At 37.8% G+C, this 72,089-nt stretch overlaps 1 protein-coding gene across 1 annotated transcript; it reads right to left on the minus strand.

Moving 5' to 3' along the window:
- Positions 1–24,762: 24,762 nt before the first annotated feature.
- Positions 24,763–26,772, minus strand: LOC122431790 (prominin-1-like). Its single transcript, XM_043453267.1, has one exon. The coding sequence runs from the start codon at positions 26,770–26,772 to the stop codon at positions 24,763–24,765; it is 2,010 nt and encodes a 669-aa protein (XP_043309202.1).
- Between the last annotated feature and the right edge of the window lie 45,317 nt (positions 26,773–72,089).

Here is a 72,089-nt window from a genome sequence, read left to right on the forward strand (position 1 = left end):
AGTCACATGCAAAATGAAGAAAGAACTTGTTCACATGTTCCATATTTGCATGAATGGTGCAAAATGGTAGTGAAACTGCTGTCGCTTTAAGTCAAGGCGACGGGGTATGAGGAGTACCAGCTGCATTCACTACCATGCATTTGAATTTTTTAAAATGGCATTTTAACTTGAGTGTATTTAATGAAGCTGTAAGAGTTATTTTATATATCAACTTCCTGAGTACATGTCTAATAATCTCAGTGATTAAATGCAAATTATGTATAAAGCACTTATGTTGCATATCAAAACATGATGGTTATTTTTCAGAAATTCAATTATTTCAGTTGGGTGAAGAAACTTTTTTCATGGAATTCCGTTTTTACTTGAAAAGATAACTTAAGACAAACTGTTTATTAAGTCTATGGTATTTGTTAGACATTTCTCAAAATGAACAGTGAGCCTGTCAGGAGAACCTAACATACATGTTGCAAATAATTGTAGCTTTGAAATGAAAATTAGAATATTGGCAACCTTGTATTCCTCATTGTGAGCCTGAGATCAGTTCAATTACTAAAGGCTTTTTTAATAACACTGATGGCAAAATTAACATGGGTTTTTTAAAAATATTGTTGTATGAAATGTATTAGCATTTTGAAGATCTGTGTAATTCAATGAATGGTATTTTTCAGTGACCAATGTGTCATGTTAAAAAATCATGGATGGTATTTTTCAGTGACCAATGTGTCATGTTAAAAAATCATGCCATTCTAATTACAGGAAAGACGGGTGATTTTAATATTACAAGGTAGAACTTTTGGTTTCAGATTCCACATTGCAACTGGCTTACGAAGCTGTCACTTTTTGTTGTTTGTATCAAGAAAGAATATCCACATTATCTAATATTCCTCCCGTTCCCAACTCCGTATTTATTCTCAACTCTAGACAGGAAATTTGAATAATTTGTTCAAAGTCATACAACTAGAAAGGGGTGGAGGCAGAATTTAGACTCACACTGTGTGGCTGAAGAGCCATACTCCTAGCTGTTATGATATAACAAACTGAGTTGGGTATACTTACTGCTTTGTACCTAGAGCTGAGAAAACATTCATATTATTTTGCACTGGCAAGATTCTTAGACTTGTCATGCATGGGTCAGAGCAAGGAGTGATATATTTAAATCCATTGTAGAGAACAGATTGCCAATTAGGTCTAAGGATCTAGTGAAATATGGTTACTAATCCCTAAATCTTTGACAGAATGGTAGGCAGAAGCTGTCTGTTTTCTTGTTAATTAAGGATCAGTGTTTTCTTCAGTGGGATTAGGAAACATACAATTCTTTGCAACTTTTCTTAAGCAGGTTATAGGATGAGCTCTGTTTGTTGATGGTCATTAAGCATCTAAAGTTCTTTTAAACGTCAAGGTTCACTCTTGTTCCATTCTACATATTGGTCCTAGTGCACATTGCTACCCTAGGTAAACATTTTGGCATTCTAAGCTTTCTAATACCCACTTAGAGAAGTTACAGCCTATCTTAAGCCAACTGCCTTTATGAAGGATCTCTGCTCCACCCAATCTGCAACAGTTGCCACTCCTGAACACAGCCCTCTTCATGTTTTGCTCATATGCTCGTCTATGTGGAATAGTCACTACACCATCCTACCAACAGTACCCATTCCTCAAGATTCAGCTTAAAAGTCACCACCTCTGGGTCCTTCTCTATTCCCACTCCCCTCAAATCGGCATCCAAAAAAAAAAAAAAATCCCAAAGTGTAGTAATTGAACACAAGTCTTAGTTCTAGTAGATTATGAATTGCTGAGTGCATCTCTTTAGAACTCATAACCTATTAATGCATTGATCGCAAAGATTATTTGCTAAATAAATGAGTATAAGGAATCATAAAAGTTAAAGATGGACCAGACCAAGGTATTAAATCATTACCACACTGTATGGATTATCAAACTAACTAGAGTGAGATGATAGATTAACTCATATTCATTCTGTTACTGTTAGGATTTTGTCATGTAACCATGCAGTCTTTTTGTCATGTTACATGTAACCATGCAGGATTTTGTCATGTAACAATGAAGTCTCACAGTAAAATTTTATAAACGAAGATTTCATGGAAGAGATTTTTCCCCTAAAGAATTAAAAGAATTGATAGTGTCAGCCCTTTTATTATCTATTACTTGCTATTCTGTTTCTGTAGGTGTGAAAAGTATATAAATTGTTTAAACCATTGTATTCCAAAGTTGAAAGGTTTTTATTTCACACCAAATTTAATCAAAAAGATAAATTTCAAATCTGTTAGTAACAGGTATAGAAGTTTGCTTTATTGCTAATTACTTAATATTAAAAATTCAAGGCAGATGTTAATTTGAAGAAAAAAGTCTAAAAGAGACTTTTATCCTTAGATTGCTTCCAGCTCAGCCTAAGGAGACAGGTGTTAAGTACATCCTGATTACCTGTGCTTTTGGGGACTAGAAACAGCATGAGTAATTTCCTTTTATAAATAATTCCAGTGCATTAGCCATATCTTCCACTCCCTCTCTCAGGTAATTTCCACTAGGGCTAAATGGACCAAAAATGCACTGAGCTGCCAATCGATGGGCCATGCTCTTTCCTGGTGGGTTGCTACTGAAAAGGTTAGAAGGTGAAATGTAGATTCAGAATAGAGAGAAAAAAGGAAGGAGGAAAACAAGCATATATTGACTGCACGTGGTTTCATCTGTTACCTATTTCAACAACAAAGTTCCTGTGATCATTCTCATGATAAAAGCAGGCACAGAGAAGTTAACTTATCTCAATTATGGTGCCACAAAATCAGAACTTGAGAATCTCTTTACTTCCAAGGTTCACGATCTTTCAACTACACAACTGTTTCTAAAATATTGTTTTAAAATATAAAGTTATTTAAAAGGAAAACCTTTTCACACAAGACTTAAATATGAACATAACTTTGAGATGACCCCCTTTTGCCTTCCATTTTCATAAAATGGTAAAATAGCAAAAAATACAAAATAAGCACAAACCACAAAACCAAGTTTAGCTCAATAACATCTAATTATGCAGATGAAGGTGAAATAGTTACTGCTTTGGGTGAGACTCTATTATCTTAAGAGTAGCAGCATATTAACATAAATCTTGTAATGAATCATTTTCTCACCACTTTCTTCACTCTTTGCCACTATAAAATCTAGCAGAGCATGCTATAGTGTCATTTTCTCATCACCTACTACATGTCCATATTAAGAATACTTCTTTAATTTCATATCCTATTAAAATACCTCCAGTTCATGCTAAAGAGAATTACAGAAGTACTGGGTTGGCCAAAAAGTTCGTTCAGGCTTTTCCCTAACGTGTTACAGGAAAACCCGTTAAGGAAAAATTCAAATGAACTTTCTGGGCAACCCAATATAAATGAGATTACCATGCAATGCTTAAGATGCAAGTTGCTGAGATGAGCCCCAAATATGTCCTTATTTTTAAACTTACCAAAATAAAACCACAAACATTGAACCAAGAAAGCATTACAGACCTGAGAATGTATCCCTAGAGATCTTCCAATTGCAATTTGAAAAAGATTGCAATATAGTATATCAAAGATATACCTGCATAATTTGTATAGAGGATCATTATTCTCTGACAAAGTCAAGGTTCTTCTCATAGTAGCATGTTTTACTATTCACACCTGTATTCCACTGTACTTTATATAGGATAAAGCTTCTCCACCCTGAAAGGTAACAGTTTCAGAACACCCTCCCTGCCCATTATTTTAGGACTAAGGAAAGTGAGCCGGAATAACTTACCCATTTGGGGTCTAATTTTTAATTTTTCAAAGTCCTATAAAAATATCAAATATAACCTATTTATTATGCCTTTTTCATAATGTGAAATTCATAATACCAAACTGTTATGATAGAAAAATTAGAACATGGTACATGCTTGACCTTTCTTGAAATATATAAGGTACAGAAAAAAAAAAGTGTTAAACTGTTTTCCCATTAGCATATGAAGACAAGATACGGAAACAACTTAAGTGTCTGTTGATGGATGAATGGATAAAGAAAATATCATACACACATACACTAAAATATTCAGCCATAAGAAGAAGGAAATCTTGCTATTTGCAACAATATGGATGGACTTTGAGGACCTTGTGCTAAGTGAAATAAGTCAGACAGAGAAAGACAAATACATATGATCTCACTTATACGTGGAATCTAAAACAAAACAGGAAACCTAAGCTCACAGAGAACAAACTGGTGGTTTCCAGAGGGAGGGGATGGGTAAAATGGGTGAAGAGGGTTGACAAGTGCAAACTTTCAGTTACAAAATAAATCATGGGGATGTAACGTACAGTATGGTGATTATAGTTAATACCATATTACATTGATATATTTGAAATTTGATAAGAGATCTTAAAAGTTACATAAGAAAAAATTGTGCAACTGTATGATGATGTTATAATAGGCTTACTGTGGTGGTCATTTTACAATGTGTACAAATATTTAATCATTATGTTGTACAACTGAAACTGATGTTATATGTTGTATAAGATGAAACTGTTTTGCCCCATTTTTTAAAGACTGAAGCTGGAAAGGTGGTCTAGGACTGGAATGAGGAAAGTCTGACTTTCAACTGTCCTCAACAAATTGATTTGAATGGATTGAATGGAAAACTGATGCTAGAAAATCTAATCAGATATCAAGAGAATCAAACTGAAACTTCCTCCTAAAATATATAAGGAAAACAGACAAAAATTATTCAAATGTGTTGTGGCCCCATTTAGAAATTAGAAAATTTAGCACAATTCTAACAAGAGCAATGACCAGAAATATAATTAAAATGTTCCTGCATTTTAGGCAAAATTGTTGGAAAAGGAAACCACACCTAATGCTATATAGGCTGTCTGATTTGCTTTTTATTACAAAGTCACCATCTATAACTAAACTATAAGTTTGATAAATTCAAACTCAAATTCATGGTGTGAAAATGGTCAACTTACTACCTTTTTAACTCCAGGCACATTAATGAAAACCCACTGTAACTTTTGGTCCCTTCTGCTGTCTAAACCACAGACATGATGACAAGCTTAACTCAGTAACCTGGGACAGAAATAAGGTTTGGCTTATATTAGGTGCTTAGGCCTTAGAGTCTGGGTAACAGAGCATCAAAACAAGAAGTCATTTTTTTTCTTTTCTCCCTGCCTCAGGCACTCTCCTCTTTTTCCCTCCTGACCCTACCTGCTCAAGTCTTGCTGACAAACCTGATTCTTCCATTTTTGCCTGGCCTTCTTTTAAGGTTTAATGGCATGCTTTTCCAGGTAGGTCTTTGCCAGAATTTCTACAGGACAGTTTTTGCCCCAATACTATTTTTTTCCCCCAAAGCCGTGTTCCTACTTCCCTCCCAGGTCCAGTCTCAGTGTCTAGAACTACAGCCCACACTAAGCCTTTCATCAAGCCTTGCATCATCTGCCATCTGCTTGTCTGGGAAGAAAATCTGGACCTTTAGGATACTTTTAAGTAAAAATAAACTAACAAGCAATTGACGCATACATTCTTTCTTTCTCTAAAACGTCAAAAGTTTTTGAGAATAATGCCAACTAATCTAGTAATTGCAGAATCCCTTATATCACTGATGCTCTCCAACATGTCACAGGGAAAATTATCAAATAATCCAGATAAAAAGGCTTGTTGCACATTAAGTCTATAAATGTAGCAACCGCCACAATGGAAGAATTTCTCAGCACTGAATCTTTCAGGGTGGTAACAAATGAATGGGTTGGTGCAGGTTGTGACAGATTCCACTAAAATTGCCATTAGCAGTCTTCATGTTTTTAACATTTTCTTTCCTGAGAACACACGCTCAGAGATTTTCAGTTCTAGTTTTTAGCTTCTCACCCAAATTATCATTCTTAATACAAATTCCTGTTTGCACCTGAAAACACTCAATTTCACCTGGTATTTTCTTATAGCAAGTATGTATTATTTAATGTTACAAGGTTTCAAAATGAGCTTATTAAAACCTGCACCTTCTTTTTGGTTGCTATGACTCAGAAAACAATGAGTCGGCAGCAATTATTTGGACAGAATGTGGCATCAGTTCACAGATCACTTTTGTTAGAAAATATGGCAGGAGAAGTTATCTGTTGAATATAATGTTTATCCACTTGATGATAGAAAAAACAAGGGAATTCCAAAAAGAAATCTGCTTCTGCTTTATTGACTATTCTAAAGCCTATGACTGTATGGATCACAACAAACTGGAAAATTCCTCAAGAGATGGGAATACCAGACCAACTTCCCTGTCTCCTGAGAAACCTGTATGCAGGTCAAGAAGTAACAGAACCAGACATGGAACAAAGGACTGGTTCCAAATTGGGAAAGGAGTATGACAAGGCTATATATTGTCACCCTGCTTATTTAACTTAAATGTAGAGTGCTGTGATTAGGCACTCAGTCGTGTCTGACTCATTGCAACTCTATGGACTGTAGCCCACCAGGCTCCTCTGTCCATGGGGATTCTCCAGGCAAGAATACTGGAGTGGGTTACCATGTCCTCCTCCAGGGATCTTCCCAACCTAGGATTGAACCTAGGTCTCGCACATTGCAGGCAGATTCTTTACCGTCTGAGCCACCAGGGGAACCCTGGTGGGCTCTACATCATGCAAAATGCTGAACTGGATGAAACAGAAGCTGGAATCAAGATTGCCAGAAGAAATATCAATAACCTCAGATATGCAGATGACATCACCCTCAAGGCAGAAAGTAAAGAGGAACTAAAGAGTCTCTTGATGAAGTTGAAAGAGGACAGTGAAAAAACTGGCTTAAAATTCAACATTCAAAAAACTAAGATCATAGCATCCAGTCCCATCACTTCGTGGTACATAGATGGGGAAAAAGTGGAAACAATGACAGATTTTATATTCCTTGGCTCTAAAATCACTGCTGACAGTGACAACAGCCATGAAATTAAAAGACATTTTCTCCTTGGAAGAAAAGCTATTACACACCTAGACAGCATATTAAAAAGCAGAGACATCACTTTGCTGACAAACGTCCATCTAGTTAAAGCTATGATTTCTCCAGTAGTCATGTACAGATGTGAGAGTTGGACCATAAAGAAGGTTGAGCCCCAAAGAATTGATGCTTTCAAACTGTGGTGCTGAAGAAGACTCTTGAGAATCCCCTGGACAGAAAGGAGATCAAACCAGTCAATCCTAATGGAAACCAACCCTGAATATTCACTGGAAGGACTGATACTGAAGCTCCAATATTTTGGCCACCTGATGTGAAAAACTGACTCACTGGAAAAGACCCTAATGCTGGGAGATACTGAGGGCAAGAGGAGAAGAGAGCAGATGGTTGGATGGCATCACTGACTCGATGGACATGAGTTTAAGCAAACTCTGGGAGATGATGAAGGACAGGGAAGCCTGTCGTGCTTCATTCCATGGGGTCACAAAGAATCGGTCATGACTTAGTGACTGAAAAACAACAACTTCTGCTATCTGCCATTTTCCAAGAAAGCAAAACTGCCCCAAACCGCCTAAATCCTTTCCATTGTACATGCATATGAAACAGAATTAGGAAGCACTAACAGTAGTGCTGGACTTCTAGAACTATACTTGGATATTCCCTCATCCTCAAACTTTAAATTACATCATTCAACTTATTGTAACTACTTTTATTTATTCTATATTATAATAAAAATGGATGTGCAGGGGAGAAGGAACTCAATTTATATTTTATATGTAAACATTAAACAGAAAATTAGCCCTCCCCCTCTCCACCCACATTCCTATTTCTAGAATAATGCCTTTAGACCACTTCTGTTTCAGTCTTTCTTTCCTAAATAATATTAGCAATTCCCTTTCCTTTGTGTCAGTATCATAAAGTTTCAAGGTTTTATTTGAGCAGGTTTCTTTTTTATTTAGGCGATATGGAAGTGACCTTTCCATTTAATTGGTTTGAGAAGAAATTCCATCATACATGCTACTTTGTATTTTCATCCTCAATAAAATATTGTAATCTCCCTATCCGTGTTGCATAGTGGACTTCTCACATAGTAGACAAGGCAAATCAACTTTATTCTAAGACAAGACTCAGAACTGAATGATATGATATTAATCGGTTCACACTTATTTTCTCTCATTGGTGATACTTTTATGTCATTCTTATTGTAAACATAGAACATTAGTGTGTCTCAACTATTTTTACAAAAGGATTCAAGGCAGTGTTTTCTGTCAGGTTTTCTGCTTTGCATACTAAACAGCATAGCTTCTGTACACTTTGAACTCTGTTTAGACAATATTGAATTAATTTTTCCGTGGTCCACTAACCTGCCTCCCTCCCCTCTGGGTAGAAAGAAAGAAAATTGTATCATGAGGGAGGAACACACTCTAGGTCCCAGCTTCCCAGAAAGGCTTTCTTGGTCAAAACACAAGCTTGCATTTCTCCTTATTTGTGATTTCTTCTAGGAGAATACTACATATGCATACTTTTTTTCTTACTATGTAAAATTCTGAAAGATTACATAAAAGGTTTGGAAGGTATTGTTCAAAACATGAAATCACAGAGGATAGTGGTATTTAGGAGTGTTTTTATATTCAATTCATCCATATTATTGATAGGTATACATATTGTTATGTAGTATATTTCATATGTTTTAGAAAGAATGAGGATAACATTGTTAAGAAGACTAGAAACAACCATAGTTTGTATCTGACCTGGATGCTGGAACACAAAGGAAATTATGTGAAGAAAATTGATTCAGCTCAGAAGACTAGTGAATAATATATCATTTCCCTGCTTGACCTATCCATGATTCAATTTCACAATCAGCCACGAAATGATCTGAGATGATCATACACATTTGTATAAATTTATTAACCATCCATCTGCAAATGAGAGTAAGACTCTAAGAGCAGTGAAAGTGTGTATTGAGGATGTCCAAGAAATAAATAAATACATATATATATGTCTAAGCTCCACTCCAGTATTCTTGCCTGGAGAATCCCATGGACTGAGGGGCCTCATGGGCTACAGTCCAAGGGGTCGCAAAGAGACGACTGAGTGACTAGGCAAAAAATATGTCTAAGCACTAAGCTGTCAGACACTTCTAGTAGTTAAATAAATTAACCCCCCACAAAAAAATCACTTAACAGTATATTGTGTATAGCATGACTCTGCAACATAATATATAAATACAGTACTTACAATATAGAGAAAATATACTTTGAAATATACTAGAATAAAATTGTGCTGAGAAGCAAATAAAAGGAAACTGTATGAGATTTAAAAACCTAATGATACTAAAAAACAAAATTAAAATTTACATTAAAAGTTGTTAAGGTCACTCTGAAAAGCCAAATCAATATTATGGAAAACAAATGTACTCTTTTAGTTACTGGGGGGAAAAAAGGGCATAAAGAGAGAAAAGTAACTTAAAATAACAGAGTTTAGCCAAAGGGACCCAATACTCTTCCTAAAGAAATCACGAACAAGTTTTCCAGAAAATATAGATGTAACAAAGAATATTTTCCTGAAGTACAAAAAGGCTTGAGCTTAAAAGTTCTGAGTGTTTAATGCTTAATGAAGAGAAAAACATCTAGGTAAAACACTATGTCTATAAGTAATACACAAATATATAATTTAAATGTAAGTAATATACAAACATATGTACTTTATTTATAAAGAATTTCATTGGTGAAGGAAAAATCTCTGACTAGCCTTGATATCTCTTCAGAATATTATATATGAAGAGATATTTGAATAGAATCTACATGGGGAAAAGTTGTAATAGATGAACTCTGCGTTCAGTCAAATTGATAATCATTTGAGAAAGTAATTAAAATTGCATATAGTCCAAATTGTATTCCAGTGGTGCCTAACTTAAATGGTTTTCCTTCTTTCTGATTTTTTTTAATTGTTTGACAAACTACCTGAAAAGAATTCAAATTAGGTTAGGCTTACAAAGCACAACTCTGTTCCATAAAATAAAGAAGGTATTCAGCACAGTAATGTTTACTACATTTCCACTAGAAGTGTACATTCTCATTATTAAGTGGTCACAAATATGTATTTCATGCAGAATAAAATGTCTTTATAATCACAGTTTATTATAACTATGGTACTCTAAATTTATTGGGGCTCTAAATTTTATTAGAACTATTAAAATGAAATTAGAAACCATTTAGCTCCCAATTTACTGACATACTGTTAAAGAAAAAGTCAGCTCCACAGGCCAGATTAACTCTATGTGTGCATTTAAACATTAAGTGCATACTCTTTAGACTGGTGCAATCTGAATTTTGGATCAAATTTCTATGCCAAGAATTTGGAGACACATCGACCTAGCCTGATATAAATCACTCTGGTCTGTTGCTAAGGTAATATTCAGAAATGCAGAAATAATGTGGACAGAGGTATAATTCAGATATCGATAGTCAGCAGTTTCTCAGGTTCAAAAGGCTTGTAAGTAACCATCATGTACAGTCATCCCATTCAAGCTCAAGCAAACATATTCACATTTCGCCTTGCATTCACAGGTCATAGAATAGTTTGTGTGAGTTCTGTTGGCCTTTGCAACTTCATATAGAGATGGACAAGTTTTGACTATATCTGGTATAAAAAAATTTTCTCTTTACAAAAATATGTAGTTCACTATTGAAAACACATATAAGACAATAAAAATCACAGTGTTATTACCCAGTTATAACCAGTCCACACTGTCATGTATATACTTTTCATATTTCTTTCTGTAAGGAATATATCCTTTCTTTTTTAAAAAGGTACATATTTTTACATTGTCTTCTTTAAAAACATATGAACAATTTGCAGAAGTTTTCATGTACTGTTACTATAAAATAAATTATGTATATTACTTAATGGGCTTCCCTGGTGGCTCAGACTGTAAAGAATCCACCTGCAATGTGGGAGACCTAGGTTCAAACCCTGGATTGGGAAGATCCCCTGAAGGAGCGCATGGCAACCCACTCCAGTATTCTTGCCTGGAGAATCCTCATGGACAGAGGAGCCTGGCAGGCTGCAGTCCATGGGGTCACAAAGAGCTGGACACAGCTGAGGCACAGCACAGCACATATTAATACATTCACCATAATTATAGTACCTATGTTTTTATATGACATCTCAATACTTACATCTATATTACATGTATACATATACATACATGCTATGACTATGCTGAAATGCATTTATACTCAGATGGCAAACAGTTATGGAAATTGTTCATAATATTTTGTAAAAGGAAAGAAAATGTACAAAACTCATGTGCCTTTTAAAAGAGAAATTGTATATATACATACTTATTGCTGTCGTTCAGTCACTCAGTCGTGTCCAACTCTTTGCAGCCCCATGGACTGCAGCATGCCAGGCTTCCGTGTCCATCATTATCTCCTGGAGTTTGCTCAAACTCATGTCTGTTGAGTCGATTATGCCATCCAACCATCTCATCCTCTGTTGCCCGCTTCTCCTCCTGCCCTCAATCTTTCTCAGCATCAGGGTCTTTTCCAATGAGCTGGCTCTTCACAAGGAACTGCTGTTTTTAAGCAGTCTAATAATTGTGGGTCTTTGATTGTTTTCAGGTTTTGTTGTAAGTACCCTTGTGATGACTATCATTATAGCTAAATCTTTGCACACATCCTTATATATTTCTGGCTTTTCAATACCTGTTAACACGTGCTAAATTGCTTCAGTTGTGTCCGACTCTTTGCGACCCCATGGACTGCAGCCCGCCAGGCTGCTCTGCCCATGGGGATTCTCCAGACCAGAATACTGGAGAGGGTTGTCATCCCCTTCTCCAGAACCTGTTACATGACTCATATCTAATAAGTGTTTATTAAATGAATAATTTTCAAAGCATTTATAAATCTAATTGCAAACATGTAATTCTTCCTTTGATAAGAACTTTCCGATACTGAAAATATGTTAAACGTGATAGTAAATTTTACTACTTAGATTTATGGTTTATCCCTGGGTCAGGAAAATCCCCTGGAGAAGGAAATGGCAACCTACTCCAGTATTCTTGCTTAGAGAATCCCATGGACAGAGGAGCCTGGCGGGCTACCGTCCAGGGGGTTGCAGAGTCGGACACGACTAAGTGACTAAGCACACAGATTTTTGCTATAGCCTTGCAATGTGATACTGTAACTGTGTTCTCTGCTTCAGGTTTGATCTCCACCACACAACTGCCTCACTCCCAGCTGCTTTTCTGCATCCATAACATGATACACACATTCATTCATGACCTATCCCTAATGCAACTCTTCTTCCTGATCAGCTCTCATTCTTCAAAGCCCAACATAGCCATTACTTGCTTTGTCATGATTTTTTTCATGCTTCTAGGATTTTGAACATTCTTCTGGTATAACCCTTATGACTCTGAACTGTATTTATATTTCTAAATTCCAAAATTAGATCACTAATTACTTGAATTCAAGAATATTTTTATCTGTGCTTTCCTAGAACCTTAAAACAATTTGTGAATAATCCATTTTCTTTAGTATGGGTTTAGAATAAAGAGAGTAACTAGAATGCTTAACAAACTTCTAACCAGTTTTAGAACAATTTTTTATCAGGGTGTTCAAACAGTATTGCATTTGAAAGATCAGAACTGGTAGTCACAAGAATTTGGTGCTTACAAAGTCCATTTTTGGCAAAGATAAACAAAACACCATGAATATTTTAGGTAGTTCACCTATCCTTAGTTTCAAATAAAATGAATTAAAGATGTAGCTTCTATAATATGGTTTTGCTTTTTCTGGGCTCAAATTCTGCACTCTTCTTTGTGTGACTAGGGCATAAGCCCATAAGCAAACAAATGAAATCCCACAATATTTAGGAAATAAGGCTCATAATAACCTCAAAGTGTCTTAAAGCAAAAACAATTAAATTTTTTCCACAGTGGTTTAGTTTATGCAGATTAGGGTTATTCAGGGCACCATCTTGTCATGATATAACTTATCTATAGACAACTTTTACTCTTGTCCTCCAGATTTATCACTTAAATGAGCTTTCCTGATCCATAAAAACTACTAGTAACCTTTTTATCCTCGGAATTTTCTCACCCCAGGCTACCAGGGACTCAGGTCAAATTGAACTTTAAATAACAATACTAAATATGTTTTATGACCTGCCTCAACATCAGAGAGCAGAAACATTTATATTGTGTGTGAAAACACTTGACATGGCTATAAAAGGCTGCTGGTTTTGGCATATTGGGGTCAGTACAAGATAGGTGTTCAGGAGGGCAGGAAGTGGGGCAGACAAACTGACCCTGAAAGGCTAATTTTTGAGAAGGTGATGGCATGCACAGCCCTTATTCTGTCACCTGCAGATGCCAATTAGTTGGGTATGGGCATACAAGGGAAATCCAGACATGACAGAACCTCTGGAGTCACAAGAGTGATGTGGAAACTTATCATCAGAAAAGTACTGGGTAGCATTTTATAAAATTCATTGCAGGGTTTAACTAAAAGGCAAGACATCTCTGGGGGCTTTTCTAGCTGTTTTCCTTCTTTCTATACATACACACACACACACACACACACACACACCCCCTTCCAAAGCCAAACAGAACAATTTATCCAACTTCTCTGAGCATCTCTTATCAGTCCCCATCAACCATGTAGACATTCTCCTCGCAAATGTTATTTTCTATAAGATATAGAAATTCTTTCTCCAAATTCTTGTTGTTTTGCACTGAGTCCTCTTGTTTTTCATTTAAATTTTTAATAAAAATTAATAAACACCTTGTTAAGTGTAACATAGTAAAGAAGGGTACACAAGTTTTGAGAGTATAGCTTCATCAGAGTAAACACATCTCCCGAGCACTGGAGACTGTGCCAACTCCTGGAGACCTGTTCAGGAGGGGAACCATTACTGGAAAGGGAGGTAGTTCTGGGCACATGACTTGCAGTTGCATTTATAGAACTCCGTTCTCAGGAAAGCAGAACATGAATGAATAGCAAAAAGGAAGGAAAAACTCAGTCCCAGGAACTGGGCCAAGGAAAGATTGAATAAGGAGGGTCATGACTCAGAGTCTAAGGCATGATAGACTTTATCACTGATCTACTAGGTATTCTGGCTTCCTTGGAAGCCGAAGGATTAAAACTAAGGGAAAACCAATCCTAGTAGTGGTTGGGGAGTGAGTGGGTGGGCAATGGTGGAGGGAGAAGGTTATAGGAAGTGGGGGTTGAGGGGCCAGGGGAGCAAAGAGGGAGGGAAGTATTGAAATGAATTATGAATTACAGAAGTGATCAAACAACAAGCCTTCACATCTTTTTCCCTGGTCCAACTGCTAGTCTAGTACAGAGATGATAAAAGATTAAAATACTTTTTAACTGATATATAACGTTGTCAGTTTAACAATGTTTAACGTGTATGCGTGATGACTTAATATTGTTGTGTTCAGTCACTCAGTTGTGTCCAACTCTTTGTAAGACCATGGACTCCTCCTGTCCATGGGATTTTCCCAGCAAGAATACTGGAGTGGGTTGCCATTTCCTTCTTCAGGGATTTTCATGACTCGGGGATTGAACCCGTGTCTCCTACATTGCAGGTGGATTCTTTACAGCTGAGCTACTGGGCTTCCCCCCATGATTAGATATACGTATATATTGCAAAATGGTTATTACAATAAAGTTAGTTAACACATCCATCATCTCACATAATTACCATTTGTGTTGTGTGTATGTGTGTGGGTAAAGTGAGAACACCTAACATCTGCTCTCTTAGCAGCTTTCAAATACACAATATTGTTAACTCTAGTCATCATGTTGGGCTTCCGTGGTCGCTCAACTGGTAAAGAATCTGCCTGCAACTAAAGAGCCTCTTGATGAAAATGAAAGAGAAGAGTGGAAAAGTTGGCTTAAATCTAAACATTCAAAAAATAAAGATCATGGCATCTGGTCCCATTACTCCATGGCAAATAGATGCGGAAACAATGGAAACAGTGGGAGACTATTTTCTTGGGCTCCAAAATCACTGCAGATGGTGACTGCAGCCATAAAATTAAAAGATGCTTGTCCCTTGGAAGAAAAGCTATGACAAACCTAGACAGCATATTAAAAATTATAGACATTCCTTTGCCAACAAAGGCCCAACTAGTCAAATCTCAGGTTTTTCCAGTAGTCATGTATGGATGTGAGAGTTGGAATATAAAGAAAGCTGAAGCACCGAATAATTGATGCTTTTGAACTGTGGTGTTGGAGAAGACTCTTGAGAGTCCCTTGGACTGCAAGGAGATCAAACCAGTCCATCCTAAAGGAGATCAGTCCTGAATACTCATTAGAAGAATGATGCTGAAGCACCATTACTGTGGCCACCTGATGCAAAGAGCTGACTCACTGGAAAAGACCCTGGTGCTGGGAAAGATTGAAGGCAGGAGGAGAAGGGGAAGACAGAGGATGAGATAGTTGGATGGCATCACCAACTCGATGGACATGAGTTTGAGTAAGCTCCGGGAGTTGGTGATGAACAGGGAAGCCTGGCATGCTGCAGTCCATGGGGTCACGAAGAGTCAGGCACGACTGAGCAACTGAACTGAACTGATAATAGGAAATATGTATTTGGTCTTTGTCCCCATTCCTGGCTCAGAGCTCCTAAACCCCTTTCAGCCAAGTGATGAGAAGCTAAAGGTGTCTTTTGTTACATTAATGAGGTGACTTTTAGAAAGCCCCTAGGTAACCTAAGGATAAGGGCTTCCAGGTGACACAGGGGTAAAGAATCTGCCTTACAATGCAGGAGACTTGGGTTCCATCTCTGGATCAAGAAGATCCCCTGGAGAATGAAATCGTAATGACTCCAGTATCCTTGCCTGAGAAGGCTCACGGACAGAGGAGCTACACCCCGTGGGGCTGCAAAGAGTTGGACAAGACTTAACTGACTGAACGAACATCAACCAAAGGATGGGGACCTGGTTCCAGGGGAAGCAAACTTGTGATGAGAGTGTTGGAACAGCCTCTCTGGGGGAGGGAGAAAGGCTGAAGACTGAGTTCAATCACCAAACAGTCATGTCTGTGTAACAAAGCCTCCATAGAAACCCAGAAGGATGGATGTGGAAGAGCGTCCAGCTTGTTGAACAGGTGAAGGTGCTGGGCAAGCTCAGAATGAGTAGGAACACAAGCTCTGTGCCCCTTTCCCCCACACCTGGCCTTATGTAGCTCTTCATCTGGCTATTCATTTGTATCTTTTAATATCTTTTATAATAAATCAGTAATCTAGTAAATAAACTTGTTTCCTGAGTTCTGTGAGCTCCTTTGGCAAATTAATCAAACCCGTGGAGGGGAGTCGTGGGAACCTGATTTATAACAAATCAGTCAGAAGCACTGGTAATGAATGACCTGACCCTGTAATTGGCCTCTGAAGTGTGGTCAGTCATGCAACTAAGATTCCTTAACCTGTGGAATCTCATGCTATCTGCAGGGAGACAGTGTCAGAATTAAGTTAAATTTGTGGGACATTGGGTCAGTGTCTACAGTGAACTGAGTTAATTGGTTTGTGCTTGGAAAAAAATACTCACTTGAAGTAGCACCACAGACTGGGCTCTAAGGCTGCCCGCTCAGGCTCCTGGGTCAGGTAGAGCCAGGGTTCACGTTCCGTGGTGGGGCGGGAGCAGGACTGCAAGATGGACTCTCCACTGCCTGGACTCTCTGACCCGGCTTCCTCCTTGGGCAGAGTAGAGGCTCTACTCAGCAGTTTAAAATTCTTTGAATATGTAATATATTTTAATCCACATTCTTATTTCAAACTCAATTATTTCCCACTACTCCCTCAGACAATGGGCTTAGTCTGCTCCCCCTCTCTCTATATATTTGTCTCTACAGAACCCTATGAGATGAGAACTCCGAGCTATATGGATTAAAACGAAGATGTGGAGAGAGAACAAATGTGACTGGGATTTCCCTATCTCACTGAAACATACAGAGGGAAACCATAATCAAGAGGGAGGCTTAAGCAAATCCTCCACAGAGATGTGCCCCTCCCTGGAGTCCATGAGACTTGGTGGGAGCTGCTGGGAATAGGCTTGCTTCAGGACACACAGGATCACGAATTCCTTTGTTGTATGGCAGGCCTCTGACTCTCACTATTTTAATGAAAATGTAACAAAGAATAGAATTTGTGATTTTTGCTCAGTGTAATGATCATATATTGTTCTGATAAGATTTTTATGTAACAGAAAATGGGAGGTACTGAAGAAAAGCTAGATTATGCAGATTCCATTCAACAGGACATTCTTCACATCTGATGTGATGAGAGGTGGTACTTCTTCAGAAGGATGGTCTTCAAGTTAGGTCCCTTAGGTATACTGCCATAAGGTTGAGAGAAGCCAGTGGCTTTGATATCCTGTTCCGAGTCTATCAAAACAGTTTCAGATTTTACTACTGGGGTTATATTTTGTAGAAAGGGTGTGACCCTGCATGCATGCTAAGTCACTTCAGTCATGTCCAACTGTTTGTGACCCCATGGATTGTAGCCTTCCAGACTCCTCTGTCTATGGGATTCTCCAGGCAAGAATACTGGAGCAGGTTGCAATCCTCCTCCAGGGGATCTTCCCCCCCCAGGGATCAAACTCACGCCTCTTATTGTCTCCTGCCTTGGCATGTGGGTTCTTTACCACTCTGCTTAGTTGCTCAGGCATGTCCAGTCCAGGTCTTAAAAATGATGCTACTTAGCAATAAAAATTGGCCATGAGATATAACTCAAAAATTTAATTTACTACTCTTACCATATGTCAGAAATTCTGCTAAATGCTGAGAGCACTAAAATGAATGAAAGACAATCCCTATCTGAAAGAATTTAGAGAGTTCTCATTTCTCCACAAATCTATGTGTAGACACATTTGGTTGGCAGTTTAATTTCCAGATCTTAGCCCAATTCTTGGTATAGAGCTGGAGCTCAGGAAATATATGTTGAATGCATGATTTCCTTTGTACTCCTGAAAGTAGCTCACTTGTCCCTTTGACTCATTTTAGCTTTGTAATGTCATCAGTATAAATCTCGTCATCATAGATTTCCTAAAAACAACTGGTAACTAGAAACTGACAGTGATGTTGTGTACCCACTATATTCTTCTAAATGGACAACGCATGAGGAGTCTATTAAGAGCACCTACATGATGGGGTCAGAGGCTTTATGTTTGGCGTAGCTGGGGACATCAAGAATAGCACAAATGTCATCTATTGACAGTGGGTGAATTTGATAATGAGAAGCCATGGTGGTAGTATGGAGAAGCAATAATACATTATAACAATTAGTAACTACAAATCACTATGCCTGTCCATTTCACAGATATTGTACCCTCATGGAATCCTAGTAACAATCATGTAAAATGATGGGTGCTATTACAATTGATTACAGAGAAGCTGCAGCACCAACAGATGAAGTAACTTGCTTTGAATGATTGTTAATAAGAGGTAGAATACAGAAAGCTTTATTTTTTAATTAATAAATTTCATTCTCAAGATTAAAATATTTATGAGAATTTGAAAAGGTAGGAATTATAGGAGGTGTGGCTATTGTTAAAATTTAAACTGTTCCTTTTTATTATGAAAAGTATTCAATTTAGAATTTAGTGCATCATAAAGGGACAGTATTACAGTCAATGTTCTTTCTTGTTATAATGCATCTAAAATTTTTAAAGTTGTGCATAGAGCAAGTAGATGCTATTATGTAATTTATTACGATATATAGATGTTAAAACCATTTTTGCTATAAAGCAATTTATTCTCAAAAGTGACTAAAATTCTTAACATTTAAGAAGTCATTTCACTGAGGAAGAAAAATAATATAGAAAAATTAAAATATCTTTACTCTTTGTAGTAGAAATGTCAAACAATTCCATTTATTCATAAATAGGTCAAATGAATCATTTGTCAAACAAAACACCCAGTCCTTATTATGTCAAGGAGTAGTGAAATAATTTAATGCATGAGAAGAACTGAAACTACAGGATAATTCAAAATCCAACCAACTAAGTAAAAAGCATTTAATACAAGAAAACTATTGAATCTTTCTTACAGTGAGTTTTTAGGTTTCTTAAATGTCATGACCCTAATTTATCAGAATAGTAATGACTTAGTAATTCTTTTGTGAGGTTCCCATTAATTTATTTCTAAATCTCAAGCTTCAATTTTTTGAGGTTTGAATTTTAATTAAGATGGAGTAAGTATAGCCTAAATCCCCAGGTAGCCCAGTGGTAAAGAATCTGCCTACAACACAGGAGATGTAAGAGATGCAGTTTCGATCCCTGGGTTGAAAAGATCCCCTGGAAAAGGAAACGGCAACCCGCTCCAGTATTCTTGCCTGGAAAATTCCATGGACAGAGGAGACTGGCTGGCTACCACCCATGCATTCACAGTCAGACACAACTAAGCACACATATGCATACACACACACACACACACACGCACGCACAAAAACAATCTACCCTATCTCCCCCAAACTTATTATAAGTAAACAAGACACTAACTGAGAACTTTCAAATGTATATAATAATAGCAAGTAGATTTAGGAAGGAAATAAAAACATGAAGAATAACTAATACAGCCATGAGCCACCTGTTTTGTTTTTTTTCTCCCATGACTCCCATGATCTCAGGTTTTAAGACATGACAAATTTGTGTGTATGAACAGAAAAATTACCAAAAAATTCTCTCTTCTTTTCTGTCCAGAGAATGAGGAAAGAGAACCCTATAAGAATAGTTATAGGGAAGCTCCAGTTTTGTTTCTTTGGGGAGGTTGGGTTTGTTTTTATTGAGATAATATTGCTGTATAACATTATATAAGTTTCATGTGTACCTTATGTTTTGACTTCTATATAAACTAGCATGTTTACCATCCAAAATTAAGTTGCTATCTGTCAACTTATAGTTTTTCCTTTTACCCATTTTGTCCTCAGCCCCTTCCCCTAGTTAACTAGTACTCTGTTCTCTGTATCTATGTATTTGGGTTTTTTTTTAATTAATTATTTTAATTGTGGAAGCTAACTACTTTACAATATTGTGGTGGTTTTTGCCATACATTGACATGAGTCAGCCATAGGTTTGTTGTGTTTTGTTTACTTATTTGGGGTTTTGTTCATTTTTTATATTTCACATATCAGTGAAATCATACAGTATCTCTCTTCCTCTATATGACTTATACCACTTAGTATAATACCCTCAAGACCCATACATATTATTACAAATGGCAAGACTTCATCTTTTTATGCCTGAGTAGTATTCCATTTTGTGTGTGTGTATATATACATATCTTCCTTATCCATTCACCATTGATGGACACTTAGGTTATTTCTTTATCTTGGCTGTTGTAAACAGCACTGTGATGAACATAGGGGTGCATATCTCTTTTTGAAATAGTGTTTTCATTTTATTCAAATAAATACCCAAGAATGGAATTGCTAGATTGTTTGGTAGTTCTATTAATTTTTTTGAGGAAACTCCATACTGATTTCCACAGTGGTTGCATGAATTTACATTCTAACAACTATATATGAGGGTTCCTGTTTTTCCACATTCTCACCAACATTTGTTATTTCTTGACTTTTTAGTAACAGCATTCCCAGGAGTGTGAAGTGACACATCACTGTGGTTTTGATTTGCATAGGAAATTCCAGTTTTTTTTAAACCACACAGCCCAAGCCTTATGCAAGCCCCAGTCAGGAAGCTGCATCTGCATAGCAAGGATAGGAGTAGTGGTCACTCAGGCACCAAAACCATGAGATAAAATCCTGCTTTCTGATAAAAAGAACTCAGAAAAGAAGTCCCTGTAGTCCAAAGATTTTGGGGGAAATTCAGGCTATTGCTCTCTTTTTTCTCTCACCACTTTAATGCTGAGGTATAGTCAATAATAGGAAGTTTATAACAGAGTGTAAGTGTTAGTCGCTCAGTCGTGCCTGATTGTTTGCGACCCGATGGACTGCAGCCCACCAGGCTCCCATGTTCATGAGATTTTCCAGGCAAGCATATTGGAGTGGAGTGCCATTTCCTTCTCCAGGGGTTTGTGAGAAAAAAGGACACTAAAACTTCAGCCCAATAGCAGAGGGTCAGCAAATAGAACCTCCTGAAGTTAGAGAGTATGGGGGAAATCACAGAGACGAAGGATCTGTTGCAAGAGAACCCTAAACCTGTGTATAAAGTCACAGGATTATCCTCTGAACTGCAAAAGCATGGTATTAACCTGAGGTTTGCTGTCACAGTTCAGTTCAGTTCAGTTGCTCAGTCATGCCTGACTCTTTGCAACCCCATGAACTGCAGCACCCCAGGCCTCCCTATCCATCACCAACTCCAGGAGCCTACTCAAACTCATGTCCATTGTGTTGGTGATGCCATCCAACCATCTCATGTTCTGTCATCCCCTTTTCCTCCTGCCTTCAATCTTTCCCAGCATCAAGGTCTTTTCAAATGAGTCACTTCTTTGCATCAGGTAGCCTAAGTGCTGGAGTTTCAGCTTCAGCATCAGTCCTTCTAATGAAGGACTTTAAGATTGACTGCTCGGATCTCCTTGCAGTCCAAGGGACTCAAGAGTCTTCTCCAACGCCATAGTTAAAAAGCATCGATTCTTCAATGCTCATCTTTCTTTATAGTCTAACTCTCACATCCATACATGACTACTGGAAAAAGCATAGCTTTGACTAGATGGACCTTTGATGGTAAAGTAATGTCTCTGCTTTTTAATATGCTGTCTAGGTTGCTCATAGCTTTTCTTCCAAGGAGCAAGCATATTTTAATTTCATGGCTGCAATCACCATCTGCAGTGATTTTGGAGCCCCAAGAAAATAAAGTCTGACACTGTTTCCTTTGTGTCCCCATCTATTTGCCATGAAGTGATGGGACCAGATGCTGTGACCTTAGTTTTTTGAATGTTGAGCCAACTTCTTCACTCTTCTCTTTCACTTTCATCAAGAGGCTCTTTAGTTCTTCTTCCCTTTCTGCCATAAGGGTGATGTCATCTGCATATCTGAGGTTATTGATATTTCTCTTGGCAATCTTGATTCCAGCTTGTGCTTCATCCATCCTGGCATTTCACATGATGTACTCTGCATATAAGTTAAATAAGCAGGGTTGCAATATACAGCCTTGATGTACTCCTTTCCTGATTTGAAACCAGTCTGTTCCATGTTTAGTTCTGACTGTTGCTTCTTGACCTGCGTACAGATTTCTCAGAAGGCAGGTCAGGTGGTCTGGTATTCCCAACGTTTGAAGAATTTTCCACAGTTTTGTTGTGATCCACACAGTCAAAGGCTTTGGCATAGTCAATAAAGCAAAAGTAGATGTTTTTTGGGAACTCTCATGCTTTTTCTATGATCCAATGGATGTTGGCAATTTGATCTCTGCTTCTTCTGCCTTTTCTAAAACCAGCTTGAACATCTGGAAGTTCATGGTTCACATACTGTTGAAGCCTAGCTCAGAGAACTTTGAGCATTACTTTGCTAGCATGTGAGATGAGTGCAATAGTGTGGTAATCTGAACATTCTTTGGCATTGCCTTTCTTTGGGATTGGAATGCAAACTGACCTTTTCCAGTCCTGTGGCCACTGCTCAGTTTTCCAAATTTGCTGGCATATTGAGTGGAGCACTTTCACAGCATCATCTTTTAGGATTTGAAATAGTTCAACTGGAAGTCCATCACCTCCAATAGCTTTGTTCATAGTCATGCTTCCTATGACTTGACTTCGCACTCCAGGATGTCTGGCTCTAGGTGAGTGACCAGACCATCATAGTTATCTGGGTCATGAAGATTTTTGTATAGTTCCTCTGTGTTTTCTTGTCACCTCATCTTACTATCTTCTGCTTCTGTTAGGTCCACACCATTTCTGTCCTTTATTGTGCTCATCTTTGCATGAAATGTTCCCTTGGTATCTCTGATTTTCTTGAAGAAATCTCTAGTCTTTCCCATTTTATTGTTTTCCTCTGTTTCTTTGCACTGACCACCGAGAAAGGCTTTCATATCTCTCCTTGCTATTCTTTGGAACTCTGCATTCAGATGGATATATCTTTCCTTTTCTCCTTTGCCTTTAGCTTCTCTTCTTTTCTCAGCTATTTGTAAGCCCTCCTCAGACAGCCATTTTGCCATTTTGCATTTCTTTTTTGGGGGGATGGTCTTGATCACTGCCTCCTGTGCAATGTCACAAATCTCCATCCATAGTTCTTCAGGCACTCTATTAGATCTAATCCCTTCTGAATCTACTTGTCACTTCCACTGTATAATAATCATAAGGGATTTGTTTTAGGTCATATCTGAATGGTCTAGTGGTTTTCCCTACTTTCTTCAATTTAAGTTTGAATTTGGCAATAAAGAGTTCATGATCTGAGCCACAGTCAGCTCCCGGTCTTGTTTTTGCTGATTGTGTAGAGCTTCTCCATCTTTGGCTTCAAAGAATATAATCAGGCTGATTTCGGTGTTGACCATCTGGTGATGTCCATGTGCAGAGGCTTCTCTTGTGTTGCTAGAAGAGGGTGTTTGCTGTGACCAGTGCGTTCTCTTGGAAAACTCTATTAGCTTTTGCCCTGCTTTGTTTTGTACTCTAAGGCCAAATTTGCCTGTTACTCCAGGTAGGCTCTTGACTTCCTCCTTTTTTTTCTGTCACACTATAGTTTAAATCAGGGGTCCCCAACCTCCAGGATCTAATGCCTGATGATCTGAGGCGAAGCTGATGTAATAATCATCTAAATAAAATGCACAATAAATATAATGCACTTGAATCATCCCCAAACCATCGTCCCCACTCCCTGTCGAAAAATCATCTTCAATGAAGCCAGTCCCTTGTGCCAGAAACTTTGGGGACTGCTGGCTTAAACCACTGATGAGTTCCCAAACTGGCACAAACAGCACTGTATAAACTTTGAAAACGAAACTGGCCTGTAAACTATAGCCCACAAAAAACAGGTTAAGACTTGCATCTGAAACTAATGAGGTCAGCTGCTGCGAAAACAAAATGCCAACAACATTCTCTGAAGAATTTAACAATCTCATAATATTCAAAAAGTTCTGTATACAATTGAAAAGTACTTGATATACAAGTACCTGTAAAATCTTAATAAAAATCACAGATGCTAGAAAATTCACAGATGCTAAAAATGGCTCAGATACTGGAATTATCAAAAAATATAAAGCAGAGATTGTAACCATGCCTCATAAAGTAATGGAATACATTCTTGAAATGAATGGGAAGATAGAAGTTCTCAAGAAAGAAGTAGGAATTATAAAGAAGAAAATAAATGACAATTTTAGAACCAAAAAATACAATAATGGAATTAACAAAAAGCATATATAGCTCACTTGAAAAATGGATATTTCAGAGGAAAAAAATCAATTAACCTGAAGATAGAGCAATTGAAAATTTCCAATCTGAAACTTTTTTCCAGATTGGATAATTAACATATATGTCAGTGAAGTGCCAGAAAAATAGAAGGGAAAAATCAATGTAGAAAATATATTTTAAGAAACAATGGCTTAAATTTATTTTTAGGGCAACAGTGGAGAAACAGACATAGAGAATAGACCTGTGGATATAGGAGGAGGATAGGAGGGACAAGGGGAGATAGATGGAGAGAGAAACATAGAAATTTACAATACCACATGTAAAATAGATAGCCAATGGGAATTTGCTATATGACTCGGGAAACTCAAACATGGGTGCTGTGACAGGCTGAAGGGTGGGAAGGGGAGGGCGATGGGAGGGAGGGGACGTGTGTGTACCTATGGCTGAATCTTGTTGATGTATGACGGAAAACTACAAAATTATGTAAAGCAATTATCCTTCAATTAAAAAAATTTCCTGGGGGCAGCTGGTTGGCTTTTCTTTGGAGATTGTCTGCAAACGACATAAGATTTACTCTCGTGGGACTTCCCTCGGTCGCGTTTATGTAGGCAGCATAGTCTATTTTGCCTATTCCCGAAGAGCTGATATCCATAAGGGTTTTCCTTCCTGTTTTATCCAGCAGTTCTATATCGTTAATTCTTAAATTCATATTTTCCAAATTACTATTTATGTCTCCAGTATGCTTTGTAATGTTGAGCTCTTCACTGACATTGTAGATGTGGTCGAGCTTAAGTGTTGCATAAAGGCCTTTATTTTCTTTGCAGTCACTGTAAACTTGTTCAAAAGTGAGATTAATATCTGGTTTGTTAAGTACTAGGCCAGAGAGATAGTATTCCCAATCCTCATTTAGTAAATATGGAGTGTCCAAAATCTGGAAGAACTTCTTGTTTCTGTAAGGCTCACAGACCAGATTTTCCAAATTTCCACCAGTGACAAAAGTCAGCACCACGATGGTCATGACTATCCAAGAAAAGAAGAAACTGAATCCAACCCCAACCATGAGGAGGACTCCCCCGGTGTTCGAGACGCAGCCGCGGTTGGTTGGGGTGGCATTCTGGTCATAGCCCAACGTGCCACACAGCAAGCCCAGGAGGTAAAAAATCAAGATGAGGGTCAGCAAGCAGCAGATGGTCAAGCAAATGAGCCACCTGTATGAATTGCATTTTTCCACAGTGGGTAAATAGTTCAGGATATAATCTTCAGAGTTATTAACGTAACGGACGAAATTCGACAGTGTCTTCTGAATAGGAATCTTTGTGCTTACATTTTTGACATCAGATTGAATGGAATTCAAGGTCTTTTTAAACTCTGATATGAAGTCCCTGGTTTGATTTTTCACTTCCCCAGGTATGTCAGAAAGAGAGTCATTGGCCTTTTGGACCAGGCCGGACAAATCTGTTTGAAGCAGTCCATCAAGCTGAGCAATGTGTCCATCCAAAGATGGGAGCTGATCAAAATTGGCGCTGCCATCCAGGACGTTCAGAGACTGCCTGATGCTGGCGCACGTGGTCGCCGTTACAGGAAAGGAGCACTGGGGATCCGTGAGTGTTTGCTCCATGCTCGTTTTCATGTCTCTCAGGCTGGTGCGAAGATGTGCAGACGACTGCTTCATGTCCGTTAAGAGAGTGTTCACTCGGGCAAGGGTAGCTCTATTAGTTTTCATGTCTTCTGCCAAGGCCTTGATGTCCTTCAGCACAGGGAGCACTTTGGGTTTGAGACGCTCATAAATGCTGCCTCCCAGCAACAAGTTAATATTATCTAGATCGTCAAATGCTTTCTCCTTAGTGCGGGTATACTGCTCCAGTATATAGTCAATTTGCCCTGGCACCGCATTCAGGAGAGTTCTCAGGTCGTTGAAGTTACTGTCTGACAATTTCCGAGTCTCTTCCACGTGAGTCCTCATGTACTGATTTGCCGCAAAACCATAGATGATACCGATGCTCATGAACACACAGATCACCAGGAGGGAGACTGTAAAATACTTCTTGAGGAAGGGACCATTTTTCTTCTGACGCTGGTTCATTTCTCCACCACACTTGTTACAGCAACGACACAGACAAAAGAAAAATCCCACCAGAGGCATCAGAATAATAAACAGCAATCCCAGGGCAGCACAGATAATAACCCCGATCTCATAGTAGATAATCTTCAGAGTCAAGACTACGTTTTCTGGCTTATCATACTCCTTTGAGGGGTCAAACTTCTTCTGTATAATATTTCTTAAAATATCTTCAGGGAAAGCATTGGGCTGCACAACGTGAACAAACAGGCACACAATGTGAAAGAAGAAGCCAGCGGGACCAGGATCGTAGGAGTCGCTGGTCTGATAGGGGGTTGAAGGCAACTGGAACTCCAAATCAGCAGGACGGTACCCGGATGATGACGGCTCCTCTGACACGGTGTCCTCACAGAGGCCCAGCAGCAGGAGGAAGCTGAGGAGGAGGACCATGGCTAGTAAGATGCCCTGAACATGAGGTGGTACTGGGGGCCGCCCACGTCAGGGGTTCTGGAAGCCTTAGGGGCGGCAGGAGCGCGTTCCTGTGCAGAAGAAGCGTCCTGAAGTTGAGTCTGCGGTGTCCTCAGTTTCCTGGCCGGGCTGGCATGCAGCGAAGGGCAGCAGAGAACCTTCTCTGGCAGGCAGGGGAGGAGGACTCAGTCCATCAAAGCAGCATCCGTGGTCCTTGACGCTGGCAGTGGGAGCCACGCAGGATTCAGGAGACTAGCTAGGTGGTCACTGGAAGATGGGACAGAGGGTTCCAGATCCTCAGCTCAGGTATCTTTGCTTCAAGGCCCTGTGGTCACTGCGTGAACAGCAGCTCAGCCCCCAGGGCCTCCGAAGACCCATCGGCCAGGTCACCAGCACTGCTCGGAGCGAAACAGGGTAGATGAATAACAGCAAAGCCGGAGACAGTGAGAAGCAGGCTGCAACTGCCTGTCCCGCTTGGCTCCGCCTCTTCCTGGGCAGCCCCCTGCCCCTGGGGTCGGGTCCCCTCAGAGGGGCCCTCAGAGAAGCAGGCAGCCAACTCCTCACCAGCTCAAGGCCCGCCTTCCACTCCACGGTAGATAGTTCAATGAGTATCAATAGCAGATGTGTGTGTGAACAATAAAAGAATGATTTCACAAAAAAAAAAAAAATTTCAACAAAGACAGAAACAATGGCTTAAATTTTCCAAAATTCAGTTAAAGATATAATTAAACAGATACAAAAAATGTGATGACATCCAATCAGAATAAATGCAAAGAAAATTACATCTCAATATATCATAATCAAACTACTAAAAAATAAAAATGAGGGAAAAAATCTTAAAATCAGCCAGAGGAAAGCAACATATTACATAAAGGGGAAAGACAACTCGAATGACCTTAGATTTCTCACCGAAAACCAGGAGGGGTGTAAAACAGGGAAATATCTTGGAATTCCAAAGAGAAAGTTATCTGCCCAGAACTTTTATCCAGTAAAATAGCCTTCAGAAATAAAGGAGAAATAAGGCCATCTCCCCTGGTGGCACAGCTGGTGAAGAATCTGCCTGCAATGTGGGAGACCTGGGTTTAATCCCTGGGTTGGGAAGATCCCCTGCAGAAAAGAAGGGCAACCATTCCAGTATGCTGGCCTGGAGAATTCCATGGGCTATATAGTCCATGGTGTCGCAATGAGTCAGACAGGACTGAGCAACTTTCACTTTCACTTTGGGCTTCCCCGGTGGCTCAGTGGTAAAGACTCCGCCTACAGTGCAGGAGTTACAGGAAACGTGGGTTTGATCCTCTGGTCTGGAAGATCCCCTGGAGGAGGGCATGGCAATCCACTCCAGTGTCTTTGTGTGGAGAAGCCATGGACAGAGGAGCCTGGTGAGCTACACAACTGAAGTGACTTAGGACACAAGATGAAATAAAGAGAATTTGCCTCCAGAAGACCTTTTCTAAAAGAAAGAAGTTTTGTAGACCGAAGAATGGTATCAGAAGAAAATTTGGAACTTCAGAAAGAGACACAGAACAGTAAATAAATAAGATACACAAAATAAACATATCTTCTTTAGTTCTTTAAAATATATATGACTATGGAAAGCAAAGCCTATAAAATTGGCTGATGGGGTTTTCAATTGATTTTCCTGATTTTAAATGTACCTATCTTCTCTAGAGCACCCCACTCCACCCCAACTTGTCAGCCTGCAAGCCTTTCTTAACCCTGGCCAAAATACAAAATCTGCATATTGATGAATGAAATAGGAGCATGTTTAGTGTGGATATTGTACACTTGGTAGGTGGAATAAAAATAAGAGCTTTAATTTCATTTAAAACCTCAGTATGTTTCGAATCCCCTCCCCCAAGAATTGTAGTAGAACTTATCAGTATTTCTGTTAGTAGAACTAATCAATATTAAGAAGCTAGGTACTTTTTCATTGTTCCTTCTTACCTAGTCTTTCTTCTTTATTTTATTACTTTCTTGTTCATGTTCTGTTCCCTCCCCCTATACTTCCTGTCATGTTTAATGCATATGACAACTACAAAATAAAGGAGTAGGGTAAAGAGACCTACGTAGCCATAATGATTCTACATTTCACTTGAAGAGGTAAAATATTAACTTTAAGTAGAGCTGAAAAATTTGGTGTATATATTGTAATCCCTGCAGTAGTCACTAACAAAATTTAAATAAAGGCATACAATAAAAATTCACATAGATAAAATAAAATACTCAAACATATTAAAATAATCCACAATAAATCAAGCAAGAAACAGAAAAATGAAAAACAGAAAGATGAAGAGAACAATAAAATTATGAGCCAAAATTGAAATGTATCAATAATTACATTAAATAAAATTGGTATAAGCACAGCAAAAGACAAAGATTTTCAGATTGGATTAACAAAGAAGACTGAACTATATGTTAGGGTCATTGTGCCCTAGGGGAAGATAAATAGTCAAACATTGTATGGAATGACGGGTAAAGAGTCTGAATTAAATTGGTACCTAGAAGTCTAAAGTGTCAACATGATCTGTTAACATGGGGGCATATGGAAGCCAGGTAATAAATGGAAAAAAAGGAAAACTGACTCAAAGGATTCACTGGGTACATGGATCCACCTAGTGGTCATTTTCCTTGTCCCAAATGTAGTCAGAATAGACATCCTTGGTAACGTTACAACACCCACAAAGGATGCTTGGCATGTGGGGTTAAAAGGTCTTTGGGTATGCATTCTAAGTAGGAAGTTTCTGATACTGTAAACTCCCTTCCAACACAGCAAATCAAAAATACTACCACATGCCTGGGACTGATGGAAACTCATGCCACTCAACAGTCTACAGAATGCAGGCTCAATGTTTCCAGTCAGTTCTACACCTTCTTCAGTCGCCTGGACCGCTGTGATAACCAGATGGATTCTAGAAAATGGCATTAGACTGTGGCAAACTCATAGCCCTAACTACAGCCACCATGCCATGTGTGACATCTTATCTGGAGCGTGTGAAAACAGCCCCAGGCATACACAATACAGCCATTGATTCAGCAAACGTATTCTCTCCCATAACTATCAGAATAGGGGATCAGAAATAGTTTTAATTCAGACAACGGTAAGAAAACAGTATATACTTAGAGTTTAGTCTAAGTACTTGCAAAATACCATGTTGACTCACTATCTGTATCAATGAATGCATGCTAGTGAGAGTGAGAAGTGGCTAACATGTCAGAGGCCTTGTTAAGACCCCTGTGCTCCAGAGGATGAGAGATAACCCCTAACGACTTAGGGATAGGTCACACTGGTAAAACTGTAGTGATCACAGGCATCCTAGGGCATTCCATGCCAAGTAAAAGATAAATTATTGCTTCTTGTACATTGCAGTACAAAGAAAGAAATAGAATGACACGTAGGCTTCTTCAGATTCTAAAGGAATCAATGATTGGGAACGCTGTATCGACTTGTATACCAAGCGACATGGGGGCTCTGAGTGGGACCCAAATAGGAAAAGCTCTGTAGGGAGACCAGGCTATGATGGAAATAGCCTTGCTATGTAAAACAAACCAGGCATACTGTGTGGCCTCACCAGCTGTGGGAAAAGATAGCATTTGGAGTGTATGATAACTACCAATGGGACATTCACAACACAGGATCACGGAGCAAGGTCATACCATCTGCAGAGGCTTTAATCGCTTCTGAAAAACAATTCCCCCATGTGCCTTTGCAGAAATGAACTACCTAACCACCGGATACCAAGTGACCACACAGCTTCAAGGATGCATTATCGGCTCAGTTCTCTCAGATTCTCTAAGTCATAAAGTCAGGTGGGCCCTGCAACAATCCTTTTTAAGATAAAAACGCTTTATCAAGATTCAAGTCGGTGGTTACACAGGTAGCTCCTGGTCGTAGTCCACCACCATTGCCTGGGGCCTCTCCCTCCGGCGCTTGCCTGCCCCATCTCAGGAAACCATGCAAAGTGGTTTCCGCACATCATCCTCCCCCTGACCCAAAAGCCAGAGTCACGCTGAGACAGCAGCTGTCCTGTGGGTCCCCGCAGAGACAGAAGGACAAGGCTTCCTCCCAGTGTAGGTCAAGGGCAGGGACATCCACGACCTGGTCACGGCAAAGACCAGCACTGCCTGGGAGTCCATCACCTTCTAGGCAAGGCCCAGGATATCGGCGATGGCATCACAGGCTTAGCTCTAGCAGGTCGGCAGAGGGTTACAGTATCCTCAGGGCAGTTTTTCCTCCCAGCAGCTGCGAGGTGTCAGGAATGCTCCCAGGAGGCCGCCTGCTGCCGGAGCTTTCCCCGGAACAGCCTCAGAGCCCCGCTCTTTCTTTTGACTCAGCCCTGCTGCCCACAGCCTGTGATGGGGCGCTGGCTCCTTCGCCCACGCCCCTCTGTCAGGAAATGTTCCCCTCTTTCGAGTAGCCCAAGTGGCACCCGAGGACCGGGCCCAGGGCCTGGTGGGGGCGTGGAGTGTGGGGCTTCCCAGGAAGACAAACGAGCCTTCACACGCGCTCTGTGGCTCAGGGCGGGTTCAAGGAATGAGCAGGGGCCGCGTTGGACGGGCAGGGCTAGGTGCCTGGGAGGCTCTAAGAACTGCAGAATCAGGCCTTAACTGCTGCCTCCGCCAGCTCACTCTGCCCAGAGGAAGCCGCGTCTTGCAGGATCTCAGGAGATAATAATGGGGGACATCGGCATAGGAGTCCAGGATGAGAAACACCTGTGTGCTCTCGGTCCCAACGCCCCCTTTTCCCTGACTCCTTAAAGAGTCTGGCTCACAGGATCTGATGCAAGAGACGCATAGTGCAAAGGGGTGTGTGCATGTGCCCAAGAATACGGATTTTTACTCACCATTGTTGATGGAGTTGATATTGTTACCGACGTGGCATCTAGAATGAAGGGCGCTGGTCCTCTGGGTGGGGAGACAATGAGGGTCAACTGTGCCTCTGAGACCGGCTGCAGTGTCTGAAGTTTGTTCCACTAACTTTCCTCCTCTGTAAAATTCATTTAATAAGACAGGTCTGCTAGAATCCATGGAAGTCGCTCACAAATCGTTTATCAATAAATAGATTCAATTTGCACACAGGGTGGACTTGGTGGACACTGTGATGTGTCCCCCAGACCTCCCTTCAGCGCAGGACTTAAGGCCCCAATTGTTGGGAGTGCTGCTGGCTGATAGCCTTCAGTTATTAGCTCTTTCAGCAACCTCGACCTCAGCTGCACCAGTGACCTTGTGCAAGGTCACCTCTCTGCCTTGGATCCACATCCAATGAATGACTGATAAATCTCTATGAAGAACTAACCATCTTGGCCCAACTCAGGACAACTCTGAAGGGATATTAGAATTTCAGAGCAACTTTCGGGCTGAGACTGTCACTGGTCCTAACTCTTTGCTTAACTTTTCTCTTCCCTCAATCCTGTTTCCTATTTCTCCTGCCTACAGAGATTGTCCTCAGCCTGGATAAGCATTCAGCAAACTAAATTCAGTCTTACAGTCACCTGGAGAAACCCAACCTGTGACAAGACTTCACACTCAGTGTAGATTTTTCTCTTCTGCATTTGTTAATTTCTGTCATATTCTTTTAAAATTATTCTTGGGTAATTTCATGTCTATGTCTTTTTAAGCTCTAGAACAGAGAAAATTATCACTGAAGGAAACATTACTGGCCAGCCATCTACCTAGATATTTTTCTTTTATACAATAGTTTTCCCCTATAGTGTTCTCAACCTCAACTTATGTTTGGGTATTTCCAATGGTATGCAGAGTGGACAGTCATGCATAGCTCTAATATTTACAGAGTCTCTTCCTATGATGAGTAGAAACTGGCTTCCTTGTGTCTTCTATTTGCCTTTGTTTTGTATATTAATCTACTTCCATATGACAGTTTTAAATGAATGAAAGCACCTAGGATGTCCTCTGCTGAATTTTCTTGAGGCTAAATAAATCCATTTTCCTCAACCATTCCCCATATGTTTCAAGATCCTTCACCATCATATTCTACCTCTCTTATAAACTTGGTAAGTTACTCATCCCTTAGCATAGAGAACTCAATTTTTTAAAAATGTTCAGTCATTCCCCTTATGAAAAGCATCTTGTCCACAGTGGGTATTAAAATGCAAATGAACAATGTAGATTGACTGGAGAGATGATATATCAAGTTATTTAATCCTTTTCAAGTACTAATATATTTTAAAAGTATCCAAACCTTTTGATTTAATCTCTTCTTCCTCAAATATAATGGCTTGCTCATAAATGTTATGGTGAGAATTTTAATCCCTTTGTAGGACTAATATAGTTTATTTATGGTATCGTTACTATGTGAAATGATTTGACAAATCAGAGGTGATTCAATTTTTCATTCTTTTAGTTAAATTGGGTGACTGATTTTTATTCTGATTGTCATCACTAATGACAGTATGGGATTCAGCATTCTGTGTGTTGTGTCAAGGACAGCAAAAGGGTGAACTAACTGCCAATCTGACTGACGTTTTATGCAAATGACATGATCCAGTATATCCCTTGTACATGGCTCATCGAAAATTATAATGGTGCATTAAAAACTGTATACAAGCCATATTTTATATTGGCAGCATGTATTTTGTGGAGCAGGTAACACATGACAAGAAGCAAACATCCTTAAATTGTTAAGGAATTTAGGCTGCTGGCTATTTTAACACACCCACTATTTTTTTTTTTTTTTTTTTGAATGAAAGGGTCCACTTCAATGAGAAATTCTAATTATTGAACTCTGTTTTTAACTCTGAGTTCCACAGAGGGCTGCAGTCCACATTTTTGGTAACTTAAATGGCAATTTGCTTTGGAAACTATGATGATATGAGGCTTATGTCATTAGGAAGAAAAGCTCATTAAATTAATTCCCAGTTCATAATTTACTTTAGGAAATTATTAATGTTGAAAAGATTAGTTGGGAGAAAGATTGATGAGTTTAGTTTTCTCATGGAACACTGAGGTTGTAAAAAAAAAAGTTAACTGATTTATCATTTTTATATTGTGTGTACTTCCTATCTTAATGAGCAAGTTGACATTTGGTTCACTTGATTTTTATTATTTTATGGTTCCCTAAGAGAATAAGCTTTCTTAGTGTTTCCACCTTTGCCGAGGAGATGTATGGCATAGTGAATATGCTAATTGCATATTCTTTAGAGTCAGACAGAAGTTTAAATCCCAATTCTGTTGCCTATTAGCTATGTGACCTAGGTCCAGTTGTATTTTACCTTTATCAGCCAAATTTTCCTCATCTGAAAAATGAAAATGGCAGCAATAATCATGTAATAATATTGTAATCATTAAATAAGATGATACACCTATGCACTGCAAGTGTTCTCAAATGGTAGCTACTGTCATTATATTTTGGATGCAGCAAGGTTCAGGAGCTTTGGCTCAATTAATATTCTCTTCATATAAGAGAAAAATGCCTCTAACACAGATGTTCATTACAACTTAGAGAATAGTGAAAGGGGAAAAAATCAAGTATTCTGACTCCAAAGGCCATTTTTCCCACTTCTAGCCTAAAACACAACAGAGTATCTTTCTTAGAGAAGATTTTTAAAACTCTTTAGAGAAAAATGCAGTATATTTTTCTTTGGGACATCAGGGATAAAAGCTATTGGTAGATTATACTGTAAATTATAGACATGAAGTAATCTCAAATGAGAAGGGAAGAAAAAGAAGTGCTAATTTCTTACTGTGCCAAACCCTGTAATATTTGTTTAAAAATCACTGTTAGCACTATCATACTTCTCATCATTTCCGTAATTGTAATTATAGCTGCCATTTATTAAGGACCTATTACATAGGAAGTATTTTATATATACTTTTGAATTTAATCCCCACAATGACCTTATAAGGTACTCATTACTTTGTCTAATTTGTTGATAAGAAAAGCAAGACCTAGAAAGTTGAAGAAACTTGCCCCAAATCATATTGCTGGTGAATGTCAGCACTAGAATTGGAACCCACTTAAAGCTATGGTTTTTCCAGTAGTCATGCATGGATGTGAGAGTTGGACCATAAAGAAAGCAGAGCACTGAAGAATTGATGCTTTTGAACTGTGGTGTTGGAGAAGACTTGAGAGTCCCTTGGACTGCAAGCAGATCAAATCAGTCAATCCTAAAGGAAATCAGTCCTAAATATTCATTGGAAGGACTGATGCTGAAGCTGAAACTTCAATACTGTGGCCACTTGATGCAAAGAACGAACTCATTGGAAAAGACCCTGGTGCTGGGAGGGATTGAGGGCAGGAGGAGAAGGGGACAACAGAGGATGAGATGGTTGGATGGCATCACTGGCTCAATGGACATGAGTTTGAGCAAGCTCCAGGAGTTGGTGATGGACAGCAGGCCTGGCATGCTGCAGTCCATGGGGTCACAAAGTTTCAGACACAACTGAGTGACTGAACTGAACTATCCAACAAGGACCAAGATTAAAGCCACAATTATTCTGTTTCAGCTTACTTTACTTTGGTTTGCATCAACACATAACATTTTGCATTGGCTCCTAAAGGTATGACCTTGGATAGCACTGTAGAAACCACAGGGAGGGACTGGGTAAGCCCCTAGCTAACTTCCACCTCCATCATTTACAGCCTTCTTGAACTTTGTTCATTGTCTGTGGTACCTCACTTACCAACCACATAAGTATGTGTTCCACAAAGGCCTGCACTTAATATCTTTGTTCCTATAGCCCAGGGTTCCAAAGTTGTCTTAATCATTGCTACAACCTCAGCTATTTCCAGGGAACATTCTGGCATTCTTAAAATGTTTTGTTAGCTAGCAAGGGCTTTTGACTAGACAGCACTTTCAGAAGCAATGTCTTATGATATTGGTGCCTGTTCCTCAAGTGGTAGTTTTACAACTGTCTTGGGTATTTTTCTCTTAAAATAAATTCTAGGCAAGCTTTTCCAGAAATGAGACATTTCAAGCTGTTACGTGTTTCATACAGGGGTTTCTTTTATGGAAACTCTCTAGAACTCACAGAATCAGATCCAACCTATAACTCAAAAGTCTAATAGGTAATTTCCTCCTTACCATGGTGCCTTTTAAGAGAATTATAGAAATTTTGCTATGAAGTAAATATTGAAAGTAAAATATTGGCTTAAAAATTAAAAGTAACATTTTATAAATTTTAGGTAGCAGTTAAATTTGGTCCCCAAAGTAATATTGGCATGAACTCTCAATATATATCTATTATATTAAATCTAAAATACTGCTATTCAAAATCAGAAATAATCAGAGGCACCAAGAGATACACAGGGATCTCAGAGAGGAAATTCTGTTGAAAGAAAACAATAGACCATAAGAATAATACTTCTTCAAGATGCAGATAAATGACCTAAGATACCTTAACCGGTTTCTTATCTGAGGCTCTGAGATCTCAGTTTTGAAAGATATTTTGTTGTGGATGATAAGAAGAAAACATTCCAGAAGCTTGAGTGAGTTAAAGGGAAAAAGCACTGACTGAGGGGATCAAGGTAAAGGATGCATATATGATGCCCAGGGCAAGAACTAGAGGGACCCAAGTTTTACCTTAGCCAGTGAATTGGAAGGTTAGTTGAGACATGTAGTCAATCAAACACAATTAGTTCCCAATTCATGACTGTGACATGGAGGAAGAGAAAGATCTGCTTGCCAATGGCTTCCTTGGAAGCAGTTCAAGCTGAAGTTCATCATGGCATTCTCAGAGTCTCTCTCTAAACCTCTATTACATTCTCACAGCTAAGCTGTGACTGGAATACTTACAGATACTTGGGGAGTGATGCTGTTTCATGGGCAAAGAGAAACTAGAGATGTTCAAACTTGATTCATAATTTGTATAAAAAAAGGTGAAAAGATAAGATCAAGCAATTCTGTTACTTCAGGATACCTTCACATAAATAGCTATCCTGCTTTGTGTAGTTAAAGTCATTGTAACCCAGAAAGCTTTATTCCATATCACAGGTTTACAGCTTGGATTGAAACCTGTCTTTTCATTCCTAAGGCTGTATTCTTTACCAGTACATAACCTTACCAGTCAAGAAAATGCCAGAAGAAATAGAAAAAAGGCATTGTAAAGGAAAATGACAAACAGCTCACTGGACAAGCTGAAAACAATTTCCTGTGGTCAGTTACTATTTTTGCTAGCATATTCTTATTTTAATAAATATTTACCATGAGCCAGACCTTTCTTATTTAATCCTCACAATATACTTGAGAAGTAGGGATTATTCCATTTTGAACACACTGTAATGTATTTAATGCATTTAAAATGATATAGTAATGATACTGTGGTCCCAAGAGGCCAAACAGCTTTGCTCAATAAGTTAGGGTAATTGCCGTGCCCCAATGTCTTTTGATAACAAGTCCAGTGTACTTGCCCTGAATATTCAAAACTTAGGTTTTGTCGGTAAGCTATGACCTGGCTCCATCAAACTGTTGCCCCAGGCAGTATTGTAGGGAACATTATTTGAAATATCAACTCAGAGATTTTTATAAATTGAGGTAAAGATTTCAGACATTTGCACTCTGTTATCAACCAGTCACTGGGTGTCAGCTATTCCCTTTGGCCAGGGAATATTCCCAGGAACATTAACACATGGAAACAACATTTTTGTATTTGCACTCTTTTTGAGGGATTTTCAGTAATTCAAACTAAATCGGGGGCTGATGATTTATAACTGTACAATAGAGCAAATATGTATTACTGACCTGAGTGGCTAAAGAAGGATTTTAGCAGATAGTTCAAGAGGGAAGTGACTTTTTCAAAGATCTGCTTGTTATGGCAGTTTGGATTAATGGCCCTTCTTCTACTTTAGAGGAACACTACTTAAATAAATGTTGGCTTGACAACACCCTTCTTCTGATTCTGGAGGGAAAACTTTTACATAAAAAGTGAAGTTATTTGAATCAGTCACTCAGTCCTGCTGATTGCCTATGGACAAGGCAATCCTTCTACCCTCAGGTTAGAAACTGGAATTCTTATGTCTGATTAGTTTTATTATAGGAACATTCAAATATATTTTAAAAACCTATTAAGAAGAAAATAAAAGATGTAATCATAGTATGTTGAAATAAAAGCTGTTAATATTTTCTTCTAACAACATCATAATTTTAAAGCAAACTCTGTACATATCCATATCCACTATTATTTCCTTAGGACAAATAACCAGAAGTAAAATTTGGGGGACATAGTTTATGCAGAAGTTTAACACTTCATATTTACACAAAACTGCCCTCCAGAATGCTGTGTCAACCAAATATACTACCAGCTCTTTCCATCAATGTATTAGTCATGTAGGCTTTCCCATTTCTTCTGGGAAAAGCCTGGTAGCCCCTTTGTGGGAGAAGTGAATTGACTCTTAGGAGTAATGGAAACAAAAGGGCCTGAACTGGGGAATATAAGGACTTTATTTGGGATCAGTGACAATTATCTGTGATCCTGTACTTCAGGAGAAACTGAGATTGGAGATTTGGGAGGAGAAGATAAGGATCCTTTGGTGAGCCACTCAGCCTTACCTGGAGGATTGTGTGTGTGCAAGTATGCACATAAATGTTGTCTACTCAAAACGTGGAGGGTCTACTGACTTGAACACAGATGCTCCTTTTCCTTTCTTAAGTTTAGACAGAGCAAGAAATTATTGCAGTATGGTATAATTTCCTGATAGATTGATTTTATAGTTACTCATTGAATACCACGTGAAAAGATTGCTGTTCCAGTTAGATCCATCGATATGAAAAAGAAACTCATATTCTTCTCTCCACTTTGTTACTAAAGCGTTGTATGAGCAGCTGAATGCCAGACAGAGATGCCATTGCTTTGAATAGGGTAAGAGGATTGGGTATGAATTTCTGGAAATGAATAGTATAGCTTGGATAAAAAGGCATAGAGTTTGAATGATTTTGTCTTTGAGCCAAGAGATTGTGTTAGATAGGCAGGGATGTTACATTACTTAGGACCAGAAGCTGGGCACATCAGCTGAAGCAGAAGTACCTAGAAGTAAAGTAGGAGTGGTCTTCTCTATGAAATTTGCCAGTGGGGATGCGGAGAGTTTTGTGTTATATAGTCCTATCCAGCTTATTTATAATAAGAGTTTCTGTCCTCAGAGAAGCTTTGAAAGACAGAGGTACAATAAATGCTAGAGAGGGAGCAGAGAAAAAGAAATCTTCTTACACTGTTGGTGGGAATGCAAACTAGTACAGCCACTATGGAGAATAGCATGGAGATTCCTTAAAAAACTGGAAGTAGAATTGCCATATGACCTAGCAATCCCACTGCTGGGCATACACACCGAGGAAACCAGATCTGAAAGAGATACGTATAACCCAATGTTCATTGCAGCACTGTTTACTACAGCTAGGACATGGAAGCAACCTAGCTGTCCATCAGCAGACAAATGGATAAGAAAGCTGTGGTACATATACGCAATGAAATATTATTCAATTATTAAAAAGAATGTATTTGAATCAGTTCTAATGAGGTGGACGAAACTGGAGCCTATTATACAGAGTGAAGTAAGTCAGGAAGAAAAACACCAATACAGCATATTAACACATATATATGGAATTTAGAAAGATGGTAACAATTACCCTGTATGCGAGACAGCAAAAGAGACACAGATATAAAGAACAGACTTTTGGACTCTGTGGGAGAAAGCAGGGTGGGATGATTTGTGAGAAGAGCATTGAAACATGTATATTACTATATGTAAACAGATCACCAGTCCAAGTTCGATGCTTGAAACAGGGCACTCAAAGCCGTTACACTGGGACAACCCCGAGGGAGGTGGGGAGGGAGGTGAGTTCAGGATGGGGGACACGTGTATACCCATGGCTGATTCATGTCAATGTATGGCAAAAATCACTACAATGTTGTAAAGTAATTAGCCTCCAATTAAAATAAATAAATTTAAAAAAAAGAAAGAGGTGGTAAAGGGCATAATAAGTGGTAAGTATGGTACCATTTCTGTCTTTAAAGTTTATGACTATAGATGAGGAGGAGAGGGTGGATAGTTAGCACTGAGAACCAACTGAATCAAAAGGCTAAAATGTTTAAATTTTATGTATTTAAAAATGTATTTCTCTGATTATCAAAATAATGTAGTAACTATTAATATTTTGAAAAAAGCAAAGTATAAAGAAGATAATAAAAATGACCCCTAATCTTACAAGGCTTTGATTAAAATGCTTATATACACATATATTGTTAGTACATAACAATTGTGCCTTTATATTCTAATTTAGAAATATGTAACTGGAGAGATAACAACTCAGATAATTACTGTCTTGGTTTCACCAAAAGTCTGGCAAATAGAGTTATTAATATCTTATTGACAGTCTCTGTGCCCTGTGATTCTCACAGAATTTTTAGAGGTGTTATTCTCATTCTGAACTAAGAATTTTTTAATGTAAAATTCTTTGTTGTGGATTTGTTAACATGCAGTTGAGCACTGTCTAAAAAGAATGCTTTTAAATGGAACTTATTAAAGATGCATGCACAAAGTGAGTGGTTTACTGTAACATCTGCCTTCTTTTGTTTAGAATCATTTGCTAATTGGAAATTCAAGGTTAACACCTCTGGAGATAGAAAGGTAATTGATCTCATGTTAGACTAGGCTTGGCACTGTTGAAAGGTTTCTCTGACTGACTCTCACAAACACTCCTTTAAGCATCCCAGAACTAATGCTGCTATCCTCTATTTTCCTGATATATAGTACACACATAAATAATGATAGTAAGAAGTTGATCTATTCAATATATATCCAGAATTTACAGCACTGTTATAAGTTGGTTTTCGTTTTTTTTTTTTTTGGAGACTAAACTTTACAAGAGATGGTGTTTTCCTTTTGGTGGGAACCCAAGGAAATTCAAGTCAAGGGTTTATCGCACCAGCAGCCCAAGCTAATAAGTTTGACCATGTGTAGCTGCACCGTCTGGAACATGCAGCCTCCTTGGTCATTATAGCAAGAGACGAGCCCCTGGAAAAATGCACGTGCTATTTTCGCTGTTTCAGCCACCAAGGGACACACTTCTGTTCACCTTTTTGTTGCTTTATTGACCAGGCCTCACTGTAGGGTCCTTACCAGTAGCAAGGGACCCAGGAAGTATAGAGCTTCGAATGCAATACCTGGTGAGCACACTGTCTGTCTCAGTGTATTTTCAACAGGATTTTGAGAGGTATTTCAGAATGAGGTGGGGCATAAATAAGTATTGTCATTTTTGTAGGTCAAAAAATGGTTAAATATCAGCAGTTTTATATAGTTCAGTCTAAAAAATAAGTTAAATGTGTAGAGTCATAAGCACTTTACTGAGTTAACACTGTCCATACCCTCAAAAAGGGACTGTCTATTAGTAAGAGCGAGCCTGCAAATAACCACGATTCTATCAGAGAAGAGCTACAATAGAGGTACATGCAAAGTGCAACAGCATTAGAGAAGGGTGACTAGTTATGTGACCACAGGTTAACGGAGGTAATCAGGCGTTAATTGTTGATGGTCATCATGAGAAGCAGGTAATTTCTAAACAGAAGGAATGACAGAGAGACACAGAAATGAAGGGGGCGGGGGGAGTCTTGTTTAGAAAAGCCCAGTAACATAGGAAAAGTAAGAGAAAGGCCTGCTTGGAAGAAAATCATAAATGAAGACAGCATGAGGCTGAGTCTGACATTGTATGTCATGCTAAGGAAATTTACTTTTTGCTGATGGCAACCTTGGAGCTACTGAAGGCCTGATGTGATAGAATCAGAAATGTCTTTAGGGGATAAGGAAGGAATTAGACTGTATGAAATACTGGATGTTTTATAGTGGAGAGTTTTTAGTTACTTTTGTGTTCCTTATCAAGTGGACACATCCTTTAAACTTTATGCAATAAAATCTCCCAACCCTAAGGTAATCAATTATCATAAAAACTCAAGGCAAGAAAGGAGATTGATGGGTATAGTGCAGACCAGGTCTCTGGCTAATATTGAAGAGGAAAATGGCTGGTGAAAATATCTTCCATGGTCCTAGATTATAACCTGAACCTGGTAAACTGGCATCTTCCAAGATTCTAGCTATATTAAAAAAGAAATGCTGTTTTTGGAATATTAAGAGCTAGGAAGGACCTTAGAGGTTTCAGTTTAGATTTGTTTTCCGTGTGAGAATTTTCTTTATATTTAATAAACTTGAACATGGCTATTGAGTCTTATGTTTGAATAGGGCCTTGAGAAACTAATTTATTCTCAAGACAGATCATTTCATTAAATAAAAGGAAAAGCATTTTGCTGTTGTTTGCCATTTCAAAGAGCAATGCTTGAAAAGTGGGAAGAAAAAACAAAAAGAGAATCTGGCCAGCAATCCCAAACAGAACCTTTTCAATTTCTTAAATTATCTATGATACATGGCTTACCATAATGGAAAAAAATGTTATGTAAAACTATAAAATAATAATAACCACTCCAACCTTTTAATCTCTGTGTATTTGGGAGACAGTTTATATTAGCAATAAAATAAATCTCCACATTCACTTCTTCTATGAAAATGTTTAATAGGAAAAGTGAGAATGAAAGTGATATTTCAAAGTCTTTGCCAGCTCAGAGTAACAACACGACACTACTGAATCTTTATGAAGGTGCTTGAGATGCAGAATCAGGAAGGGCCAACTGCCCCACATAATAAAGTGGGAAAGTCTTCATCCTTCACTATAGTCTGCTATACATTCGAAAGCCTGTGTGATAGGTGATTTAGAGCCTTTCAGGAAAGTTCCTTCAACCTTGTAAAAATGTGGGAATCCTTCTCAGTATCTGCAATACTTTTGTTGTCATTTGTGATGTGACTTACATGTCAACTAAGATAACCTAATACTTGAGACTGAAATTAAAATGTCTCAAAATTAAATTTGCCTGTCATAGGATCACCTAATTATTGTCCAATCTCTGGAGCTTCAAAGTGGTATAGGGGAGCTGGGTGTCTCCCCTCCAGCAGAACCCCTCATGTTATGGTCTGTAAAGATGTCTACTGTAACGGGAATGGATACTGTTTTCCCATCATGCATTCTCGTGTCATTCCCAAGGAGGTGAAGATTTGTTCTTATTGATGAAGGGTGGGTAAAGGGGAAGAACAAAAAATCTTACTCTTTTAATTATGAAACACAGATATATGTACAGCACATAAAAGACACACAGTATATCTGTGGTGTTAAAATTTCATCAGAAAGCAATAAGGGAAAAAATAGCTAAAATGACTGTTGAAGGCTCCTGATGGTTCTTCATGTACATAGACTATGACAAGTATGGTGTCTTTTGATGTGGCTCAGGGTGGGAAGGGAAGAGATTTATGAAGGGAAGAGATTTATGACTATCTTGAGTCATGTTCGTTTCTGAGCATCTGCTTCCTTGAATTGAATAACTTTATAAATCATCCTCTATGGCATGCATTTTTGTCCCTGTTTCTTCCAGTGTCAGTCTAAATTTGAATACAATTCCCTTTCTAATCCCTTTAAAAGAGGTAGGAAAAACCTTTATAATTCTTCTAGCTGCTCCTTGGTTCATAAACATAAAATCTATGGCATTTTTAAAACTGGATTAAAAAAAAAGATGTTGTATTCTTCATGTAGCCCTTCCTATTCTCCTTTTTATAAGTGAGTTCTGCAGTATAGGGCAGGGAACTCAGCTTGGTGACCTAGAAGGGTGAGAAGGAAGAGAGTGGGAGAGGGGTTTAAGAGGGAGGGGATATATGTATACATATAGCTGATTCCCTGGTAGCTTAGCTGGTTAAGAAACTGCCTGCAGTCCAGGAGACCCTGGTTCCATTCCTGGGTCAGGAAGATCTTCTGGAGAAGGGATAGGCTACCCGCTCCAGTATTTCTGGGTTTCCCTGGTGGCTCAGCTGGTAAAGAATCTACCTGCAATGTGGGAGACCTGGGTTCGATTCCTGAATTGGGAAGATTCCCTGGAGAAGGGAACGGCTACCCACTCCAGTGTTCTGGCCTAAAGTCCATGGGGTAGCAAAGAGTTGAACACGACTTAGCAACTTTCACTTTCATAGCTGATTCACTTTGTTGTATAGCAGAAACCAACACAAAATTGTAAAACATCTATACCCAAATAAAAATAAAAGAAGTGAGTTCTCTCATCTCTTTACACTCTAGCAATTATTTTTGCACCTCAAAAATTATATTCTTTAGGTCAATTATATTCTTTAGATCAAAAATTAGTGCATACCTTTTCTTCCTGCTATAGCTCAAACTTTCTAGTGTCAGAAACCACATTTTATTCATCATCATAACATCTTCCATGCCTTGTATGATATTTAACTAACACAACAATCAACTCCATATAAATCTGGGTGCAGGGAGGGTGGGTGCAATGGGGAGTAAAAGAAGCTTTTGATAATGGATTCTAAGACTAGTCAAAATTGAGATGAATAATGACTCATAAAAAGGTTATGTTAAAATGAAGCCATTCTATTAGGCAAGGAATAGTGTATATTTGTGATCAAAATGATTCAGGTCAACTTTAGCTATCAACTATAAGAGCGAAGATAACATTTAAAATGAGAAAAGTAAAGAAACACGTGTGCATAATTCTTCAAAGAGTAAGAGACATACGCAGGGAGACTTTGAGCAGCAGACTCTGAGCAGATAGCCACGTGGTGTTGTGCCAAGCAAAGAGTCCACCTCCGTGTTGGGTAAGAAATTAGCTTTATTGATGGCTCTTTGTTCTGTATCAATTTGATCTACCTGTATAATGCCTATCCCATTTCAGTCCTTTGTCTATGTTGCTTCCCCCAAAGTCTGCAAGCTTCAGAACTCAACTATCATTTCTCCTTAGTTTAATTAATTTAAGCACATTCACAGAGTGTCTTACATGTTTCAGGCTATTTGTAAAGCGTGAGGAGTACACGGAAGTAGAAGACACATCCCTAGCCTTGAGGAGGATCTCATACAGGAAACGGCTTTGAAGATGGCTTTGAAAAACAGATTGGATAATTAGATCTGGATAAGAAAGGGGAAGAAAGATATCTCAGGCCCAGGCAACAGCACATGGAAGTGCTCAGAGTCAGGCATGAATCACGTGCTCAGACACTAGATTGACACCGTTGGTCTGAATCACAACAGAGACACGAGGGGGAAAGACGTCTGGATCTCAGTGAGGACTTGGCTCTGCTGGCTTCCTAAGACCCTGCCTTTTGTGTTCTTCATTTCTTGTGGATCTCTGCTTCTCGGCCTCTCAGCTCTAATCTGTGTGTTCCTTCATTTGCTTCCTAATCCTAATTAAGTGGCATTTGGTATCTCAAGGGACAAAAGTCATCTCTTTATGAACCGATAATTACTATGGTTAGTTAACTTATAAAGAAAATGCATGCCTAATTACATCAAATATAGATCCTATTTAATCAATTAATTATTGAAGCAAACATTTTTGGGGGCATATACTTTGCATCTAGAATAGTTTAGTTGTTCAGCCTGTGGACTGTAATGGAACAGTTTATTTACCATCTCTAAATCTCACTTTTTAAAAAACTTAGAATGAGAGTAACTATATTTATCTCACAAGATAGTTTTAAAAATTAAGTAATGTATATCGTTCATTTGTGTTGACTGCTTTTCATTTTCCGTCATCCTTCCTTGCTCTGACCAACTCATTCTCTGTCCTTCTCTACCCTCTTCTGTGCTCTAAGGCTGCTCCCTACACACTGCATCACCCAGACTCTCTGACTGGCTTATTTGTGATAAAAGACAGGAAAAAAGGAGAAGTAGCTGTTTTTTCTTCAGCGCTTTCTCCCTGCTTTAACATCCTGGTTCTGGCACATTCTGGCAGTAGATTTGACCCTTCTCCTTCTGTCCCACAGCCCCTTCTCCAGGGGCTCTGCTCCTACTGGGCCCTGGCAAGACTATTTTCCCTCTTGTCCTTCAGGCTGAAGCATCATAATTAATGGCTTTTGCCCATTTCTACTCCTGGATGCTTCAGCATCTATTGTTGGTTCTCTTAACTTTGTCCAGTCCTCTGTAAACAGTCCCTTCATTAAAAGTCCTGGAGTTGAAATCATCCGAGTGGAACTTTGTTTCTGGAAAGGACCCTGGTTGATGAGGTATGTTACCAATTGTGTGTGCCTCTGGCACCTAGTTTGTGTTCACTAAATATTAGCTCTTTTTATCTTCATTCATTCATTAGTTTTGTTTGTGGTCTTTCCTTGCTAAATTCAATAAATGTTACTTAAATGTATTGTTACCTCATTCTGTCTCAAGCATCCACATTACTTGGTACTTTGTGGATCAGAGACAAACTTCCATCAATCTGAGACTTAAGCCATGAAGGCAATGAACATTTCCATGGAGGCCTTTCTCCTTCATCTTTCTGAACATGTTGAGAAATAGAATTTGGAAACGGCAAAATATCAGATTTTTTTTGGTAAATAATAACTACCAGGCTTGCCACAGGGAGAATCCAGGAGAGGGGAAAGGAATGAATATATGTAACCTGTAGAGCAAGTGCTTCCTTACAGAAGCCAGTGACTCTGATGACCTTCTTCCATTCAGTTAAGTCCTTCCTTCTATGGGGTACAGGAGTGAGGGGTAGAGGACAGAATATTTTCTCCTAATGGTTTCAAGAGGATAATCATTTCTATTTCATAGTCAGATGCAGGGATCATGGAGTGAGGAAGAAGACTGTTCTTCCTATAATCAGGAATTGAAGGAAAATACTTTTAATATTAAATATTCAAAATGCCTCAATAAAAGAAAATGCCTTCTCAAAATCTATGTTCATGGAGCTATACACCAGTGAGTTGGCAGCCGTCCAGACTGAGCTGGAAATTGCCCACTGCCACTGACAGAGATTTAAAATTTTATACCCTACTGTTATACCACAATCCTTGCTAGACACACAGGATGGGCTCCCCCACCACTCCTGCTCTGCCTGTGATTCTGAGGCATTGTTGTTCAGCTACTTCATGCCCACGCACTTCATACATTCCTTTCAGAGTATCAAGGAAAGAGGATTCTTGGAGACTGTGTTCCACTCTGCGGCCAGGGTGGGAAAAGAAGCACAACTGTTGGTGATCACAGTGTTAAAGTGTTGCAGGAAGAGACTCTTATCTCTGAGGCAAAGAAGATGAAGGCATAACTTGGACAAAGAAGTGGCTTCAAGCTCAAAACTGCAAAGTCTACAAGACCATCTGATGCTCCTCCTTGAGAGCCTGAAGCTGTCTTACACTCATGCCTCCTCTAGGTGAGAAAGTATATATTTCCAAATGCTAGAAGTGAGTTGGAATTCTTGAGGTTCCCTCTGACCTATATTTTATGATAATTCTTTCCAGAATCAATCCATGAATTGCATTTCTACATTTTTATTAAATATATTACTGCAAGAGTGCACTGTTATGAGCCTGCTTTTTCATTTAACAATATTATATAGGAATCTCTCTCATTCTTTTAAACAATAGAATGGCATTTTATAGAAAACCTACTCCTCTATTGATGGTACTTAGGTTGTATTTAATTTTTGTTTTTATTCACTCAATCAGTCAACAAATTTTTATTGATTTGCTATTAAGTGCCTAATTCCTGCTAAGTACTCTGGCTAATAACAAACAAAACAAATAAAAGTTCCAGCACTTCAAGAGCTGAGATTCAAGTCAGGGCAACAGAAAAATAAAGTGAGTCAATAACTAATGACATAATTACAAATTGTGTTAAATGTCATAAAGTTAACAAAGAGGGAAAGAGAGAGAGAATAATAGATGGACCCAAGTTAAATAAGGTACTCACAAGAGACTTCCATGAAGAAGTAATATCTGAGATCCAAAGGACAAGGAAGAATCCATTTGAAAAGTAGAGGAAAGAGACTTTCAAGCAATGTGGTAGCATGTGCAAATGACCTGTGGCAGGAGTTTGACATGTTTAAAAATAGAATGTCAGTGGTCTAGGGGATGCTGAGAGAGGCAGAGTGCTACAAGTAGCTCCAAAAGGACCAGATACTGAGGATCAGATGACACAGCACCTTATATGTCACATTGAGATGTTTAGATATTATCCTATATGAAACAGGAAGCCTTTAGGAATTGACAACATGAAATGATGTATTTTTTGCAGCTTTATTGAGATGTAATTTACATATAACATTGTGTACATGTTTAAGGTGTACAATATGATGATTTAATATTCTTTTAATATTCTTGTATATTATGAAATTATTACCACAATAAGGTTAGTTAATTATCATACTGTGCATGTATGTGTGTGTGTGTTGAAAACATTTAAGATCTACTTTCTTAGCAACTTTCAAGTATATAAAATAGTATTGTTAACCACAGTCACTATTCTTTACATTAGATCACCAGAACTTATTCATCTTATAAATAAATTTTTTTTCCTATTTGACAAATATCTCCCCATTTCGACCACCACCAGCCCCTGGCAATTACCATTCTATTCTCTACTTCTCTGTGTTCAACTATTTTAGAATCCACATATGAGTGAGATCATCCAGTGTTTTTATTTCTCTGACTTATTTCACTTAGCATAATGCCATAATTATTTTAAAGTTAGTTGGCTACTATGTAGAGAATGAATTAGAAGCAATCAAGAGGGTGACTGCAGCTAAAAATTGTGGTAGAAATGACCAAGTACAGAAGTTGACTTTTCCCAGTTCTTTAAGGCTCCAAATCATGGGATTTCCATTCAGATTGCAGGCCTGAGGCAGAGGACATTTCACATGCTTTATTTCATTCCCTTTCTGTGTAGGGATAGGCTCACTGTAGCCTGGCTTTGCTAGCAGGTTATAACACGTCTCAGAGCATGTTGAGAACATCAACAAAGTAAACAATTGACACTTTGTTGCTGTTGTTTTTGTAATAAGCCCACACCAGCTTCCTAGGTTTCCACGTTTCCAAATATATATAAAGAGTATGCTAAAAATCTCATTTTGAAATTTTGTTTAAGCTGTAGTAAAATACACATAACATTAAATTTATTATCCAACTATTGTTAAGTGTATAGTCCATGGCACCAGGTACATTCACATTATTGTGCAACTATCACTAACATCCATCTCCGGAACTCTGCATTTTACAACGTTGAAACTCTGTTCACATTAAATAATGTCTTATTCTCCCTTTCTTGCAGTTCCCGGAAAGCACCATTCTATTTTCTGTTTTTATGAATCTGACTATTCTAGGTACATCATACAAATTAAATTTTACAATGGTTTTTCCTCTGTTACTAGCTTATGTCACTTCTCATAAAGTTGTTAAAGTTCATCCATGATATAGCATGTGTCAGAATTTTCTTCCTTTTTGAAGGTTGAATAATATTCTCCAGATCTGTATAATGCTTAATGCAACACCAAGTTAGAGATTACGAAAATGAGGGATCGAAAATGTAACTGGTGAGAGGGAGTCAATATAATATCATAGAAAACTGCACAGAATGGAAAGTCAGCACAACACAGGCAAAGTCTAGCTCCAATGCTTTGTAGCTTTTTGATCACGGGCAAGTTAACTTTTCTGAGTTTATTTTCTCAGCTGTAAAATGGGATTAAAATGCCAGACCAGCATACCCAGCAAAACTATTGTGAGGATTAAGTGGGAACATGTAATTAAAGTTCTTAATAAATTTAAAAGCAAAATGTAAATATGTAATATTAGGTTGCAATTCAGTAACTATGTGTATTTGCAAGCTATGTCTGTGTCCATTATTAATACTTTACTGTAATATTTTTGACCAATTTATCAATGTCAATATAATTGACTTGCAATAACCACACATTTTAAGGTGTCCAATTTATTTTGTTTTGTCATTTGTATACTCTTATGAAACTGTCACTACAATCAAGAGTATGAACAGATCCATCACCTCCAAAAGCTTCCTCATCTCCTTTGTAATCTCCCTGCCCTGCTCCTCCCATCCTGTACCATCACCAGCAACTGATGACTGGGTTTCTGTCTCTATAGATTTGTTTTCATTTCCTAGAATTTCATATAAAAGGAATTATTCATTGTGTACCCATTTGTCTCACAGGATGGGGTTGTAATGCCCTATTTCCCTTCTTAAACATTAGATGATACTTTATGACCCCATCTGACCCTGCTGACTTCCTCATAAAAGAAAACCAAGGGGAGATATAAGAGTCCAGAACACCCAGAGACAAGACCATTAACATTGTATATATTTATAGCCATATCATTTTAATGGCAAAAACACTTGAGTTACATTTGAAGAGAATACTACTTTGAGATTAAGGATAGAAAAGGAGATGCACTGACAAGAGTTCAAATGAGAAGGCACAAGAACGTTCATTGCAACTCAAAATAGTAAAAAAATAACTGAAAAGAAGAACTTAAGTGCTCCTTAATAAATGATTGATTAAATAAATTGCAACCACATAAGGACATCCTCTGCATTCATTTCCATTAAAAGATATAATGATTTTATTTTTTTAACAAAGCAAGTTGTAATACATATGCATGATATGATTTAATCTATACAAAATTATCCACAGTAAACTCTCTATTAATGTAAACTAACTACAAATGTAAAATGTATTCTGGAAGGATAACCACCCAAATGTTAGTATTGACTCTTGCTTTATTTGGGTGATAAAATTAGTGGTAGAGATGGTGAAGGGGTTTTGTATTACTCTGAAGCACTAAATATTCTACAAAAACCAATATTTTCTTTGAAAACAGGGAAAAAAATCAATTAAACAAAAGTAGTCCCTGAAAAATACAAAGGAGCATTGGTATACCAGCAAGACCTATTTTCATGCATTAAATTTAGACTTAAGCATAGAAAAATATTTGCAAGGGATTATATATATATAAATATTAACAATAATTATTTCTAGACGGTGGGATCATGGGTTTCTTTTACTTTTAAAATTTCAGTATGATGGACATTGAAATAAACCCTAACCCTGTATCAGTGATAATAATAAACATCTTTCATTTTGAAAGTAAAATAGTATGAAAGAGCAGTCTAATCTGTATCTCAAGTCAGTAAAGTAGAACAGTTCTGTATCTTTGGATTGTGGTAGAGAAAAAAAATTAACTGCTTTTGATATAATAACGGATGTATCTGTGCTTCAAACTTTTATTTCTATTCAGTATTTAAAGCAGTCTCTAAATACAATGGTTATTTTTGTCACAGAAATGCCAGCAATTGTCATAGCATAGAAAATCAATATCAAACTCTAATTACTGCACTAAGAAACTCATTCATTGTAATGAATTCTCTGCTGTTATTGAAGAACTAGTGAATTTAATAAGAGAATCTATTCATAGTCAGTTATTGACCCCAAACTGCCAAGTCATTTAGGACAAGAATTTAGGGCAAATAAAGATAACTTGTTAAAGAAGTTATGAGTATGAATAGCCATCCTCTACTTCATTTAAACCCATAAAGGGATTTTTTAAAAAATATACTGAACATAAAAAGACATTATAAAATGAATGGAAACACTTGCCAGAGTGAAGAATTTGAAAAGGTGTATGACTAGATCAAGCCTTATCTTAATTTTCCTGAAAAAAGCATCAGGGAGATATAAAATTTTAAATCAGGTTTTGGCAGGTACAAAATTGAACAGCAATTATATTAGAAAAATTTCCAGAACTTAATGATATATTCCTGGAAGTTCTAAGTTATCTAAAAGATAATATCTTCAAGGATAGGGTCCATCCCTTAACTACCAGGAAACCTTAGCTGCTTGCTAGGGAGAACTGTTAAATGACTGAATAAATGAATTAGATATTTATTGACTAAGTATTTAATCTGCTGAATAGGCATTAGAGTGGAGTGATGATATTGCCAATATTATCAAGGTTACCTTTTCCGTCTACTCTATTTGAGCTATTATTCTTTCTATTCCATTGAAACGATTTCTGCCATTATTACCAACGGTCTCCAGCTTGCCAGGTCCAATGGTCCTTACTTTGCTCAACTGTTCTAATAGATTTTGATAATTAATGGCTCTTTCTTTCCTGAGACTATTTTCTTTGTCTCTATGGCATAACATTTTCCTGGTGTTGCTCTCAGTCTCCTTTGTTGGAATCTCCTCTTCGAATTAACCTGTAAATGTTAGTGGGCTTGGCAACCAACCTTGGCCCTTTCTCCTACTTATCTCTTCTCATACTTCCTTGATCTCAGTTATTATACTGGCTACTTCCTTATGTATCTTTACACCCTGATCACTTTCCTGTATTCTAAACTCAGCTACCCAACTTCTACCTGACATCTCCAGCTCCATTTCTAATAAGCATTATAAATTTAACATGCCTAAAGAAAACTTTTGATTTCTAGCTCTGTCTCCAACCAAAACTACCCTTATTCCCAAGAAAACATACCACCTTCCATTCACTTTACCAAACTGAAAATGTAGCAGTCAACTTTGATTCTTTTCTTTCCCTTATTATCTCACAACCAGCTCACCTTCAATTCATGTTAGAATTAAAAACTTTCACTAGGTCCTCTCTTGACTCTCTGCCTCCAAAGTATCACTTGAAGACATCATATTTCTCCCACACTGAAACAACGGTCTGCTAATCGGTGTCCTTGTTCCCACTCCTCCCATCCACTTTTAATTCTCTTTATTTTCCATAAAGGAAGAACAGCATTTTAAAGATTTGAATTAGGTGTTGTTGCTCTCCTTAAAACTTATTATGATTCTCCACTTCATTTACAATAAAGTAAAAGAATCTTACCAAAACTCACAAGGTCCTAAACAAACTTGTTTCTGCCTACCTTCCTAGCCTCATCTTCTATAATTACCTACTTATTATATTCTTTAAACCTATTGGACATCTGTTCATCATATTTGGCAAACCTGACTCCACCATAGAATTTTTGCTACCATCTCTATAAATAATATGTTCTCTTCCCTATTTTCCTTTTGCAGGATAGTGCCTTTATCTAAAAATAAGAGTCAGCTTAGATGTTATGTTTTCAAAAAGTCTCCATGACTAGAATGAAAGCTCCATGAGAGTCAGAATTATAACAAGTTCATATTCTATTTCCATTAAAATGGTGAAATTTATCATATTTATTTATAAGAAAGCTTCATACAAAAAAGAAAAGAAAAATCATTGAGCTTTCTTTCATTCATTCATTCAATAATTACTTATTGCCAGGCACTGTGCTAGATACCGAGCATATGGCAGTGAACAAAACTGACTTGATGATCATGGTTTTCATGATGCTTAGATATAGAGACAGATACAGAAGGGGATAGATATAAAACAAACACACACAAATATAATTACCAAGTGCGATTATTATTATGAAAGAAAATAACTCTGGATGAGTTGAAGATGGGGTTGTTCAAATTAGGAGGGTCAGAACCGTCTTCTATGATTAAATGTCATTTCAATTTAGATTTGAGAAGTAAGTGTCAGAGGAATAAGTAGACATGTAGACTGGGGGGTCCAGTAAGGCAATTGTTGGGGCTTTACAACATCTTATGACCAAGTATCATATTAAAGACTATGGTAAAATTTTGTGGTGATAATTCAGTCTAATTACTTTCTTATTCTTATAGTTTAAGTGTTCTTACTCCCAAGGTGTCTTCATTGTGCTTCTTCTACTGGACTTTGCCAGAAACTCTACATGTATCTTTTTGGTCTACCATAGAGCCTGCCAGACTGTACTGCCTTCATGGCAGGACTTCCTGAATCATCATGTGGTTCTGTTGCAGACTTTCTATTCTGGGTCCCACTTAAAGATGATAATTTATACTTTGTTTTCACATTTATAGCATATGGGCCTGTTTACTATTCCTGGGTGTCAAAATGCTATCTCCAGAACCTGAAGTGGCTTGTCAGACATTGAGCTTTCTTCTTTGTGGCAGAAAATGCACCATGTAATCGTTTATTTTTACTTCTGAAAAAGATGCCCTCTGTACCACTGACAATTGCCCTTCATTTATTTCAGACGTGGAGAGCCATTAAGTATTTGTATGACTGTCTCCTACTCGGTGGAGAGATATAAAATAAGAATAAATAGAAGTATTAAGAAGAGAATATAATAACTTTTAAAACTACTTAGTCATATGGAAAAATTGCTATGTTAGCATAGTAATTGAACTGTCAGTATAAAATGGCATTTATACTGATTATAACTATAAGGTATGACGTATGAAAACAAGCATTAGATTGTAAAACATTACAAATAGGTTATTTAAAGAGGGTAATTGTGGTTTATTTCCCCCTAATATTTCTTTAATTTCTTCTAAAACCAAAGAACAAAGTATCTTCCTATATTAGTCTTTGTCAAAACAGCAGCAAGGGCCTCACATGTTGTTTTTTAAATTATATTCTTGCTAGGCTAGTCTATATTTACTTTTTTATCTCTTTCTTTACCAATTCACAATACTAGTGCTTCCTTTATTAACTTTCAGTGTTATAATAACATTCTACAGTCCTTTGACTATTCTGATTGATTGTTGGCGTGTTTTGTTTTATTACATGTCCTTTTTGGGAGATGGTCAGGATTTGGAGGGGCCAAAGAGACAAAGATTCCTCTGTTTTTGGTTTTTTGTTCAATTCAGTTCAGTAGCTCAGTCATGTCCGACCCTTTACGACCCCATGAAGTGTAGCACACCAGGCCTCCCTGTCCATCACCAACTCCTGGAGCCTACTCAAACTCATGTCCATTGAATCGGTGATGCCATTCAACCATCTCATCCTCTGTCGTCCCCTTCTCCTCCTGCCCTCAATCTTTCCCAGCATCAGGGTCTTATCCAATGAGTCAGTTCTTGGCATCAGGGGGCCAAAGTATTGGAGCTTTGGCTTCAGCATCAGTCCTTCCACTGAATATTCAGGACTGATCTCCTTTAGGATGGACGGGTTGGATCTCCTTGCAGTCCAAGGGACTCTCAAGAGTCTTCTCCAACACCACAGTTCAAAAGCATCAATTCTTTGGTGCTCTGCCTTCTTTATGATCCAACTCTCTTCAAGACTACTGGAAAAAGCATAGCTTTGCCTATATGGACCTTTGTCGGCAGAGTAATGCCTCTGCTTTTTAATACACTGTCTAGGTTTGTCATAGCTTTTCTTCCAAGGAGCAAGTGTCATAATCTCATGGCTGCAGTCACCATCTGCAGTGACTTTGGAGCCCAAGAAAATAAAATCTCTTACTATTTCCATTGTTTCCCCATCTATTTGTCATGAAGTGATGGGACTAGATGCCATGTTCTTAGTTTTTTGAATGTTGAGTTTTAAGCCAACTTTTTTTACCTCCTCTCTCACTTTCATCAGGAGACTCTTTAGTTCTTTTTTCACTTTCTGCCATTAGGGTAGTGTCATCTGCGTATCTGAGGTTATTGATATTTCTCCCAGCAATCTTGATTCCAGCTTGTGAGTCACTCAGCCTGGCATTTCACATGATGTACTCTGCATATAAGTTAAATAAGCAGGGTGACAATATACAGCCTTGATGTACTCCTTTCCCAACTTTTAACTAGTTCATTCTTCCATGTCCAGTTCTTTTTCTTCTTGACCTGCACTCAGATTTCTCAGGAGGCAGGTCAGGTGGTCTGGTATTCTCATCTCTTGAAGAATTTTCCACAGTTTGTTGTGATCCACACAAAGACTTTGGTGTAGTCAATGAAGTAGAAGTAGAGGTTTTTCTGGAACTCTCTTGCTTTTTCAATGATCCAGTGGATGTTGGCAATTTGATCTTTGGTTCCTCTGCCTTTTCTAAATCCAGCTTGAACATCTGGAAGTTCATGGTTCACATACTGTTGAAGCCTAGCTTGGAGAATTTTGAGCATTATTTTGCTAGCGTGTGAGATGAGTGCACTTGTGTGGTAGTTTGAACATTCTTTGGCATTGCCTTTCTTTGGGATTGGAATGAAAACTGACCTTTTCCAGTCCTGTGTCCACTGCTGAGTTTTCCAAATTTGCTGGCATATTAAGTGCAGCACTTTCACAGCATCATCTTTTAGGATTTGAAATAGCTCAACTGGAATTCCATCACCTCCACTAGCTCTGTTCATAGTGATGCTTCCTAAGGCCCACTTGACTTTGCATTCCAGGATGTCTGGCTCTAGGTGAGTGATCACACTACCCTGCCCTTAATCTCCATAAAATGCCTGCACCTAAGTGTCAAAGTAATTTCTTTATCTCTGATTTGCTAGAGTTTTCTTTCTGTGCCTTACACCACTAGTCTAGTGAATCACCTAAACTCTGTCTCCAGGTGCTAAAGATACTAGTTTTTATGAACTGACCCTGGGCCATCTGCCCTGGGATCATCCTCCCAGAGAATCTGGGGCCATATGGCCAGGTTGGGACAGAGGTTGAAGAAATTAATTCTTACAGATAACCCTTAAGTGACCCCAATGATGTTCATCCATGAAACGAGTCCTTTAGTCAGGTTGCTAGAAATCTTGCTCACCACCTGTGATTATATGACAGTGTTTTTGAGGAATATGGAATTTACCTTTATGTTTACAAGCTCAAAGTGTTAGTCAATGGATTTCACAAATGCTAAGAAATTTCAAATTCCCAGACTATCCCAGAATCAAGTCCTCTCATTGGCTCAGAAATGACCTTAGTCAAATGGAAAGGGGAGGCTGGAGGAGATTGTTTTAATTTTTGCATCTCTGAGTTGAGACTACTTATTGTTGATTCTGCCCTGACCTAGGTAAGTTAGTTTCCCAAAACTCATCTTAATTCCCCATAAATGAAAAGGAAAAGTTAAGAAAACTATCAAACATCTACCATGTAATAATGACTGAAACTGAACTGCAAGTCACTCAATCGTGTCTGACTCTTTGCAACCCCATGGACTATAGCCTGCCAGGCTCCTCTATCCATGGGATTTCCCAGGCGAGAATACTGGAGTGGCAAGAATACATTTCCCACTCCAGGGGATCTTCCCAACCCAAGGATCAAATCCAGGTCTCCTGCATTTCAGGTATATTCTTAACCATCTAAGCCACCAGGGAAGTCTCATAACAATGACTACTAACTAACTATCTACTTTATATAACGTTATCTCCTTTTCAACATATTCCTATCTGTTTGGCTTTATAACATCCATGCTGCTGATGAAAATGAAAGACTTTACATCAATGAGTGTTTTCTAAGAAAGTGCAGAGCTTGGGTTTGAACTCAGAGCTCTCTGATCCCAAAATTGAACACTCAATATGTCATGTCTTCTTCTATAGGAAGAACTATACCCTTGCTAGGAGTCTTTGAGCAGAGTTCTCTGGTCAATCTGAATGTTCTCTGCTGCAGGATGCTTGTAAAGTGGGTACAAGGATTTTGGTTCACGTGTCTGCATTGGGCCCATTTTACTGCCACATACAAAATCCTCTATCAGCCTTCTTTTGGAGGAACAGGATGTGTAACCAAGGAAGTGGGGATTTCATAGGCCTTGCCCCATAGAGGCAGTGTTTCTTACTTGGGTCTCTGGTGCTCCAAGTGTGAAAGGAATATGCTGAGTCATCAAGGGACCAGCAATGGTAGGGATCACGTCAACAAGTAGTACATTAGAAAGGGCAGCAAAGCAAGGGGAAGAGGATCACTTACTGAGAGTTGGAGGACAGAGCCAAGAAATCATAGAAATTTGGCACCAGTAACACAGAGGCCCAAGTTCATTGGGTACATGAAGTTATCTTAAAAGACATACCTGAGACAGACATCTTTGCTGGCAGCTTACTTTTACATTTTCTGTACATGAGACATGAAAGAGCTAACCACATTAAAAAAAAAAAAAGTTTGTGATTTAAAAAATCACATAAAATGTAACACCTTACTCATTTTTACTTGTACAGTTCCATAGAGTTAAGTATGTTCAGCTTGTTTTGCAACAGATCTCTAGAACTAACTTTTTTAATGTTGCAAAACTAAAACTATACACCTACTGAACAGTAACTCTCCATTTTCCCTGCCCCCAACCCATCATTCTACTTTTCATTTCTATGAGTTTTACGCTTTTAGATACCTCATAAAAGTGAAATTTTACAATATTTGTCTTTTGGTGACTGGTTTCTTTCACTTAGCATAATGTCCATTATATGTATATACAATTTTCCATATCCATTATTGGACATTTCCAACTTTTGGCTATTGTGAATAATGTTGCAGTTAACATGGGTGTGCAAAAAATGTGCTAAATTTTAAAGACAAAGAGGGGGGAGCATCTAATTTCAGAAATACCAAACAGTAGGACTCATGTTCACTGCTGCTGACACAGGATAAACACAGAATTTACCTTCAAGAATCTGAAGAAAGAGAAGCCATTATCCCTACAAATCTAGGAAGATAGGTGAACGCACTGATTAGTCAGTATATATTCTATCCTTATTGACTGGCTATGCATCAGACCCTATGCTAGGCATTATATATACAGAGAGAAATAAACTAGGTTAATAAATTCTTTGACTTCATGTTTCTTAAAGTCTGGGAGTGGACTCAGAGGGATTTCTCCAGGTAGGACTAAAGTAGTTCTCTTTTCCCTCTGCCTTTAACACACGCATAGCTATTTGATAGGATGTGCTAAATTATTATTATATAGCTGATTATATATCTTAGCTGAAAATTGGTCCATTCTGTAAAACTTTTACTGAGGTAAACTTGATAGAAAATGAAATTCACAGATCTTAACTGTAGAATATGATGAATATAAGTAAATATGTACACCCATCTAATTATCACCCCAATTAAGATACATTGCATTTATTAGTTTAATGTCATCCTGATGAACTGACCCCATGGTGCTTATTAAACATCCTGTTTATTTCAGGTAATACTCCTTGTCTTAAAGCGTGGTTTGACAAGTTTGATTAATTATAACTTATGTAGGATGGCTAGGATAGTTTCTCAGTATTCATCTCACATCTCAGTATTTAACTCAGGCCCACTGACTTAAGCACAGCAGACTCAATACCCAGGAGGAGAATGATTTGGGAAACTTAAAACTAAGAATCTTCGTGTGCCTTCTCCAATTCCTCCTTCAATTCTTCAATTCCACTTTCTGCCCTGTGCCTTTATGGCTTCAAGATGCTCATTTCCCTTTGTGCATTCAACCCCTTACTGGATTTGATAGCTGAAATGGTGTCTTTGACTTTGTTTTCATCCTTAAACATGATCATTTGTACCTTTTAAGCTCAGATAGCTTCTGGTTTCTCTAGGTATTTGTTCTACCAGATTCAGCCTTGGCTTGTGATATCGAACTAATATTGATAAGTCGACAGTACAGCTTCAATAGGACCCCTGGGAGGAAGGACAGCTAGGGGACATTTAGCCCTCAGTTTTGGTGAAGAAGCACAAGGACAATCTATATCCCAGGCTTTATTTAATCACAGTCTAAATTTAAGCACACGTCCTGATTTCCATGATTGGCTTTGAGTGTTTCCCAAGCTTTTCTTGGAAATATATCTATAAGCCTTCTTTTAGAATTGATCACTTCTGTTCCTGCCTCTGCTACCCAATTTGGTGTTGATTCTTAGTAAACTCCTGCAGAGGGTGATTTTATGTCTAAATTCTCAGGGTAATTTATTTCATTGCACAATAAAGAAGTATTTCAGGGACTTCTACTCTGCTAACCATTCTGCTAATCATAAAGTTTCTACAGTTAAGAGGAAAGATACACACACACACACACATATATATATATAAACATGTAAACAAGTCATTAAAGTGAACTTTGAAAAATCCTTTATGAGATAAACATTAAAACAGACTAACCTAGACAAGCATTGAAGCTTTTAAGTGATGTAATTTGCAGCTTCCCAAGGAGCCTAATATAGCATGTAATCAATATAAAAAGTCAATGCCAGAGGTTCTTAGAGAATATACAAAGGTAGTCTAAGAAGTACATAATTCAAAATTTCCACAAGACTCTTCAGCATTCCATGAGGGTGAACTATACCACTAATAGATAGAAATAAACATAGCTAAACCTATTTATGTCATTTTTCTTTGGGCATCCAAAATTTAAAGACAGAAACTGTACATACAAAGAATGGTTTTAGAACACGTTCTCAAACCGTATATAAAATTAAATTCAAAATGATTTAAGAACTAAAGGTAAAATCTGAAACTATAAAACTCCTAGAAGAATACACATAGGCAATACAATGTTTGACACTAGTCTTAGCAAAATTTTTTTTTTTATCTTTTTCCTCAGGCAAGGGAAACAAAAGCAAAAATAAACAAACGGGACCTAATCAAATTTCAAAGCTTTGCATGGTGAAGGAAACCACCAAAAAATGAAAGACAATCTACTGACTGGGAGAAGATATTTGCAAATACTATATCTGATTAAAAGATTAATATTCAAAATAAAGAACTCATACGAATTCAGTATTTAAAAAAACCCCAAACAACCTGCTTTAAAAATACACAGGAGACCTGAATATAAATCTTTTTTCTTCCCAACTTAGACATATAGATGCTCAAGAGATACTTGAAAAGATACTCAACATCATGATCATGTGTGCATGCTAAGTCGCTTCAGTCCCATCCAACTCTTTGTGACCCTGTGGACTGTGGCCTACCAGGCTCCTCTGTCCACTGAATTCTCCAGGCAAGAATACTGGAGTGGGTTGCCATTTCCTCCTCCAATCATGATCATGAGGGAAATGCAAATCAAAACTAAAATGAGGCGTCACCTCACAGCTGTCAGAATGGCTGTCATCAAAAAGACAAGAAATTACAAGTATTGGTAAGAATGCAGGAAAAAAAGGCACATTATTGATGGAAATGTGAATAGGTGGAGCCATTGTGGAAATCAGTATGGATGTTTGTAAGATGTAACTCTCTCGCAATTGATCTGCAGCTCGGATGCAATCACAACAAAATTCCCAGTAAAATTTTTTGTACAACTTGACATATTGGCTCTTCTTACATTGATATCTTCTTACATTCATATCCTATTGTTTTTCTAGATTCTTAAGGTGGCCTCTTAGATCATTAATTAGAGATCTTAAAGTGCTATAACTTATTCATAAATACAGCTTAAGTGGCACATCACACATTTTGATATGTTGTGCTTTTACTTTCATTTAATGCAAAATGTATTCTAATTCACCTTTTGATTTTTTATTTCAATGATGGGCTACTTATAAGCATATTATTTTTCAAATATTAGGAGATTTTCCAGAGATCTTTTGGTCAATTGTTTTTAATTAAATTACACTGTGGTCAGAGAACATACTTTGTACAATTTGAATACAATTAGAAATACTGAGACCTGTTTTATATCCCAGAACATAATCAATGTGAGTATATGTCCTGTATGCACTTGAGAATATGTATTTTGCTGTTGTTGAGTGCACTGTTTTATAATTTTGAATTAGGTAAAACTAAATGACACTATTCAAGTCTTTTAATCCTTACTGATCTTACCTTTATTTACTCTATGAATTATTGAAAATGAACTACTGAATTCCCCGGTTATAACTGGATTTGTCTGGTCTTTCAGTTTTTGCTTCATATATATCACGCTTTGTTCTTTGGTGCATAAGTGGTATATTTTGACTTTTGTGTATTTATAATGCAATAGTTAATAATTTTATTATACATTTTCCTTTCTCTCTTTCTTCTCCTCCAATTGTTTAGTTGTGCTATTTTCTCTTCATCCAAACTTATTCACATAGTAATATTCTTCTCTTGGTCCTGCATATTGTTATCTGTCTTGGGTCTAAAAATAAATATATTTAAAGCTGACAATCTGACAATAAACCCGTTTGGCAGATTTCCCAGTCTTTTTTTTTTTTTTTTGGTTGGATGTAGTTCCTTCCTTATAAAGAATTCATAAGTGTTATTCTTTGAGTACTTGTATATTTTTAAATATTTTTCTAAATCTTAATACTTGAAGAACAGTTGGTTGGATACAAGTGGCTCACAATTTCTTTCCTAGAGACTTTTTAAAATAAAGTTTCAGTTTTGCTTTGCTTTGTATGCTGCTATAAATCCAATGCTAAACTTATTTGCTTTCTCTGATGATTTTTTCCCTTTTATCTTTAAGATCCACTTTTTCAGCAGGATGTTTTAGAGCCAACTGTTTCTGGTAAATTTTCTCAGATTACACACTGGGCTGTGTATGCATAGAGCTTCAGATTTTGCTTTATTGTTGGAATATTTTCTTGGACTATAAACGGTAGTTTTATCGTATTGTTTCATTTTATCTTTAATGGTTCAATTTTAAATATGTTGGGATTTACTTTTCTCTTTTTTACTACTAACCTCTATTTAATTTTGGGCTTCCCAGGTGGTGCTAGTGGTAAAGAAACTGTCTGCTAATGCAGGAGACATTAGAGATGCAGGTTAGATGCCTGAGTCGCTAAGATCTCCTGGAGAAGGAAATGACAACCCACTTCAGTATTCTTGTCTGGCAAATCTTATGGACAGAGGAGCCTGGAGGGCTATAGTCTATGGTGTTGCAAAGAGTCAGACTTGACTGAAGAGACTTAGCATGCTATTTAATTTTAGATCCGAAATCCTCTTATTATATATCTAATAAAATCTACTGTCTCTTGTACTCTCTGTCTTGTAATTTATCCTTAACTTCTTAGAGATGAACTTTCTTTTTCAACTTTCTTAGGCATTCAACAATCTTTCTTTCTGCTCTTTTCTGTAAAATTTTTGGTTACGAATTCCTTATTTGTATAGATTTGTTTCAGGATATTTAATTTAGTTGAAATGTTATGCCTTTCTCTGATTTGTGGTTTCTTGGGGAAGATTTCCATAAGCTGAAATGTTTTGATTTGAAACTTTTTCTCCTTATGTTAAGTTTGTATGTATATAGTCTGCTATTCTCTAATTTTTAATTAACTTTATTGCCAAGAACAGAAGTATCATGTGTAAGGTGTAGGATTTGGATGGTTTACTTTGTTCAGGACGTTTTTCTTCTGGTGCAGTGAATTTTTTTAAATAGTTGGATCCCTTTTTTGCAGAGAATTGTTGATGCTTCTGCACTTTGATATATGTTTCTTTCTGTAGGCTCTTAGTTTCTAACACTTGCTTGATTCTTTCCCTCTACTACTTAACCTCCAAGAACTGATTTTCCCTAGCAATGGTGCTTCCCCAAGACTGCTGTCTCCAGTCTTAAACACTCCTCAGGTCCTTTCCTTCTGATACCTGGACAGGGATCTGACTTAAGGGGTCTTGAGTGTATACAATATTTCCTTTTTTTCTTCCCAGTCTTCTCCTTACTCTCAGCTTGAAGATGAACTATGAAGAAGACCCTGAGATTTTCAAAGGTATGTTTATATTACTTGCTTAGTTGCTAAGCTGTGTCTGACTCTTGTGCAACCTCATGAATTACAGCCTACCAGGCTTCTCTGGCCATGGAATTTTCCAGGCAAGAATACTGGAACCAGTTGTCACTTCCTTCTCCAAGGCATCTTCCCAACCCAGGGATTGAACCTGTATCTCTTGCATTACAGGCAGATTCTTTACCACTGTGCCACCTGGGAAGCTTATATACTTACAGATAAATTGTATTTTTATAGAATTCTTTCTTAGTTAAGCTGTACATGTAGGCAAGGGGCAATTTTGTTCTCCTTGTTGATCTTCATGGTTTTTTGGAGAACAGGGAGAGATCCATAATGATATAACTACCATTATCTTATGTAAACCTAAAAGCTCTAAAGCATTATTATTTTTACTATGAAATTCAGACTTAAAGATGTGATCATGTAATTTCAAAAGTAACATTGTTTATTGATCTTTATGTTGAAAAAATAATGTATTTTTGGAGCCCATCACAACTGTATTTATATCTTGGTTATATTGGTTACTGTCTATGTCAGCTTAACCTTCATGTCTTCATCTATAAAAAGCACATAATTATCTCAAAGGCTATTGTTAAAGCTAAATTATATAATAAATATAATGCACTTAAAGAGTAGAGGACATTATAGGATATTCCCTTCTCATAAAGGGAAAAAATTTGCTTCTTTTTATGAGAGCATAAAAATATGCTCTTATAAAGGAGCATAAATTTAATAATAAATGCACCTGCTAAGTAGAATCAGGAAAGGATAACTTATAATGGGTTGGGGAAATGATTTTAAAAGGTATTATCAATATCTGTCACTGAACACATTTACTGTTATTCATGAAGAGAGCTTGTCACTTTAGCTACACTTGTAACAGAGGTCATTCTATTGATGTAACCAGTAGCTGCCAGGTGGATTAAGATATTTATTAATTTGCTTTTGACAGACGAACAATCATGACGGCAGATGAGAATATTGTGGGAAAACATATCCTTGAATGGTCTCCTTGAAGTTGCTTTTTGAATTTGTTGTTCAAATACATTAGTTCTGTTCTAAAAGCCTGGCATGAAATATGTTATCAAAAAAGAAATAATTTCTTAACCACCTTCACTCACAAGTGCATAGATGGAGAATAAGATGGTAGGAAGTATAGAGGAAATCATGTTTTGTCCTTTGGGATTCTTCATGAGTCAATGCTTTTCTAGCAGTGTAAGTCTTAAGAATTAACTTTTTATACTTATCGCACTAACAACATTAACCCCTATTAGAAAGGAAGAAAATCAACCAATAAGCCTGGTAAGCCCAATAGACCAGGCAGTTTACCTGTTTCCTTCATGCTTTGGAACTAGGTATATATAATACATTTTAATGTAAAGATTATAATGTAAAAAAAAAAAAAAAAAGATTATAATGTAGATTCATTTTTGTAGTCTGCCTTTACAAAATGGCTCATAAGCACACTTGAATTAGAGTTATATTAACAATTTGAGTATACATGGAGAAAGGCAGATAAAATAGCAAAATTGTTTAGGAAGATGTAATAATGAGTTATTTTCACTCATTTTTTTCAAATATCCTCTAATAATGTTACATTTAATTTTCAATAACTATATACTAACAGCTAACATGTTTAGTTTATCATAGCACTAGACAATATTTTTAATGTTTTACATAAAATATCTTATTTAATTCTTACATTTTTGAAGATGCAGAAAGTGAGTCACAAAGAAGCAAAGTAATTTGATTGCAGTCATACATCTAAGAGCAATTTTCCTTAAGTGGGCTAAATAATAGAATGTATTAAGTTAATCGATTGCATGTTAATAGTTGCATTTTAATAAATCATGATATATACAGAATTTCCCTCTGGTGGATATTAAATGGTCTTCTACTGTAAATTATGATGAAATAGGCACCTGTTGTGTCAAGGTCTGCGTATCATATGGTGAGTGGTTTCTCTGCATGTCACAGACAATACTCTCCAAAATTAATTCATCTGAAGATTGGCAGAACCTGTATAGGGTAAAACACAGGTCTAATCCCTGGGTCGGGAAGATTCCCTGGAGAAGGAAATGGTGACCCACTCCAGTATTCTTGCCTGGAGAATCCCATGGAGAGAGGAGCCCAGTAGGCTACAGTGCATGGGAGTGTAGAGAGAGTCGGACATGACTGCAGTGACTGAGCCTGAGCATGTATAGGGTTAATAATAATAAGGAATACTGTTTATTGAGTATTTACACTGTTGCAGCCACTGAAACACAATGGCACAGGTACTTCTACTACCTTTATTTAACTGAGGAAGGACATGAAGCTCAGAGAATTTAAGTAACCTGAAGACATGAAGCTCAGAGAATTTAAGTAACTTGCCCAAGGTCATACAGCTAGCTAGTGATGCAACCACTAATTTGGACCATTTTTAAAGTTTTATTGAATTTGTTACAATATTGGTTCTGTTTTATGTGTTTTTTTTTTCTTCTTTTGGCCACAAAGCCTATGAGATCTTAGCTCCCCAACCAGGGATTGAACCCATATCCCTTGCATTGGAAGGCAAGGTCTTAAACACTGGATGGCCAGGGAGGTCCCAAGAGGAAAACCTCTTAACAACTAAGATCTACTACCTACTTTTCGAGTCAGGAAAAAGCTGCTTTATACAAACGGAGCTCTTTAATCTAGAAGCTTGACCATGTCAACTATGCTTTGTAATGCTAACCAGGACAACGGACTGGTTCAAAATTGGGGAAGGAGTAAAACAATGTTGTATACTGTCACCCTAATTATTTAACCTAAATGCAGAGTACATCATGTTAAATGCTAGGCTGGATGACTCACAAGCTGGAATCAAGATTGCTGGGAGAAATATCAACAACCTCAGTTAGGCAGATGATACCACTTTAATGGCAGAAAGCGAAGAGGAACTAAAGAACCTCTTGATGAAGGTGAAAGAGAGTGAAAAGGCTGGCTTAAAACTCAACATTCCTAAAAAAAAAAAAACAAAAAAAACCCTCAACATTCCTAAGATCATGTCATCCAGTCCCATCACTTCATGGAAAATAGATGGGGAAAAAGTGGAAACAGTGGCAGATTTATTTTCCTCGGCTCCAAAATCACTGTGGACGGTGACTACAGCCACGAAATTAAAAGACACTTGCTGCTTGGAAGAAAGGCTATGATAAACCTAGACAGCATATTAAAAAGCAGAGACATCACTTTGCCGACAGAGGTCAGCAAAGAGTATAATCAAAGCTATGGTTTTTCCAATAATCACGTAGAGATATGAGAGTTAGACCATAAAGAAGGCTGAGTGCTAAAGAATTAATGCTTTCGAAATGTGGTGCTGGAGAAGACTCTTGTGAGTCCCTTGGACAGTAAGGAAATCAAACCAGTCAATCCTAAAGGAAATCAACCCTGAATATTTATTGGAAGGACTGATGCTGAAGCTGAAGCTCCAAAACTTTGGCCACCTGATGTGAAGAGCTGACTCATTGGAAAAGACCCTAATGCTGGCAAAGGTTGAGGGCAGGAAGAGAAGATTGCAACTGAGAATGAGATGGTTGGCTGGCATCACTGATTCAATGGACATGAGTTTGAGCAAACTCAGGGAGATAGTGAAGGACAGAGAAGCCTGGTATGCTGCAGTTTATGGAGTCACAAAGAGTCAGACATGACTTTTTGCATTGCCTTGACAACTAAAAAACAACAACAGTGCTAACCTTATATATAAGGCAAACCTCAAAAAAAATTTAAATTTTCTAGTAGATTCACTAAAGTTTAGAAAAAGGTAAATTAATTTTACTAATGTTCTTTTTTAAGCTAATCTATCCAAAATATTATCATTGCAACAAATGATCAGCATAAAAATAAGTGATATTTTACATTCATTTTGTGTGTGTGTCTGCTGTCTTCAAAAACACAGTGTGTATTTTATACCTACAGAATCTCTTAATTCAGACCAGCCATCTGGGGCTGTTGCATGTGATGGGGGTAGGTCCAGATGGTAGATACGACTCACTATTTGATGCAGCTTATTAATCAATGACCAAAATTTCCAGGTCTTGTTATTTGTTACTCTGTGAAACACAAATATGTTCAGTATCCTTAATGATGATACAAACAGTGACATCTCATTTATATGACTGTATTAGAGAACAAAGTAGGAGGAATATACCATTTTAGGCATCCAGAGTATTATTTTTACAATTTGAGAGACTCACTTTTTGCATCTTAGAATCAAATTTGTCTTTATTGCTTTAAAATTTAAGGTTAAATTCTCAAAGCAACTTCACACAAATCATAAATCATAACTGCATCAAAACTTACTAAACATAGGCAAAGAATATAAGCACAAAGCAGCCACAAACTCCATAGGAGGCTCAAGAAAGTCCAGAATTTACCGAATTTAAAGGCTCCGTGAAGTCTCCTTTCCTACACCAAGACATGCTCTGGTTAGCAGGGATAAGCGCCAACTGTATGTGGTTCAGATTGGCACAGAGGAGGGCCATTCAAGTTTGGGGTTCCTTAGTTTCTATATTCTATTTGGTAGGTAGAGAGCCTCTGTTTCCACACTGCATAATTTCATAAAACTATAGGCTTAATTAAAATAAGCTATCCCAAAAGATCAGGTATATTTTGCAAAAACATTTTTAGAGAAGAACTTATCTTCTTGTAAGTGGATCTCTCAGATTGTTTACAAGAAGGATATTGGGTAAGAACAATAAAGACTTCATGATCCAGAGATGGGATGGGAAGAATGAAAACTTTTGTTAAATCTTTATTCCTAGTGTCCATTATTGGTGAGGCTGATGGCACCAGATATCTGCAAAATATCTAATCTTGGTCGAGACCAACTCTGAGTTTGGGCAGAACTAAAGCTTTACCCTTTTATCTTTCCTGCATCTTGATTAATGTGGCTATTCTTGACTTCAGTTTTAGTTACTTCAGATAAAATTGTGTGTGTGAGAGAGACTGAATAGACCAAGAACTTCTTAAAAATCAAAAAGAAGGGCATTTGTCACGAAAGATTTTATGTTCTATTAGGATGAACATTTTTCTTACAGACACAATCATAAAATATATTTCTGACAAAAAAAGGAAAATGAAAACAGACAATGTTATTATAATTTTTCTAATTGAAAAGAACCACTGAGTTTTCCTGATGCAAATCTTTACTTTAGCAATATTTCAAGAACTGGCCATGGAACTTTCACTTAATACTCCATTCATGGTAAATTTATTATGTTACTAGGCAGCCCACTCTCCCTTAGACCAACTAACTATATATTATACATTAAACATAAATCATTTCTCTTTCACTGTAGCCACCTGATTCTCATTTTGCCTTCCAGAATTACACCATACTAAATCAAATCTCCAGACCACATGCCTATACTTTAATTTCTGTGAAGAGGTGTAGTATGTATGGCGGAAAGAACAACACTGAACTAGAAGTCAAGAGACTTGGGTTACTGTCGCAGCTCCACCATTAACTAGCTTTTTAATCTCAATATCCCTTTCATTTTTTCTGGTAGCTAAAATTATAGGGTGGTGGTGATAAGCTAAATGAATACTGAACATCTTTGCACCTTTTTTGTGTGGTTTTAGCATTGCCAAGTATCCCAAGAAATGTTGAGGGGAGTCTTTCATGTGTTTTAATGGTGACTTTGTGGTACAGCAGATTGTTCCTCACCAATATTTCTGATTCTGAACAGATGGACAGACTATCTTTCCCAGCCCCTTGCAGTTAATAAGGGTTTGTGACTGAATTCCAGCCAAGGAAATGTAGATGGACAAATGTGAGGTACGGCTCCAAATCCTGGCGGCCATTTCTAAATCTTGAATGCTTCTCTCTCTCTCTCTCTCTCTCTCTCTTTCTGTCTCACACACATACACTTTCTTTATCTCTTGACTATTTATTGAGAACTTAAGAAAGGACATCAAGGCCCTAGGAGAAGAAGAACCTGAAGTAGAACATACTCACCTGGGGACCTAAATGACCACAGAGAACAGAATTCTCCATCTGATGTGCTCTAGATTATGATATAAGTAAGAAATAAATCCTAATTAAGCCTCTGAAATAATGAAGTTGTTTGCAATAGCAGTTAGTATAGCCTTTATCTAAAAAGTGTATAAGGAGAATTAAAAAGCCAATTTTTTCCTTACCCTGAAGGCAATATAGAGTTAATAATTTATATACCACTTACTCATTTTCAGACAGCCCTTCAATTATAATTAAGAAATTGTCATAATCCCTCATGAGGAAAGATGTACATTCCTTCTCATTTTAGGATACAGAATTTTGGGCAATGAAAAATGAATTGCAGCATAAACCAAAAGCATTAACTATTCCACCAGGGTACAGAATTCATTTGTTACAAATCAGAAGACGAAACTACTATGTTTTGTTTGTATAATGCCCAAAAGTTCATTAGAAATGCACAAATCAGTTTTCTCTGCTTAATGTATTTTTTTTTTAATTTACTAAGATGCCCTTCTTAATTAATGCCACTTCTCTTTCTATTGTGCCATGTTCTAAGATGAAGCATGTGTCTATAGAAATAGTACAGGCAAGTTAAAAATATTAAACTGCACAATGTTTTTTAACTTTAAAATTCTTAATGCATTTTCATTTCCAAAATAAAATTGGAATGATAATTTTACATCTGTGAAATGCAATGTCCTCTAATTAAGTTTTTCTGTCTATAATATACATTGGAAATTAAAAACTAAAAAAGTCATACAGATTGATTATAGGCACATATACAGAGTATCCAATGCCAATGAGAAAAGAAAAAATATATTACTCAATTTTCCAACGCCTTCTTAGATGAGTGGATTCTGTTAACTGGAGAGCCTTGTATTTGCTAAGTGAAGTGATGCCTCAGAGTATGCAGGGTTGCTTATTTGAGTGGCAACCAGGCTAACTTTTCCTAAGAACAGGAAATTATGCAGAGATGGGGAAAAGATATGGGAATAAAGAAAAGAAAGGCTTAAAAGGTTAAACATTGAGTGGAGAAAAGGTGAAGATGGAAAATCCCCTAGCTATTAGAAAAGCTAAGAATCTTAAAAAGACTTGAAAATAGTGTGCTATTGAATGTGTAATTTTAAAAAATGCTTCTTCTCCTTCCCTATGAAAGCTTCAGCAGTATCTGTTGCTCACTTTGTTTCTTTGGTAATGGAACAAGTTCTAAGTCCTGACTCTAGGAGTGGGTGAAGCCAAGAAATAAAAGATCTGAACAATAGCTGGGTGAATTCGACAAAGATCAAATGTTGATTGACAACGGGCCTCCCAGTCAAGGATTCAAGAAAGTTATTACCAAACACCACCACTGGTCTGTCTCCAACAACCATCTCTCATCTCCCTCCACCCACCCCAGAACTCTCTTCTCAAGGTTCTGATTGATCTCTCTGCCTTTGGCACAACATCAAGAGTAAGGAAGGTGAGACCAGTAAATAACCCTGTGCTTATTTCCTGGAGATTCTACCTTCACCCAGACTTTTACTGAGGGCAACTGGGTTTAGAAAAGGCAAAGGAACCAGAGACCAAATTGCCAACATTCACTAGATCATAAAGAAAGCAAAAGAATTCCAGAAAAACATCTACCTCTGTTTCATTAACTATGCTAAAGCCTTTGACTGTGTGGATCATACCAAACTGTGGAAAACTCTTATAGAGAAGTGAATGAAGTGAAGTGAAAGTCGCTCAGTCGTGTCCGACTCTTTGTAACTCCATGGACTGAATTCTCGAGGCTAGCCTACTGGAGTGGGTGGCCTTTCCCTTCTCCAGGGGATCTTTCCAACCCAGGGATGGAACTGAGATCTCTTGCATTGCAGGTGGATTCTCTACCAGCTGAGCCACAAGGGAAGCCCAACAATACTGAAGTGGGCAGCCTATCCCTTCTCCACTGGATTTTCCTGACCCAGGAATTGAACCAGGGTCTTCTGCATTGCAGGTGGATTCTTTACCAGCTGGGCTACCAGGGAAATCCAAATTTCACCCAATGTCATCTTACCTCTGTCTCTTAAGAAAACTATATATGGGTCAAGAAGCAACAGTTCGAATCCTGTATGAAACTGATTGGTACAGGATTGAGAAAGGAGTACCACTGGGCTGTCTGTTGTCCCCTGTTTGTTTAACTTATACACTGAGCACATCATGGGAGATGCCAGGCTAGGTGAGTTTACAAGCAGGAATCAAGATAGGCAGGAGAAATATCAACAAACTCAGATATGCACAAAATATAATAATGGCAGAAAGCAAAGAGGAACTAAGGAATCCTTCACTCTGATGTGAGGAACTAGAGAATGCTTCACTCTTGGTGAGGGTGGAGGAGGAGAGTGAAAAAGCCAGCTTAAAACTAAATATTAAAAAAACTAAGATTATGGCATCTGGCTCCATTACTTCCTAGCAAATTGAAGGGGAAAAGGTGGAAGCAGTGACAGATTTCCTCTTCTTGGGCTCTAAAATCACTGTGGATGGTGACTGAAGCCATGAAATCAGAAGACGATTGCTTCTTGGCAGGAAAGCCATGACAAACCTGGACAGTGTGTTGAAGGGCAGAGACATCACTCTGCCAACAAAGGTCCATACAGTCAAGGCTATGGTCTTCCCAGTGGTCACATACGGTTGTGAGAGCTGGACCATAAAGAGGGCAGAGCACCAAAGAATTGATGCCTTCAAACTGTGGTGTTGGAGAAGACTCCTGAGAGTCCCTTGGACACCGAGGAGATCAAACCAGTCAGTCTTATAGGAAATCAATCTGGAATACTCACTGGGAGGACTGATATTGAAGTTGAAGCTCCAGTATTTTGGTCACCTGATACAAACAGCTGACTCATTGGAAAAGTCCCTGATGCTGGGAAATATTGAGGGCAGAAGGAGAAGAGACCATCAGAGGATGAGATGGCTAGAAGGCATCACCAGTACAATGGACATGAACTTGGGCAAACTCCAGGAGATGGTGAGGAATAAGGAGGCCTGGTGTGCCACAGTCCACAAGGTCGCAAAGAGTCGGACACGAATGAGAGACTAGGATCTCACTCAGCCTTCCTTCAGTCCTATAGACTTACTTCTTAATTTTCTATTTACTGCCCAATTTTATAACAGAAAGAAAACTGAAAAA

This window comes from Cervus canadensis, chromosome 30, assembly GCF_019320065.1.
Source record: "Cervus canadensis isolate Bull #8, Minnesota chromosome 30, ASM1932006v1, whole genome shotgun sequence".
In the NCBI taxonomy this organism is placed as follows: Eukaryota; Metazoa; Chordata; class Mammalia; order Artiodactyla; family Cervidae; genus Cervus; species Cervus canadensis.

What these genes read in the sequence shown, in the direction of transcription:
- LOC122431790 (XM_043453267.1), bottom strand. Translation starts at nt 26,772, where the DNA reads ATGGTCCTCCTCCTCAGCTTCCTCCTGCTGCTGGGCCTCTGTGAGGAC.